Source organism: Vitis vinifera, chromosome 17 (assembly GCF_030704535.1).
Source record: "Vitis vinifera cultivar Pinot Noir 40024 chromosome 17, ASM3070453v1".
Taxonomy (NCBI): Eukaryota; Viridiplantae; Streptophyta; class Magnoliopsida; order Vitales; family Vitaceae; genus Vitis; species Vitis vinifera.
Window position 1 is genome coordinate 17237426 of NC_081821.1, and position 72089 is coordinate 17309514.

The following is a 72089-nucleotide window of genomic DNA, read 5'->3' on the forward strand; positions in this document are numbered from 1 at the left end:
ATGTCATGCACTACCAACCCCATTGACGTGTTTGCCATGGGCCACCTGAGTCATAGCACTAAGCTATGGCATTACACCCCTGGTCTAGTCTCCTTTGTGCATGGGGCATTGGCCCTTATGCCATGCATAGGCATGTCGAATTTGAGTTGGTTGCATATCTAGTCATCCCATCAAGCCATGACATTACGCCCATGACTTCTTGAACTGGTTCAATGCATAAGTCTTTAGGCGCCCTTGTGCCAACATGGGGAGGGAATAGGCAGCACCAAGCTCCATATCATTGCAGCGACAAGGTGCACGCCACACATGTCATGGAGCCCATGTGTGAGATCTAGTGTGTCCTCCATGTGTCCTAGGCACACCTAAGGCCATGCCATGATGTCCTCATGGTGAGGCCAAGGCTTTGCCTTGGTGCTCACTTGAGTTACCTACCCCTCTCCCTTAAAGAGCATTACATGCCGTTTTAGAAATGTTTGGAGAAGACATTAGACCCCCTTGAGGAGACATAATGGAATATTTTAATATTTAATAAACATATTCCACCAATAACCCCACCCTCCATATACATCATCACCATAATCATCTCAGGGCATGAGTCAATTGTTGAAGATGCTTAAGTATGCAGGCACGATCGGGTGCATGCGTGTGTGGCCTAGTGCGCGATGGTGTACCTTGGTTCATGCCAATGCAGCCTTGTGTGTGTGTCGGTGTGGGACTGATGTGTGTAGGTGTGGGATTGATGCATGTGGGTGCACGGTTAATGTGCGTGCAGTGCATGCCTAATGTGAGCCTGGTGTATGCATGGCTCGTGACTAGTTTGTGCCTGGTGTGAGCGCAACCTATGCCTGATGCACACGCAGCCTATACTTGATGTGCATACGGCCTATGCCAATCTCTTTACTTAGCGTCATGGGGCTGAACCACCAAACCTCATGTTTTTTCTTACTCTTTGCCTAGGGTCCCCATCGGTGCAAGGCCTACCCATGAGGCCTTTTGTTCCATCATTGGGTCAGGGCTTAAGGGTTGACAAACCTACCCTCACCTATTGATAAACCTAGTCTACAAGTATGTTTGGACCGCTTCCTCAAACAGCCACAAAGTAACATCTCTTTTCTAAGTTGTTTATGATTCTGAAGTCTTCTTCCACTATACCAAAAAATCAGTTCGCTGATTCTTTCTACTGGCTTCCATGATCCTATTATCCAATATCTTTTCCACCTCTCGATGAAATTGCTTCATAGCCAATGGAGGGGTCCACTTTGTCTGTACCATTTCTGTATCCGAGTCTTCATAATATGGCTTTTGAAAACTAACATGGAAGGTTAGGTGAAGCTTAAGCCTCTCAGGCAACTTCAACATGTAAGTCACTTGATCTATGCTCTTTATTACTTTAAATGGTCCATCATATTTTGGGATTAAACCCCTCTGCCTTGTCTTACTACTGATCTTCTTCCATATTTGAGGGGTTAATTTTAACAGGATCTTGTCCCAAACTTGAAATTCCAAAGGTCGACGATCACAACCTGCATTTTTCTTCATCCGTCTGGCTGACTTTTCTAAACTATCTCAAACATCATTGAACATCTTTTGCCGAGACTGAGCTAATATGTATGCTGCAGGATTGTTTCCCCTTGACTTTTCTTTAGCCACTTCTAAAGGAATCATTGGCTACAATCTTGTAGCTAACTCAAAGAAACTCATCCCTGTTATAGAACTCCTGTGCAGATTATAACACAATTGGGCAGTATCAAGCAAATCAACCCAATTCTTTTGTGTTGTTGTTAGAGTGTTTGAGGTACTCTTCTAATAGGGCTTTGATTCTCTCAGTTTTTCCATCAACCTGAAGATGGTTGGCTGTAGAAAATTTCAACTACGAACCCAAGAGTTTGAACAACTTAATCTAAAAATGACTTGTGAACCATACTGCCTAATCGCTCACACTGTCTTTAGGCAACTCGAAGTATTTCACCACATGGCTAAAGAACAACCTAGCTACCTTCTCCATAGGACATGCATCAAGTGCATGTATAAATAGAAAGAACTTAGAAAATATATTTACAACAACAAAGATAGATTTGAAGTCACGAACCTTTGGGAATCCAGTGTTAAAGTCTATATAGATGCTTTCCCAAGGCTTCTCTAGATTAGGGAGGGGTTACAGTAGCCCTCCAACATTCTTCTTCGTAGTCTCGTCCATTTGAAAAACCAGGCAGGACTTAACATAAGCTTGCACGTTCTCACCCATCTTTGGCCAATAATAGAATTTGGTCAATAGTTTCAAGGTCATTTCTTTACCAGGATGGCTTGTCTATCTAGCATCATGAGTCTCCTATAATAGTTCCTTTCTAAAGCCACCTGTGGGGATGCACCATCTCCCTCCCTTAGCCACAACGAGGTCTTCTTCCAACCAATACCTTCCGATTGCACTATCTTTGACCTATTGCCTTAGCCTACCATAACTAGCTTTGTAGTTTGTTTAATTCTCTCATTAAAGTTAGAGATGACTTTTGAGAGTGCAGTTATATAAACAATCACTTTATTTTTTGCTTAAGGCATTTGCCACTATATTATGCCTTCCTAGTTAATGCAACCATTCAAACTTGAAGTTGGCTAAGAACTCCTACCATCGGGGCTGTTTGGGACTCAACTTCTTCTATGTTTTGAAGAAGGTGTTGGCCATGTTGTTAGTGACCACTGTGAATATGCTCCTAAGAAAATAATGCCTCCACTACTGTAGACAATGAACCATAACCATCATTTCCTTCTTGTGAGTGGAGTATCATTGCTTTGCATCATTCAACTTTTGCACTCAAATGCCACAATGTGCCTTTTCTAGACAAGGACCCCATCCAAGGCCCTATTTAAGGCATTTGTTTGGACTTCGAAGGGTAGGTCAAGGTCTGGCAACTGCAACATAGGTTCAGTAGAGATGGCTTCCTTCAGGCCTTCAAATGTCATGTGATATTGCATACTCCAATCCCACTTGTTGTCCTTATTTAGTAGGTCAATATAGAAATACACCATTTTTGAATATCGCTTGATGAACCTTCTATAATAGTTGGCTAAGCTAAGGAAAGACAGTAATTCTATCAGCTTGTTGGGGACTAGTCACTTCTTGATAACCTACACCTTGCCCTCATCCATTTTGATCAAGCTTCCATTGATCTTATGTCCAAGAAATGTGATTTATTTATAAGAAAATTCACATTTCTCTAGCTTCACATAAAACTTATGCTCCCTCAATTGCTAGAAAACCATCCTCATATGCTTCTCATACTTCTTTAGAGTCTACTTGTACACTACAATGTCATCTAGGTACACTACAACAAAGACATCCAAGTAGTCAAACAAAACATCATTCATTAAGTTTAAAAAAGTAGCAAGGGCATTGGTTAAGCCAAATGGCATTACCAGAAACTCGTATGAGCCATAACGAGTAACACGTGGTTTCCCTCTCATCTCCTATTGTAATCTGCACCTACCAATAGCTTGATCTCAAATCCAATTTGGAGAAGTAGGAACCCTTTGAACGTCTACCAAACAATTCTGCTGCCAAATGGATTGAACATTTTTTTTTTATGGTGACTTTGTTCATGGCCCTATAGTTTACACACGTGTGTAGAGTGCCATCTTGCTTTTCATGGAACAACACTGGTGCACTAGATGGAGCCCTCGAGAGTTGGATTAGACCTACATCCAATAACTTTTTCAATTGTTTCTGTAGTTCTAGCCATTCTGCAAGGGACATCCTATAAGGGGCTTGAGCCGAGGGCTTTGTTCTAGGTAGTAATTCTATCTTGTGGTCAATAAGCCACTAGGGTGGCAACTTCTTGGCAAGTTTTGTAGGCATCGCGTCTCTGAACTCCTTCAAAATCTTGACTATTGAATTAGGGACTTCCACATATTGTTCCCCCTTGATCTTAATCAAGGATGCAACATAAGTATCCTGGCTCCATTTCAAACCCTTCTTTAATTGGATAGCAAACAACATCTTAGGCTAACCCTTATCACCATTTTTAATCTTCAAGGTCTGCACAATGCAAGGTTGACTTTCTTCCAAGACTATCAGGCCACCAAGGTGTGGGGATCAAGGCCACCTTAGCCTTAAGGATGAAGTTCATATCAAATATCAAATCAAAATCATCCAAGGGCACACAAAGTAGGCTGCAAGTACCATTCCATTCATCGACTTGCATAAGGACATTGTTGGCTACACCATGGATCTTTTGGGTTTTTCTATTGACTACCTTGATTTGATTGCTATCATTCTCTAGTTTCAGTCCCAATTTGGCTACATCTCTAGTGGCCACAAAATTATGAGTGGCACCACTATCCACCATAGGCTTAACTTGCACACCATTCACAATTGCATGCACATGCATTAGTGATTTTTGGACAAAGGTCTCACCATGAATCACATTCATAAGTTGCAATAGACTGAATCTAGGAAAGGCCTTTGAGTTAGATTCTCCATTTTCATCTATAGTCATAACGGTCGAGATTTTGGGGCAGTCCCTAACTCTATTTGGGCCATTACAGATGAAGCATCCTACTATCCGAGTGGTCTGCTGCACAAATTCAATGGTCTTCTCCACTAGTTTTGCCACTACAACACCTTTCTTGTACTATTTCTTCCACCTTGACTTATTAAAAGTCTTACCCTTAGCCTTAGCCTTCGTACTTCCCTCTGTCTTAGGTTTTTGCATGGTAAAGATGGCACCACCCATCTTTTAATCTATTAGACAATCTATTATAGCCATGGTATTAGGGAGATTACTAACCCATTGCCTCCAAAGTTTGGTTTGAGCCCACCCATGCAATCTAGACATAAAATTGAAGAGCTTGTCCTTGTCTAACATGTTCTTTATATAAGGCATCAAGAAAATGAATACCTTGACATAGTCCCTTATAAATCTAGTGTGTCCAAGTCTTTTCAATGATTTTTTAGCCACCCAAGTAGTGTTGGTGGGGAGGAACTAGTCTTTCAACTCCTTCTTTAAAGTCTCCCAAGTGGTGATTTGGGGTCTTCTAAACTCTTCATCATCTTCCACCTTAGTGCACCACCATAATTTTGCATCACTAGTAAGATGCATATTGGTAATTGAAACTCTTTCATCATCAGGAACATGAGTAGCCTTGAAGAATTGCTTCATGTTTCACAAGAAATTCTCCAACTCTTTTGCATTTAGATTTCCATTGAAGTCCTTAAGCTCTAGGACTCGATTTTTGAGAGGGGCTTCAAAGCCTGAGGAGGATCCTTGCAACATCGCTTTCTTAATGACTTTAGTGTCTTCTCCATAAGATTGTAGGGTGCCTTTGAAGTCTTCCATCAAGGACTAGATATTTGTCTCTAAACCAACAACCTTCTCCTAAAAATATTGGTCATGTGACCTAGCAAACTCCTCTGCACTTGGATCCTCCCCACAATGTTCTATGCCCACAAGGCCACGATGTCATCCTCACTTGGCCATTCTCCTAGTATTTCTTCCATTCAAGCAATCCTTTCCCACAAGACTTCTACTGCACTACCACCAACCATTTTCTAGTCATACTCTAATACCACTTGTTACACTCCTAAGATTCAACCCAAATTTTTATTTGAGTGTGTAGTGCTAAGAACCCTTTCTTAGCCAACCTTCTTTGATTACCTCACAAAAGCAACTTAAAGAGGCCAAGTCAATTACGAGAATCCTTTCCCAACTTGTGTTATTCAATCAACAACTACAAGATACAAAATCGTCTCAAGTGTCTCAACACTTTACAAGAGTCAGAGAACCCATAATGCTTATAACCTACTAAGCATTAATGTCTATCTCTCTATCTCTGATATGTAAGAAGGTTTATATATAACTCACAACCTGTAATTACATGTCCAAATTTCAAACCAAGAGCCTGTTAGTGGTTACCATAACCACCCAATTGGAGACACCCCTTTGAACCAAGGTGTCTCTTTGCACCAGCTACAATCCACAACTACTTGTATGTTCTCTTTGCTGAGTTGAGTTGTTGTCTCTCATGTGCCACACTAATTAACAACCTTTAAGATGCCACTAGCCACTATCTCAAGCCATCTCTCATAGAGCTACTATTGATGAGTCCCTCTAATAAGGTGCCTCTTGTGAACGGGTATCCATCAAGGTGCCTCTGATTAATGGCTTTTTGAACTAGCACTATGCATCAACCATCTGATCATGTCCATCTGATGCATTAGCATGCCTTTTCCCACACTAATGCTTAAGCCCATGCCATGTCAAGGTGCCTGTGGCTTTGGGCGTGTGTTAGGCTCCATCTGATCGCAAGGCTTATTAATGCCTTGCCACCTGAGTCACAACACTGAGCCATGGCATTATGCCCTTGGTCTAATTTCCCTCCTACATAGGGGATTGCACCTCTATGCCATGCATAGGCATATCGGGTCTGAGTTGGTTGCATATCTAGTTGCCCCATTGAGCCATGGAATTACTCCCATGGCTTCTCGAATTAGCTCAATGTACAAGTCTTTAGGCGCCCTTGTGCCAACTCGAGGAAGGGATAGGTTGCACTAGGCTCCGTGCCATTACAATCACGAGGTGTGCGTCATACATGTTATGGAGTCCATATGTGCGTGCTAGTGCATCGTTTGTGTGTCCTAGGCATGCCCAAGGTCGTGCCATAGTGTCCCCTTGAGTCACCTACCCCCTCTTAAAGAACATTATGGGTCGTTTTAGAAATGTATGGAGAAGACATTAGACCCCCTTGAGAAGACATGATGGAATATTTAAATAATTAATAAACATATTCCATCAATAACCTCACCCTCCATCTATACCGTCACCATAGTCATCTCAAGGTGCGAGTCAACTATTAAAGATGCCCAAGTGTGTAGGATGTGCACAAGGTGTGCGCATGGGTACGACTTGGTGCACGTGGGTGTGGCTTGGTGCGTGCACAGGTGCAATTTGGTGCGCGTGTGGGCAAAGGTTGGTGTGCATGCGTGCAAAAGACTAATGCGAGATTGATGCACATGGGCATGTGACTGTTGCGCATACAGTGCATTCCTGATGCACGCTTAGTGTGTGCGTGGCTTGTGCTTGTGCTTGTTTCCTCACTTAGCTTCTTGGGGTTGAACCACCAAACCTCTAGGTTTTCCAACATTGGAGAAATAACTTACCTTAATTATTGGAATTGGATTCCAAGCTGCATGTGCTAATGTATATGTATTTTGAATTGTATAGGAACTAATGAGATGAATGTCTTGAAAGCTATACCAATTGGATTTACAATATCTCCATGTTACTATATTATATATGTTATGAATCTTAAAAAGAAATTGCACTAATGATTATATTATTAATTACTTTAAATTTATACGTGAGTGAAATTCTAAAATAATTATATATTCTCTTTTAAGTTAGGAAACTAATAATTTAATATTTTCAATATTAGACATCATGATATCTTGATTATAGACATATTTAACTTGTATCCAGTCAAGTAATCCAAAATTAATGATCATATTAAGTTCATGGTCATGGTATCTATCCTTACGGATATGGGCATATCAAATGATCATAGAAAAAGATGGATTTGTAACCAAAGGAATAAAGATACAATTCAAAAGGTAGATGACTTCATTCTATTTGGATTATGAAGATCAAATTATAAGGAACAACATATAATAAGTATATTAGGTCTCATATTCTTTAATTTAATTATCATTAATTACTATTATGCTGTCAATGTATTTTTTTTTTAGTACAATGAACGCTAATTGTAAGTTTTTTGAAAAATTATTTAGGAGCTACTTTCTTCTATTCATCTTGTTCGTCCCCGTTTGATCCATCCATTAATCCATTTTTTTTATATTATATTTAAAAAAAAAGAACTAGTATAATAAGGGTGCACTGTGAGGATGTAAGCTATTGCTTGTTTTAATGGTAAAATCAAAAGCATTGTATGATGTCGTGAAACTTGACTCTCTTATTATTTGAAGATGGCTTACAATTATATATATATGATCTTAGAAGATGAAAAAAAGGAAATATAAAAATCAGTACAAGAGTTACACAACTAATCACATTACAAAAGGTAATAATGGATTTAAACTTCTTTTGGCTTTGAATATGGGATTCTCATGCATATAGCCACACATTTGGCAAAGTTTGACTCCGATAGTTGCATTTCTCTATTCATGCATGGAACGATGGGCTATTGTTAAGCTTGGATTACTATTATTTAGGATATTAAAATTACTTTCATTGAGCTTTAAATAGATTTGATTCACTTTAAGCATTTGAATTATTATTCAATTCTTAGCCAAGATTAACTTTTTTAGGCTCCCTCAAGTTTTTGAGTGGCACAAAGTGAGTCACTACTTGAACCTAAATTCCTAAAAGGACTCCCTTGATAATGGCTTGGTAAAAATATGTACTATTTTATAGTAAAGTACAAGATATCTGGTGATGAGTGCTTTTGTTGCTACCTTTTCTTTTTTATAAAATGATAATCCAATTCTATATGTTTGGAATGTGCATGAAAGACTGGATTTTCAGTCACATATGATACACTGATTGTCACTTAGAAGTTGTCACTACAAAATGTATAAGGTATAACAAAATTTTAGTCGAGGCTAAGAAAAATTGCAACTAAAATTAATATATAGTCATGACCAAAGTATGTCCCCTTCTATAGGGCTTGATGGAGGGAAATTTTTACTAAGGAAAATTCCTGTTGAAGTGTATGTTAGTGGCCATGATAAAACCCGGTTCAAAGATAATATTTTGATGCAGGCTCACACTTGATGCAACTATAAGCAATTTTTCTATTCTTTTATAGTTGTGGTAATTTTTCATATTGCCCTCACATATGGGTTTTAGAAGTCATTTAATTTTGACCACATGTATAGGCATATTAGGGCTTCTCGATCTACTATATGGCATCACACTTATGAACAAAGCATCTTGTCAAGACATCCTCTTTACCATTGGGACCTAGCAAAGTAGATTTCTCATAGAATTTCTTCAGGTATTCTTTCTCTCTAATTTGTCCTTGATTTCTTTCACTATATGTCATTCTTTCATCTCGTAAGTTCGAATATGAGTCCTAGGGCTTTGTGGGATTCAATTTTGCTAACGCAATTTTTTGAAGGGTTTGTAGGCAAGGATTTGGAAACTAAGCCCTAAGATTCGACTTCTATGATCTTTCTTTGCTTTGTTATTCTTTTAAGGATAAAATATTTGTTTTTTTTCAATATGTTTGATGAGGATCGATAAAGAGATCAATTGTTTCTCTCTCTCCATCACCATCATCTAGACTTTATTGGTGCTTTGAATCCAATGGTAGTCATCATTTAGACAAAAAAGAGTCTTGAACCTTCTAAATGGCAACTGATTGTTGTAACCTAAAAAAATTCAAGTGTCGATTTATGTCTATACATATAGTTTTTTATTTATATATATGCTAAGTGTAAATTGGAATAAAATTTTTATTTTTATTTCTTGATCATTTTCTAATTTTGACCTTCTATTCTCACTCTTGCTTCTTGAATCTTATTGTAGAAACAAACGTTTAGGAACTAATTTTATTGCTTTTAAGGGAAAAAAAATTAAAGTACTCATATCGTCTCATATTACTTCCAAAATGTGTATAAAAGATGAAACCCACAATTACTTATCTAAATTTGTGTTTTTTATTTTTAATCTTACAACTCCTTCACTCTAAGTAATGTGCTTGCCAATGGAAAAAAAAAAATGTTTCCTTTGTTTTATGATGCCTTTGCGTGTTACTAATTTATATCTTTGATATTTTAAACACACAGGGGTTAGGCTTTGTATGCATGATTATATCAAGAATATTATTATTTCGAATAAAATTTATTTTTCATTATTAGATGCATGCATAACATTTATCTTCATGGGCTAAAATTTTAGGAATCTTATTAGTTTTGTATTTAGACTATATTTTGATGGTGTCAAACATGAAAAACAGATCCTCTTTTATAGTTAAATCTATCCACAATATTGACTGGATTTTAAGCTTTTTAAGTTTCTAGAACATAGCATGATAGATAATTGGCATGTACCTTTCCTTCCTATAGACTTTCTGACACATCATCAATTCAAGACCATAATTTCCTTATCTTTCTAGAGGTTGTGCTATTGGTTGTTTATGTTTGAGATTGAGGGCACACAAATAGTTCCTATAGATTTCCAAAATATATGAACAGGGGAAAGAAAACTTTGTTGGCTCTAATATATTGTTTGATTCTGATAAATAAAAAAAATGTATACAACTACACAATTTCCTAGATTTGCTAGCCTAAACTAAAATTGTAACGAAGGCAAGCCTAACTCTAATAACCAATACTGGAATAGCTATAGTGAAGACATGGAAAAGTTGTCGCTAATTAGCAAGATATGGAAATGGCAACAATTAGTGTCAGTAGTAGAGTGCTTATAAATTTAAGACCCTTGACTTTTTATTTTATGTATTCACACCTGTTGTTCTCATGTATTAATATATTTTAAAATTGTATTAAATTTGTGTGAAATATGTGCTATGCTGTATTCATTATTTGAAATCTTTTTCTCATATGTGTGTGTATTTTTTTTTCTTGCTATTTGTTAGAGGGCCAATTCCCCTTTAGAAGTTAACATCGCCTCTAGACTTCACCAGGAAGGTCGTGCCTACCCCAAGCACTCTTGGCTCTCATAATGAAGTCTGCTAACGTTAAAAATACCAGAGCCTTCTTGTCTTATAGCCTTCTATGGATACCGAAAGGTAACACATATGGTAGGCACCCTGAGTTTACCAACCTCAATGACTGGCTCCTTGTGATCTATGACCACCCTAAGGTTAGGGTTAGGCTGCTACCCCATGCAAGCCCTATGGTCCGACCTTCGGCTCTCAATTGTTGCTTGCTTAACTATGTCGGTTGCGTTAAGCTTTCTTTGCTTTCAATTCCACATCAAATCGTAGCAAAGCACGATTGTGGTAGCCATTATTGAAAGTTTCCCTTAGCTTAGTAATCGTGAGACCTCTCAAGTTCTGCTCTTTCCACTTGATCCTGCAAGCCTATACTTCTTGCTTTGATGGCTTAGCTCCCCTCTAGTTTTACTTGCTTGTACAGTACTTGTGTTACCACGAGGGCTACCTTCTCCTGTTCACCACCATGGAAAAAGGTTTTGAGTAAAACTTGACACAAACACAATGTGCTAAAATCAAGATCAAATAAAATTTCCCTTTCCTAACACACCTACTACTATATAGGAGGTGTGGAGCCACTATCGAAGTATAACGTGCCAATCACTAAAAGTTTTTCTACGCCCTGATGGCTTTGGTGGGCTTTGCAACTTGCCCTATAAAGAAGAGGTCACCACTCTCTTATCACCTCCAGTAGAGAGCAAATCTGGATATGCCTCTGTGTAACAGGTGGGTTGTACCCACCCCAGGATCTTGTCCCTCATGATACGCTTTAAAATCCGAAAATAACCAATGCCTTCTTGTCTCTAATCCCATCAATGGAGATAAATTGGATTGCAGGATATGCAATCCACCCAATGCTCCATCCAGGAAAAAGGTTTGTTGGTCATTTACAATAATCCAACAAATTACTTTAACTCCCTTAACCTTAAGTGAGTGACTCTTAGGGAGAGACACGAACGAGAGTAGCTGAGTTTTCCAAGAATAGGGGATCCAAGGGCTCTCCCTTGAGAATTATTAATGGTCAATGGAATTAGGGGACTCCCAAAAAAAATGTATAAAAGGGAGCCCTCGAGGGCCCTGGGAACTCCCCTGGCATGAGAGATCAGTGGGTGTGCGCCCCCCTATAGTAGAGAGTGGCCTTTGCATCTAAGGGGCACGGGCGGTTAAAACTGATATTAGAAATTATAATAAAAATCTCCTTTTGGTTAACGAGTGACCCTTGTGTCTAAGGGTCACGAATGGTAAGGAGTTCTCTATATATTCCTAATGTTTTTTTTTCCTATAAGTATTTTAATAATATCTTCCTAGAATTCTCCTTATGGTCTTGTTCATCGTTAAATAACCTTTAATCATATTTTATTATTTTAGGTAGTATATGTCGTATAGCGAGTTAAGTGTTATTATAGCGATGATATGAGCCCCTAGAGACAGGATTGGGGGCCAGTGAACCTTATAACATGAGGAGCCAGAAAAGATACCGCATTGGTGGTACCTTTCAATATTCGTAGAAGGTTATAAGCCAAGAAGGCTTTGGTTGTTTTAACATTAGTGAACTTCAGCATGAGGGCCAAGAGTTCCTCGATTGGCTAACTTGTCTTCGGTCTTTCATCTTGCCATGCGATAGAACCCTAGCTCTATCAATAGAAAGAAAGATCCTAGCATCAATGCCATTCGAGGTGAGTTCCTCTTAAATCGAAACTTGCATTTTCCTAGGGCGCTAAGGGGTTAAGCTTGCCTAAAAGCTCTCAAGAGTTTAGATGGTTAGAAGCTCGACCATACTATAGGAAATGATGGAAAGATGCTAGAAGGACCAAGATTAAAGGTGGGCGCTATAGAATTGGAGGTTGGTCGTAGATAAGGAGATGATAAAGGAAAATCTCCAGAGATTACAAAAGATGAAGAAATTTAGGATCTTAAACCAACCTAGACAGACTTTAAGAAAATGAGTCCTTCCAGTGGAGACTGTAGAATAAGTTTCAGAATTCTTGCACCCAGTTCGCCAACCAGTCCTACAGAACATAGGATTGATAAGCAAAATGCTCGAGCTAGGTATGTAGGAACATATTATCCAGTTGTCAGTACAGAGATTACTTTACATGGGAACTATCATGAGATGCCTGGTTTAAAAAGGAAGCTAAGTTAGTTGAGCCCAAGATTCTAATTCAATTAAGCAAGGGTCCATTCAAGCAGCCAAAAAGAAGAATGACACCCGATGTGATTAGAAATTTCAAGGAAGATATCAAATACCGCCTCTGACAAGCTAATTTGAACTGCCGGATATGTAGAATGGTTATATAATCTTCTTCTTGTTCTAAAAAAGAGTGGAAATGGATAGTCTATTGGCAATAAAATAAAAATAAAAAAACTAATGGATTGCATTAAAAAATAAGTATACCAGTAACAATTCAAAAGATAGCCTGAATAGGCCTCCAGAAATTTGTCTCAAGAGAGTCCTTTACGACTTTCTCATACATAGCCATCTTTTCCTCTACTCTTCTTTTTTAGAATGGAGGTATTTTGTTATGGTTTTGAAGGAAAGAGACTCGTGATGTAGCTATCAAAAACTTCTTCAGGGTGGTCATAGATCACCGAGACCATCTGAAATCTTGGCCTTGCCTCTCTTTTTTTCCTCCCTCAAAAGGTTTTTATTCCGTTTGGCTGACCTTCACAAACCTTCTGCTCAACCATTTCTTCGGAGCAACCTTATGATCTACGAGCAACCTTGAGTGATGTAGATGGTGCTCGTGATGAGGTATCACACCTGTAGATATTAGGTAGTATCACAATTGCAAATGGTGCTTAGCTTGCCTCTTCTTTGTAGTGCTCTGATGCGTTGTTTAACAACCCCCAAACCTGTCTCTAGGGGCTCATATCATCACTACAACAACACTTAAATCGCTATAAGACATATACTACCTAAAAATATAAAATGCGATTAGATAGTAGATGTCGTATAGTGAGTTAAGTGGTGTTGTGGCAATGATATGAGCCCCTAGACATAACTCTAATGGTTTCTTCACATGGACAAAAAATGAAGGAAAGGGCAAGTGGAGTGTATTGATTGAATGCTAGTTAGTTAAAGATTTTTTTCCCAAACAGTGCAATCATAAAGTGCTCCCAAACTTCGCCATGCTTGCCAAGGTTGCGTTTACGACCATGTCGGTAGGGACCTACATACAATCATGTCAAGAGTGCAACAACATATGGTAGGTGAAAAAAATGTAATAAAGCTTACAACGTAAAAGATTTATTTGGAGTCTACAAGAAACCTTATGAGATGGCCTTTTCCTTAATATAAAACTATTGGCCCTACCAAGGCCTAAGATTTTCATAACAACAAAGATGAAAAAAATTGATCATAAGAGAGAGAAAATTAGATACCTATAAAGCTTATTTAAGCAACCAAGTAAATTCTATTTAGAGACAATAAAGCTTGGTTTGAGTACAGATACCTGTTTCCTTCCATCCATCCGTGAAGGGCTCTCTACAAGGGCTCTCAATGAATCTTGGATAGATGATGACTACTAGTATTTCCCCTCTTATGTTGTTTATCAACATCTCACCCATGGCCCTTGTAAACACATAAGTGTCTTGCCATCTATAGATTCATGCCATATTAAAGATAATTTTGATCACTATAACCCTACAAAAAAAAAAAAAAAACTCGAATTTGTTTACCAATAGATATTTTTAAAAAGGAAACCATAACAAAAAAATAAAAACCATCACCTCACTAAACCCAATTCTGTTTTGTTAATGTATTCCTATTGAGAATGAAGAAGAAGAGAGATCTTCTTTTGAACAAGAAAATTTGATCTCATGGATCTTCTATTTCACCGAACTTCGTTGATTGCTCCATACAAATTTACAATGGAAAAACTTCTGTTCATTGTAAACAATTAATTTCTATTTATTGTACAAAACTATATGTTATTTTTTTTATTTGTGAAATACATGGTTTCATACACTTTTATTCCTAAGGTATTCCATTTTCTTACTATTATTCATGCGTCAGTACTTTTTTGTAATCCTTGCAAGCTCTAACTCATTTTACCTCTTCTATATATGTAATAAGCCCTTTAGCCCGCCTATTTTTTCTCAATTCTTTCAGTTTGATGGGCGTGCTCTCATTTCCAGGTTTGGATGTTCTTTAAGGGTCTATTAGACTACGTCAATACATGAATCTTATATTTCCCATCTCACCCTCACTAGAGGGTGGTGCCCTACTAATGCCATTAGCACTAACCCAATGTAATTTACCCTTATTTTCCTATGTCAATTAGTCTATTTTATTTTGCATGTGATCTTGTAAATTGATAAGAGTAATTCAATATCTCGCAAATTGAAATCATTGTGTGATGTTTCCTTAAAGTAATGACTAGAGTTTCATCATCTGATCTGCAGTTGCTAATAGTAGACATAGAACGGTTCTGTCAATGTTGTGATATTCATGAACAAGTTCTTGATTATGAATTATTTCCAAGATGCAAATAGAACTGAAAGCTTAAAGGATCAGGAAACACTAGCATTTTTTTTCCTTGACTAACAAATGATGATTTTGAGTGGAATTTCTTAGTTTTCCTACGAATTTGTTGGAAAAGCTGAGGTTTTTTCTATGGTCTCACCATTCTTTCCAATACATTTTGTAGAGAAACTTGATGGAGGTATCCTTCACAAATGCATAATCTCTTATCACACTACTATCACCATTTCTTTATAAAATAACCTATTTCTACAATCTTGTTGCTTGATTATAGGTAACCATGAGAAATGATTTTATCTTATTGAGATGAGTTGTGTTGCAGGAAACATCCCCCCACCTCTAGCCCAAGTTATCTCTTAATGTGGTGTAAGGATTGCTTATTTGGAGGTCTGTAAACATTTGGCAAATGTGAGAAACTTCATCTTTGAGCCTCACATTCTCTTGAAGAATCTGATCATAGCACTCGACACATGGTTCAACTTGTCTATGAGGCTGCGATTCTCATTTATGAGGCGAACAACCTGTGACCAAATCTCATACAAGTGCTTCTATTTTTGTATCCTTGACCTGCAAGCAAATTCTCTATTAGATATCATTCTTCTTTGTTTCCTTTCATTGATGATTCTGAGTTGATGCTCCTCTGCTTCTTTTGAAGTAGAGTTATTGCTCAGGCTTGAGTACTATGAGGTGAATTCATGAACAGGAGCCCCATAGTATATTGTAGCCTCATCAACTAGAGATTTATCCTTAGAACTTGAACGAAATGTGGTCATTGAATAACGTTGTTGTAACATATGTTCATGCTTCCTAACCATAAAGAAGTATAAATGATTTATTTCTAAATTTAATCCAATTATTAAATAAGGATTCAAAACACACCCACGCACACACATATATACATATAATATTAATGTACTACATACCTTCTCCATGACTCATACGATGGATGACTTTTCAATACCCATCTACAAGCTTGTTCATCCTCAACACCCTCAATGACAAATTCTTGACCGAAACCAATTGGTCCACTATCAAGACCAATTAAATTATTGTCATTATCATCAAACAAATTTAGTTGAAGTAGGTTGGATCCATCAAATACCTTTTCAAGTTTTTGAGAAAGGTTTACATTGCTTTTAGTTTTATATTCGGTGCAATATGTTAGTGTCTCCTTTTGGATATACCTTTATGCTATACAACCTTGAGGTCGTGCCTTGTTAGCAACACAGCCCTTGAATGTTTTCATCAACCTTTGAATATCAACAGCATATTAGCTAGGGATATATTTAATAAGTAAAATAAAAATACTCATAAATTGAAAATATAAAATTAAATATTTGATAATGCTCAAAATGTACCTTTCAAATGGATACATCCATCGATAGCGTACAGGACCACATACATGAATCTCATAAGCTAAATGGATTGGCAAATGCATCATGATAACAAATATTGAGGGAGGGAAAATCTTCTCCATTTTACATAATTGCTTTGCCATGCTCCTTTCTAGTGCAACGAGTGTTTCAAGATCTATGACTTTTGAGCATAATGCATTGAAGAACATGCAAAAACTCCTTATTATTTTTGGAATTTCCTTTCAATCCTTAAACACATGTTGAATCAATATTGGGAGCAAATGTTGCATTAGAATATGGTAATAATGAGATTTCATGTTCTTCAAATCCATACTATCTTCTTTAACAATGTTACTCCAATTAGTACTAAATCCAAAAGGAACTTGTAAATCATGCAATGCTTTAAGCAATAATTGTTTTTCCTTTTTTTTTTTTTTAACCAATATCGTGCAGGTATTTGAATTTCCTTGTCATTTTGCTTCCTCAACCACAACCACTCTTTAATTTTAAAATGCTTCAAGTCCCTTCGTGCATTAGCATCATCCTTTGTTTTCCCTTTAGTGTTTAACATCAACGCAATAAGGATTTCACATACATTTTTCTCAATATGCATAACATCCAAATTGTGGCAAATAGGAATGTATTTCCAATATTCAAGATTGTATAGTATAGATCACTTGGAGAAGCATGCTAACCTATCACCATCACCATTTTCTTCTGCTTCCTGAGCATATCTTTGTCTTTTTCGTCTTCTTTCCCCACTGTACTTCCAAATTAGTTGTCATTTCTTATGTTTCTTTCCCAGTCAAACGAATGGGTTGTCATCGATGCTTCTCTTTTTTATTAAATGTGCCGACACTTGTATCATTTCTTAATTCATATGAAAGTGGCAACCATCACCTATGACCCATATAGACATGTTTTTTTTTTTTTTTCCATTTGGAAGTCTTAAGGAATCAGTATTTGGACCACAACAAGGACAACCAAATTTTCTCTTTGTCTTACATCCAGATAAGACTCCATATGTTGAGAAATCATATATAGTCCATAATAAAACAACATGCATATTAAAACTGTTGTTACTATGTGAATCAAATGTCCTCACCCCTTTATGACAAAGATCTTGCAACTCATCAACCAATGGTTGTAAGTAAACATCAATGTCTTTTCCTGGTTGTCAAGGACCATCGATAATTAATGTTAGCAATGAAAATTGATGTTTCATGAATAAATTTGGTGGAAGATTATATACTACACATTTAATAGGCCAAACATTGTAAGTGCTATATGATCCAAAAGGATTAAATCCATCATAGCCAGTAGTAGTCGAACATTTCGAGGCTCTTTTGAGAAATCTTTGTACATATCATCGATATGTTTCCATGCATTTGAATCAGCAAGATGCCCCATCTTTCCTGGTGGCATTCTTCTAGTTAAATGCCAAGTCATGTTTTTTTCAACCCATGGTACACTACATAAAACAAAGTGATTCACTCGTATTGTAGTTGGGAAAAATTTATATTTATATAACTACAAAAAATATATATAAAATAAAATACAAACCTGTACATTCTTTGCAGCCTTGGTATCAATGGAAAATATCTTAACACTTTGTTAGGCACTTTTCTTCTTTTCTTGTTTGGATCCTTTTCTACTTTATATCTAGAAGCACCACATGTTGAACAACTAATCTTTGCTTCATACTCTCTCCAATATAAGATTCAATCATTTTAACAAGCGTCTATTTTTTTGTAATCAAGACTCAATGCATTTATAATCTTCTTTGCATGATATGTGTTATTCGGGATCTTATTACCTGAAGGTAACACTTCTTGAAGTAGTTGAAGTAGTTGAAGTAGCTTGATAAAGTTTTTTTAACTCCATCCATGGCTTACTTTTAAGCCATATAATTTTAAAATGAAGGTAAGCACAGTGAGTATCTCACATCCAGGATATAAAGTAGTCATTGCCTCTTGAAACCTTTTCGCTAAATTCTGTGCCAAATTCTTTCGTGATATGTTCTCTATCCTCTAACATTATGTTTATGTTCTCTTCATCAATTTCATTTGAACTTTTATCAACACTTTCGCATGTTGACTTTATGAAATCTTGGTCTAAATTCTCCATCAATTCCTTATTGGATTGATGTTGGAATGTTGAGGCTCGTTCATTGGCCTCAAGCGTTGCACTTTCACCATGTAAGTCCCAAACTTGATATGTTGATTTGAAACCATATTTAACCAAATTGTACTTAACATCATCATAGGTTGATGGAAGGCGTTGGTTTCCACATTTGTTACATGGACACAAAATAGTTTTGTCTTCCGGAAAGATTTTCTCATGCAAAATTCAAGAAGGATTCAATGCCCTCCAAAAAAAGGGGGTTTGGAAATTGAAGATTGATCCAATCCTTGTTCATTGTATATGAGTTCTTTAACTTCTGTATTCTATAACATGATGCAAAAAATTAAAATTAAAAAATATATATATATAAATATCAAATTTTAATAGTTCAACAACGAAGTCTAGAAAAATTATTTTAGAATATGACTAAAAATAAGAAGAAATTAGCTAATACGTCCAAATATTAATTTCAAGAAATTTGAGAGAAACAATAAAGAAATAATGCGAAATATTAATCATTTTTTTTTTTTTTGTTCCCAAAAAAGAAAACCCAAAAGAAATCAGACTAAATATAGGAAACATTGAAAATCAATGGAGTCCATGGTAGGTGCAGCCAAGCACCGTCCATATGAGGGCATGCACATGATTTAAAGAAATTAAACTGTAGGACAAACCTACCTTGACTCAGTCTTCAAATTGTGGATCACTCATTAATTTCAGAAGTGCCTATATTACAAAATATATGTAGTCTAAGACGTTGGTAAAAAAAAATGTAAGGAAACAAAAAGATGTGGAACTTCATGGGGAATTTCAATGCTTTCTGAACCCCTATTGTTACTTATTGGGATGTCAAGGTTGTATGTTATCCTAGTTTTTCGGAAGGTCTTCATGCTATCAAAAAGGATATGGATGAATTCCAAATTGAATAAATTACTACACCCTGCAGCTGGCTGTAGGGCCACAATGGAAATCTCTTAGGGTGAAATACTTATGTAAGTTGATAGAAATTTGGAAATAACATAAATTTGCTACTTCCAGAAAAAAAATTCCTTAGCTAGTTTCATGTCATAATGTAAAAAATCTATTCAAATATCAAAAGAAAGAAAGGATTTTTTCACCTTCCCCCAAGAAAGAATATTAATGTTAATAAATGGATCTTAGAAATGATGATATGAATCTATATTTCCAGTAAGATAAACTGCCTTAGGATCACAATTTTCCTTTCTTATTGCTGGGATTATAACAAAACTAGGAACTTAATTAGATGAAGGATCCAGTTTATATGTGGGTTGCCCAAATAAAATTATGATGCCAGTCTTGGAAGTTGAAATGGTGATTGGATGTTTGAATCTAGGCTTAAGCAAATTAGGATAAGGATTGGTTTTTCTAAGTAATTTATCCCGGAAAGCACATAAGTTTATTTAATACACCTACTGATTCTAGTCTAACGACATTCTGTTTAGTGTAAGATTCATCATTTAATAAAACAATTCTCTTTAATTTATTTGGTGGTAATTATTGATCAAATCATTGGTTAAAGAAAAAGGGGATAAGGAAGGCTCCTAAGCAAAGAAATCTGAAAGGAACATGGGAATTAAACCATAAAAAGCACATTGAATTGAAACTAGACCACAATCTTCCATCTCAAAGGGATCAAGACAAACAGCACGTCACATACCATAATCTTCAAAAATAATAAAAAGTCTGTACTTGCTTGTTAGAGAAGACAAAGATGTTACCACCAAACTCCAAGAAGATGAAAATTTCTTGTTAGAGAAGAAAAGAGGGAACCAAAATTCCAAAAAGAAATTAATCTTAATGTAGAGAGACATGAGGGGAAGGAAAGAGTTATTCTCTCTGACCAGCCATAGATGCTACTTCCCATTCTAAATTTTTATTGTTCCTACATAATTCTTCCTTTTAAACAGTCAATGACGCTACATCTATTCTATTTTTTTTTTCCCCTTCTCAATTTTTATGCTTTCGAGAACTTAATATAGTTATTTGGCATCTGACATAAGTTGTACATTAATTATAAATCATACCTTATCTATAGAATAAAATAAAATAAAAGTAAATCTAAGTAATATTCTTAATAATATACAATAGCAAAATAGAATGTCTCAAAGAATTATTATTCATTACAAAGATTGGAAACTCGGAATTCCTTCCTTATATTCACGTTTTTACCGAGTCCTAAAATTCTTTAGGCCAAAAAGAACTTGGTGTAGAAGGGTAAGAATGAAAAGAATAAAATAATCATGAAATTTTTATTTCTTAAAATTTATAAAATATAAGAAAATATATATACATTTATATGATTTTTTTTTTTTTTGGTTTCTATATATATATATATATTACATTCGTGTTTTTATGGAGTCTTCCTTATATTCACGTTTTTACCGAGTCCTAAATTCAAGACTAATCGTAGGTTTGGGCCAAAAAAACTTGGTGTAGAGGGGGTAGGGAAATATTTGTGCCACCAAGCCTCTATATATATATTATAAATTATATATTATCTATAAAACTTATATATTAATAATAATATTTCATCAATTTCTTAGTAAAATGGATAATAAAAAATAGTTATAAAAAGGTTAAAATGTTAAAACTATTATGATTATATATATAATCTCTTTTAAATTGGTATCTATAAATATTATATGAAACTAAAAAAATAATCATAAAATTATTTTATAACTAGCTAGATCTTATTTATCATACTATTATGGTGAAAAGGTTAATTTCATATTCATAAGAAATAATTATTTTTTTCAACAAATTATGTGTGGTATTATTATCCACTATAATAACACTATTTTAGTGAGTAATAATTTTTATTGAAAAAAATTGTTTATGAAAATCCAATTATTTTTTTTATAAGTAAATTGTTTTTGTGATAAAATATATTAGTTGAATATTTGCAATGGTTTAATCCATCGCAATAATATGTTTTTGCCAATGGGTATTTTTTGTTACCATTACTGTTGGTAAAAAGATACATATAAGCGACGAGCAATTCAATTTTCAATGGAGTAAGTGTGTTAGAAATTTGCAAAAGTACAAATCCGTTGCAAAAGTAAATCTAAGTGGGTCAACAATACTTAATTTTCTTGTAGTGTTTTCACAACAAATTGCTATCAGAGCTTAGGTTATTCGACTTGAAATGGGAAACAAAGTTTATGGTTGAGAAGTTTGATGAAAGAAACGATTTCAATTTGTGGTCCATTAAGATGCGTGCCTTATTGGTTCAATAAGGGTTGTCAAAAGCATTGAAAGGTAGAGAGACTCTACCAACAACAATGTTTGATGAAGAGAATGATGAACCTATGGAGAAAGTGCATAGTGTTATTCTATTATGCTAGGGTAATGAGGTGCTTTGTGAGGTTGCAAAAGAGGATACAATTGCCAAGTTATGGTTGAAGCTAGAAAGACTATATGACAAAGTCTTTTACAAATCGCTTGTATTTAAGGGAGTGGTTATTTACTCTATAGATGAAAGAAGGTATGTATTAAAAACCACCTTAATGAGTTTAATAAACTACCATGGATTTGAGGAATATTGTCCTTATGTTAGTGCAATTGGGAGCATTATGTATGTCATGGTTTGCACTAAGCTAGACAATTCAAATGTAGTTAATGTGGCAAATAGTTGTGGATCGCCTTAGAAAGATCCATTGACAAGCAGTTAAATGGATTTATATTGGAGATTTGTATAGAAGAAGATCTCTAATAAGGTATGTATTCACTTTATGTGGTAGTCGTATTAGTTGGAAAGTAACTTTGGAATCTATAGTTGCTTTGTCAACCACTAAAGCAAAATACATGGCAGCCTAAAAGTAGTGAAAAAAGTTATTTGACTTAAAGGTTTGGTTGGCAATTTAAGCTTACAACAAGAATTAACTGTGTGTGTATTGTGATAGCCAAAGGACATTTGATTAAAAATCAAATGTTTCATAAAATGATCAAACATGTTGATGTCAGAATACATTTTATTAGGGAAATGATGACATAGGGTGTTATTATAATAAAAAAAAATCTCTATAGTGGACAATCCCGCAAATATGATGACTAAGTTCATTCTTACAGTGAAGTTCAAACATTGCTTATACTAAATTCCCTTTAGGGTGTGGGAACGAAGTAATATGGAAGAATTTTGAGTTTGTTTGAATCTTGAAAATTTGAGTCAAGGTGGAGATTGTTGGAAAGTATCTCAAATTGTATTTTTGACTCAATTGAAAAGTTATTGATAATTTTCTAATAGAAGATATTCTTGTTAAATGCTACTTCGAGTTTGTTAGATGTTAATTCTTTAAATTAACTCCTTTTTTAGCGTACGCCGAATCCATACTATGAGAAATAGAATGATCCATCCACTTGAGATTCTTATTTTTAGATAGAATCCATAGAATAAGACAAGTTCAATGTGCTTGCTAGATGTATAAAACGAGAGGTAAACTCAAAATTCAAGTCAACTTTTCACATGAAAAATATTTTAATTAGATTAATTTAATTGAGAATTGTCGTGAATGAAATGGATTCAAAACAAATTATTGCAATGAAATTCATTTTTTATTCGTTAATTGACAACATGATTTTATATACCCTAGTTGACAACTTAGAGTAATACTATAGTGAAAATGGCAAATCTTGCAAAGCATGACTTGCACGTCATGCAATGAATTCTGTCGTACTCTAAGATAATGATAAAAAATTCAATGTTTGCAATTTTATTAATTTTTCATTAAACTTAGTAAAAAAAATTTATTAAAAAAAAATTAAAAAGACAAGTATTTTGGATAATGATATGGATAATAAAAAATGATTTTTAAAAGAAAAATATACAAGTGTTATTCCAAAAAATTAAGTAATTCTCTAACTTCTTAATAGCGGTTTTAAAAATTTTGTTGAACATCCAAATTTGTAATCAAAGTGTTTTTCTCACTATCAAACAATTTCTAAAACTGCCAAACAAACTCTAAATTTAAATTCTCTGTAAATTTGAAATTTTGATTAGTTTAAATGATTTTCATTAAAGGCATTTTTAATCCATAAAAAAATTCTTTCTTATTGGAAACATTTTATAAAATATCATTGAGCTAATGTTTGAATTTAAACAAAAAGAAGGGTTTTCGATAGTTTTCTCAAAAACTAAAAAATATTTTTAGTAGTAACACTTTATAAAAAAATTATTAATGTTTGGCCAAAAACAAAGTACGGTAGGGTCCATTTAGGAGCAATTTGGACAAAGCACTTTTAACTTGCAGTTATCAATAATGCTTTTGTTATAAACTTTTTTTATAAAAAATAAATTAAGAGTCTCTTCGATAGCGATAGCGATTTTAATAATAATTTTTAATTAAAAAAAGGTTTTTGAAAACTAATAGAGTGTTTGACAAAATTTAATAAATATTTTAAAAAATCTAAAAAAAATCATTTATAATACTAAAAAAGTACTTCTAGTACTTTCTAAAAAACCAATTAATGGATAATTCTCCCAAAAACATTTTTAAATAAAACTTTTAATAAAAACTTTTCCCAGTAAAACATTCACACATTTAAGGTATTAATGCTTGGACATACATTAAAAAAAATTGATTTGATAATATTTTTTTTGTGATATAAAAACGTAATTTTTGAAAGAAGCACCCAAAAAGTATCATGACTAAGAATCTATAGTAATTATCTAACTCAAATAAAATAAGAAGTTTCAAAAATTTATCAAACCCCGAGTTTTATGGGATGAGCAGCTGCAATTATTAGAAAATACTGGTTGTTGATGTCTCACGTCTTTGGTGATCCAGGTAGTTGACAAATGGATGGACGCGTGATCTCAACCCATAAAGGTTCTTGATCCAGCCGTTATACCTACAAGAAGGCATCCGGACAGGGTGTCCGGACGCACCCTCCGATGGTTTTGTTAGCCATGGTCAGAGAGAGGAATATAAATCAGTTGGTCTTTTACCAGGTATCGAAAGGTTACCAGGAGGATCCCTCTTCTTCGTGCGAGGGCATATATATATAGCTTCAGGGGTACTGCTCCTCTCATTAATGGTGAGGAGATATTTTATGTTGTGATGATGATAATAGGTGTCGGTAGGAGCATTATCACCCTACGAACGGCTGTCAGAAACCATGGTAGGTGATGCGGCTGTCAGAGATCGTGGGAAGTGATTATGTAGAATGATCGTGGGAAGTGACTTGCTGTCACTTCCTCTTGTCTTCTCATTCTGCAGGTGATGGGATGCGGGCCATAGCTGGCTGTCGTGATAGCGTGTAAGACTTGTTTTACTTTGATTGATGATCCGGACGATTATATCCGGGTGGCATATGCTGATTACCCGGATGTATCGTGGAGCGGATGCATTTATGAAGGTTGTCCGGATGTCTGTGCTTTGCCAGCGACGTTTGCTCTTCCTTGGATAGGAGAAGTTGAAACGTCATTTGTCTTTCCTTGAGGCGGTCCGGATAGGAGAACTGCCTTATGTATATCTTTAGGAGAATCCGGATAACGATGGTCCGGCTGATAACACGTGCCACGTGCCACTGTGAGGTGCGTGCCACGTGTTTCCCAGAGGGAGGGGTCCCTACACTGGTAACCCTTCCAAATTCACTGTCAAAGAGTCTGTTTCAAGTCTATATCACCCCAGGTCTGCTTCTTGATATTTTTAAGAAAAAAATCCATATTTTACTGGATCCCCTCGATCAGCTTCTAAAAGGTCCAGAAGAGTGAAGCATTGGTCTGAGTAAACAAAGTAGCACGTCCTTTTTATGAGTTGCCATCAAGCCAACTAGATGTAAAGCGACAATAAATGGGGGTCAATCTTAGTATATAGCGTCATCTCCCTCAAAATTCATGCCCACATTCATCCCATTCCCATTTTGGAGAAGAAAGAAAGGAAATGGATCACAGAAGAGGAGAAGAGAATGGGTTGGATGGGAACAGCTACAACTCAGACATTGAAGCTGAGATCATCAACAAGAAGAACCCAAAGGAGAGGGAGGAAGAAGAAGAAGAAGAAGAAGAGGAGATGTCGGTGGAGAGGATTTTTGAGAGCAAGGAGGTGCCATCATGGAGAGAACAACTGACTGTGAGAGCCTTTGTGGTGAGCTTAGTGGTTGGAGTACTCTTCACCTTCATAGTGATGAAGCTCAACCTCACCACTGGTATCATCCCTTCTCTAAATGTCTCTGCGGGGCTCTTGGGCTTCTTCTTCACCTCCGGTTGGACCAAGTTTCTGGACAACTCCGGACTTCTGAAGCAGCCCTTTACTCGACAGGAGAACACTGTTATTCAGACTTGTGTTGTGGCCATCTCTGGGATCGCCTTCAGCGGTAACCTTCCTTTCCCATGCTCTGTTTTCTAGTGGTGCAACTTCAACTCAATCCATATCCGGCCCCACCTGTCATGATGCTTGGGTTAGACTTGGGTTGAGTTTTTTCAACCCAAACTCAATTAAGGTTAAGCTTGGACCAAGATTCGAATATTAATCCAGCTTTATATTATAAGGTAGTATTTATATTATAAAATTTTTATTAATTTTTTTATAAAATTAAATTAAAATAAGTATTTTAGAAAAAATAAAATTTTTCCAAACCTTTTTTTCTACTTTTCAATTACTACTTAGCCTCAGTTCAACGATCTTGTAGTGGTAGATGCCTGACTAGCAATTTACTCCACCTATTGAATATGATAATTAGTAGCAAAATTGAACCAATTATCAGGGTATGTACATACATGCTCATCTGTTAAACTTGTTTATTAAGACGAAACGAAAAATTTTTTTCCCCTCAACTGGTGGGCATCTCAATATTCTTTTGTTTTGTATAAATAGGAGGTTTTGGAAGCTACCTCTTTGGAATGAGTGAAGTTGTTGCCAAAGAATCTGAAGATGTTCAAAGCAGCCAGGACTATAAGAATCCGGCAATAGGATGGATGATTGGCTTTCTCTTTGTTGTTAGCTTTCTTGGCCTCTTCTCTGTCTTGCCTCTTCGAAAGGTACGTCCTCCCAACTCACAATCAATTATAACGCCAATCACATGGGGTGAATTAGAGTAACCTCCAAAATTGAAAGAAAACTTTGTGGGAGTTTGGTAAATCAACTTAATGATTTAATTAATTACATCATCAAATGGATTAAGTATATTTAGTAAAATAACTTAATATTGTAACTAAAAGTAAAAAATAACTTTAAGTATTTAATCAAAATAATTAATTTATTATTAATCTTAAAACTTATCTATCTTATTTGCCCATGTTTAATGAAAATATATTTTATAACTATAATTCTACATTCACAACTCAAGTTTTATAGTAATTTTTTTTTAATTATCTCATGTTTAACAAATTATTTTATTATTTAAGATTAGTAAAAATAAAAATATTAATTAAGATTAACGAAGGTAAATATGTTCATTTGATGATTTAGAATAGAATTTAAGTTAATTTTACTAAACAACCTTAATACTTAAAGTAAAATAAATAAATAATAAGCTTTAAGTCAACAGTTAAAGAACAATTTAACTTAAAGTCAATTTCATTTAACTTAAAGTCAATTTCATTCATTAAATAATAAGTATTAAATTTTACCAAATACCCTCTTAGTATTGGCAATGGAATGATAAGCTTTTGAATGCAACAAGTTATATAACATTAATGTTCAAGTTTTGCATAAGTTGGTTTAGAGAAGGAAAAAAAAAATACTACTCTAATATATGTTCTCATCATTGGGACGCCACAGTGGCTTCTATGTAAGTTTATTCACTTGTTCCTTTGGTTTCTCATCATTCGAACACCATCTTAGGTTCTATCTAGATTTATTCATTTGTTTATATTGTTTTACATTATGAGGATGTCATCCTAGGTTCTATATAACTTTATTCGTTTGTTCCTTTGGTTTCCCCTCATTGGGACGCCATTCTAACTTCTATATAAGCTTATTCGTTTGTTCCTTTGATTTCTCATCATTGGGATGCCATTCTAGCTTCTATATAAGCTTATTCCTCTGTTCCTATGGTTTCTCATCATTGGGACGTCTTGTTAGGTTCTATGTAAGCTTATTCATTTATTCCTTTGGTTTCTCGTCATTCAAACACCATCCTAGGTTCATTCTAAACTTATTCGTTTGTTTGTTTGGTTTCTTATCATTCGGACGCCATTCTAGGTTCTATGTATGCTTATTGACCTATTATTATGGTTCTCATCATTCGAATGTCATCGTAGGTTCTATCTAAACTTACTCATTTGTTTTTTTGGTTTCTCATAATTAGGATGTCATCCTAGGTTCTATATAGGCTTATTTGTTAGTTCATTTCATCTCTCATCATTGGGATGCCATTCTAGCTTCCATATAAGCTTATTCCTCTGTTCCTTTGGCTTCTCATCATTGGGACCCCGTGGGTTCTATGTTTTAACTATGAGTACTTCCACCAAGATTATGACTGTCGCGCCTCTTTCTTTTTCTTTTCTTGGTTATGGCTTCTTGTCCAATCCTTTCTTTACCTTCTCCGTGGTGTTGGTAACTTCTCTCTTCTGTTTTATCCCTTGTAACATTTTGCTCAATCTTGAGTAGTGTAATTTACTGTTGTTTTCAGATCATGATCATAGACTTCAAGTTGACATACCCAAGTGGCACTGCAACTGCTCATCTTATCAACAGTTTCCATACTCCTGAAGGAGCCCGGTTAGCAAAGTAAGGCACTATGTGTTTCAACTGGATATGGTCATACAAAAATTATATTTATATCCTCGATAATATTTAACTGTTTCTTCTGTTGGAAATGGTTGTAGGAAACAAGTGAGGGTATTGGGGAAGTTCTTCTCCTTCAGTTTCTTGTGGAGTTTCTTTCAGTGGTTCTTTGCTGCTGGAGATGATTGCGGATTTAAAGCCTTCCCTACATTTGGACTTAAAGCTCAGGAAAACATGTAAGTTTACTTACACGGTGACACCCCACTTGAAGAGTGATTCTGGGATGGTTATAAGTACTTCCTAATACTTGTAATGCTTTCTTTAAAAAAAAAATAATGAAATATTTAACAAAGTTCATAAAATTATCTTTAAAAATTTAGAGAATCAGCACTTGCTACATGATTCTTCCAAAAATCACTTTTATAGCATCTATCCCATTACAAAACATAACTTGTTTTGGTTTATATTCAAAAGCTAACTGAATTTTGGTAAAAGTTTTTTAAGTCCTAATGACAAAAGTGTTATATAGGCTAAAAGCATTCTTATGATAATTACTCCGATACAGCCCTTTAGCTCTCTCTCTTGCTCTCTCTATTCTAAGGAAGCAACTACATTAACAATAATCACTAGACTAAAGAACTGGTTTTTCAAGCCCAACTGCTATATTAGTTTCTTGTAAATTAGCTTTTGAATAACTTGTACTGATACTCATGGAAATCTGCATTTTATTCAGAAATATTTTCAGAAATTTGCTCATTTTGAAAATTACAGGTTTTTCTTTGATTTCTCGACAACATATGTTGGAGTAGGGATGATTTGTCCGTACATTGTAAACATATCCTTGCTGCTTGGAGGCATTCTTTCTTGGGGCATCATGTGGCCTCTCATTGAAACTAGAAAGGGTGATTGGTACCCTGCAGACCTTCCACCAAAAAGCATTAAAGGTCTGCAAGGTTACAAGGTAATTAATTTCTAGCAAAATATGGCCATTGCACCAACATTTCCTCTTCACTCACACTGCTTCCTACCCTAAATGCAGATATTCATTGCCATTGCCATGATCCTAGGTGATGGCCTATATAACTTCTTCAAGGTAATAAGCCAAACTCTCTTGGGCTTGTTTTACCATCTCCGGCACAAGGACGCTAGCATTGTCCTCCCTCTAGAGGACCGTTCCTCTCCTACCAACTCCTCTCTTTCTTACAATGACAAGCGCCGAACCCAACTGTTTCTCAAAGATCAAATTCCAATACCATTTGCTGTTGGAGGGTATATTGCAATAGCTGCTATCTCCACAGCCACACTTCCTCACATATTCCCCCAACTCAAATGGTACTACATAGCTGTCATGTACATTGCTGCCCCTATCATGGCATTTTGCAATGCATATGGGTGTGGGCTCACTGATTGGTCCCTTGCGTCCACCTATGGGAAGCTTGCCATCTTTACCATTGGGGCATGGGCTGGGGGTGCCCATGGCGGAGTCATAGCAGGTTTGGCAGCCTGTGGAGTGATGATGAATATCGTCTCAACAGCTTCTGACCTAATGCAGGATTTCAAAACTGGTTATCTAACCTTAGCTTCACCTCGCTCAATGTTTGTGAGCCAATTGATTGGCACTGCAATGGGTTGTGTAATTGCCCCTTGTGTGTTTTGGCTCTTCTACAAGGCCTTTGATGACCTAGGGCAAGATGGAAGTGAATATCCTGCTCCTTATGCTCTGGTGTACCGTAACATGGCTATTCTGGGGGTGGATGGCATCTCCTCCTTACCAAAGAATTGCTTCCTTCTTTGTTGTGTATTCTTCGCTGCAGCAGTTCTTGTCAACTTGGTTAGGGATGCTGTAGGTAAAAGGAGATCAAGGTTCACTCCGATTCCAATGGCGATGGCGATACCACTTTATCTAGGCCCCTACTTCGCCATTGATATGTGTGTTGGGAGCTTAATATTATATATATGGGAAAGGATGAACAAAGCCAAGGCAGATGCTTTTGGACCTGCAGTTGCTTCTGGTTTGATTTGTGGAGATGGAATATGGACTTTGCCTAGTTCAATTCTTGCTTTAGCAGGAGTAAAGCAACCAATCTGTATGAAGTTCCTGTCTAGGGCAACAAATGTTAGGGTTGATAAACTCTTGGGGTCTTAGACCTTTAAGGATATTTATGGACTATGAATGTAATTATATATGTAAGTTGTATACTTCCTGTTGTTCCATATATCTCAGTACCATTTTTTCCTTTAAGAGGAAACATGGTGGGTTATGGATGTAATTATATATGTAAGTTTTATGCTTCCTGTTGTACCATATATCTCTGTACTATTTTTTCCTTTTGTACCATTTATCTCTATACCTTTTTTTCTTTTAAGAGGAAAAATGGTGGCTATATATACACATACTTTAAATTAAGTCCTAAAATGAGTTCAATGTTCAAATCTATATCTAGGAGATCCACAGATCCCCAAAAAGTTGTAGTAAATAGTAACGAAGTAAATTATCCTAAGATTCCTAATAAATGAGACAATTGAAAATTTCCTAAGATTTCCTTGCCAACAATTTATAAGAAAGGATCATTTAAGTTTTTCTTTGATTACACAATCAAGACAGTTGAACATATCATAAGCTTGGAACAAGATGATCAAGTAATAAGGCTTTTAGATAGCAAATCTAAACAAAAACATAAGAAATATTATAATTTTATACATTTAGGAATGATTCAAATAACTGCTAAGCCATTGGTTAGGATAGGATTAAATACCTTGATTATTATTTGTTTAAGATATAATAGACATCTTGATTATAGAGATTCTATTATCGAAGTTGTTCTAGCAGGATTAAATAGTGGACCAATTTACTTATAATGTTATCCTAATTTCATAGTAAGATCAAAGAATGTTGACATCTTGGATTCGGTTGCCCTTCATGTTAAGACTCATGGATTTATATTTAAGGAATGAAATAGTCCAATCTCCATAATTACTGTATTTGCTTATAAGTGTATGACCATTATTATAGGATCTAGAACTTTATACATCAATTCTAAGGGAGAGATCATTCTTAATTTTTCAATCAGACTTGATAAGTAAATCTAACTACTTCATCTCCAAGAAAAACATGTGAAATGAAGTTGAATTTCTAGAATCATGGCATTTCTCCAATGTTGTTCCACCCATAGAGCAAAGAACAGGGAAAATTGAACAAATAGTTTAATATTCTAATGAAGGAGGAGATCTAATCTTTTCCAATTCTTTCAGACATTCTAGGACCGTAGAATTTCAAAATATGAACCCTTTAGGCCATTGTGTTCATTTATCCCAACTAGAACCATTTAGATAGAGAAAGGATATACATCTTCAAACCCTAAGAATATTAAATTATCTAGAGTTAGAAGTCACGCAAATATAGGACAATCCTTCTATTTAGGAAAAAAAAAAAAGAGAGAGTTTACTCAAGAATCACCAAATATGTCACTTACATATTCCCAAATGATTAATGCAATAGACCAAGATTTTAAAATTAACAATGAAATTCTAAAAAATACTTCCTTTCAAAAGAAAATAGGGAAAGAAAATAATGGTATTTTAATAAAGTCCTACAAGTATTAAGAACCATTTATCACGAAGAATTTTATGGTTATTTTGAAATGGTTTGAAACATTTAAGGAAGAAGAATACTTGGAATATTCCTCTAAGAGTATTAACAATAATTAAACAAAACTTAAGCAATGGAAAACTAGTGATAATATCATTATAGGATCCATTCATCCTCCAAAATCTTAGATAGATAAAAATGTTAATGGAACAATAGTAAGGACATCACCTTAATGTTGGGAAATTTTTTGGGACAATTGTGTTTTGGACCTAGTTGGGTCCAAAAATTAAGCTTTGCTTCATATAAGTTCACAATTTAAGCCCAAGATCTAGAGGAAGAGTGAAAATTAAGAAGAATGATATGAATTTTTTATCTTTCCAAAAATGACCTTTATTGACTATGAAAAAAAGAAGTAGAAAAACATTAATTTAAATTTTATTCCTTTTATAAACCTCAATAAAATTTAATTTAATTTAATTTAGTGATTTGGAAAAAAAAATACACCCTTTTCCAAAAAAATAAAAATAAATTATTATTATTATTATTATTTAAAAATCAAACATCTTGGAAAATATATATTTTAAAATTTGTGTATATAAAAAATAACTAAAATATGTCAAATTTATTTTTTTAAAATGATATATTTTTAAAATATTTTTTTTTAATTTAGTTTTCTAAAAATAATAAATTTTAATAATAATTATTAAAAAAAATTAAGATAAAAAATTTGTCAAACATTGTGGTAGATAATATTCAAAACAATTTTGAAGAATATATTGGTCATTTGATATTTCATACCCTTCCCATCAATTATGCAACTTTTATGTGCCAAATCTTAATTTTTGGGCCCAACTAGGTCCAAAACACAATTGTCTCAGTTATCTATTATTAGCCTATTAAAAGTTACCAGTTAAGTTAATTAATTTGTTAGGCTTATAAGGCATTTCTTAAAGGGTATGGCCTATGCAATGTCTAGAGACCACATGTATATATATATATATATATATATATTTTATTTTATTTATTTATAATGGACCAATAAATAAAATAAAATAGTATAGATATAAATAGGGTTATGGTCTCCAATTTCAACATAAGGTATTGTTATTTTACTCATATCCCATCATTGACTGAAGTTCTAGTTCTTTGCAATACATTGTTTCAAAAACCTTACTATTGCACTCCAATTGATGCAAATATGTCTTCCTAATGTTTTTTTTTTATGATTTAGAATATGATGAATTAAGTTTTTTTCATTTATCAATTTTCTAACAAGTGGTATCAGAACCACTCAAGTTCAATTAGGATTTTGTTTTTTTTTTTTTTTTTTTATAGGAATCATCCAGGATTTAGATTTATTTATTTATTTAGTTTAAAGGGTGATTCATTCTTGGTGGGTGGAGCCCATGAGTATGATTTCTAGTCTTCCACGTCTCTCTGTGGTGTTTTTTGTGCAGCAAGGATTTTTTTTTTTCCATAATTTTTTCCCATAAAATTTAAATGTTTTCCACTGCAAGGAATTTTTTCAATAAATTTTTCCTAGAAAATTTAAATGTTTTCTATAGCAATTTTTTCATAAATTTTTCTCAAAAAAAATCCTAGTGTTTTGTGAGGTAAGGATTTTTTCCATAAATTTTTCTGAGAAAATCTAGGTGGTTTATGATAATTTTTGGGGAACGAAAGAGGTGGTTGCATGATCATGGCCTAGAATCTCGCCATTATCATTATCATCTTATAAATTATGGAAACAAATTTCGTTATTATCTTTCAGTTCAAACAGTTGGGCCTAAGCCCATTTGTTGTGGAGTTATTTCCTTTTAAGCTTATTGGGTTAATTTGAATGATTTGGGTTTGATTAATTAGATCAAGTGATGGATTTGGATTGGAGTTTGGGTTATTGGGTCAAGCAATGGGTTGAATGCCTAAGGAGGAAAGTGCTAAGATTTCTGAGCCAAATAGCAGATCGATTCACTGGATCTGCAAAGGTCAAAACAAGCATATTTTTAACCTTTATATATATATTCAAACGCTAACTGAATTTTGGTGGTTCTAATAGAAGTCCTAATGACAAAAGTGTTATATATATTATGTCAACGAAAGCTTTAATGCAAATATGTTAATTCAAGAACATAAAAATAAAACAATCACACCTAATACATGAGGTTTTATCGTGGTTTAACCAACCATACCCCTACATCTACGAATGAGAGAAAATGATTCCGCTATATTATAGAGAATATTACAAAAAACATAACCACCATGAGCCTCTTTACTCCACTAGGTAACTTTCGTTCTTCACCTACATCTCCATCTCATAACCTAGAGTATTTATAGAGATATTCCTAACAACTTTTCTTATTCAACAAGGAAAATTAATATTATAATAATATATAATTTAGGAAATATTCTATATAATATTTTTTAAATAAAAAAACAAATCCATACTAATTAGAAATTTAGGACATTTTCGAGCAATTTTCACCTTGGAGCATATTCAATTAAGTCAATCTTTTAGCCCTCCATGATACACTCTTTTTGCATCACATCTTAACAAGAAAGCAATCAACTCCACCTTCGATCAACATAAATTCCTTTATCCACCTTGTATAGTCTTTACAAGTACATATCCATCTCATAACCTTTTCCCCTCATGACTAAAGTATTAATTTATAAAGATATTTTTAATAACTTTTTTATTTTATAAGAAAATTTAATATTATAATATATATATATATATATATATAACTCAATAAATACTATATACAATATTCTTTACAAAAAGAAAAAGAAAAAAAAAAATCCATACTAATGAGTAACCGGAGACACTTTCCTACAATATAGGCTAAAAGTGTTTTTACAATAATCACTCCGATACAGCCCTTAGCTTTCTCTCGCTCTCCCTATTCTAAGGAAGCAACTACATTAACAATAATCACTAGAATAATGAACTGGTTTTCCAAGCTCAACTGCCATATAAGTTTCTTGTAGATTAGCTTTTGAATAACTTGTACGGATACTCATGGCAATCGGCATTTCATTCAGAAATATTTTCTTAATTTTGCACATTATGAAAATTACAGGTTTTTCTTTGATTTCTCGGCAACATATGTTGGAGTAGGGATAATTTGTCCGTAAATTATAAGCGTATCCTTGCTGCTACGAGGCATTCTTTCCTGAGGCATTATCTTACCTCTCATAAAAACTAGAAAGGGTGATTGGTACCCTGCAGACCTTCCACCAAAAAGCATTAAAGGTCTGCAAGGTTACAAGGTAATTAATTTCTAGCAAAATATGGCCATTGTACCAACATTTCCTCTTCACTCACACTGCTTCCTGCCCTAAATGCTGATATTCATTGCCATTGCCATGATCCTAGGTGACGGCCTATATAACTTCTTCAAGGTAATAAGCCAAACTCTCCTAGGCTTGTTTTACTATCTCCGGTACAAGGACACTAGCATTTTCCTCCCTGTTGAGGACCGTCGTTCCTCTCCTACCAACTCATCTCTTTCTTACAATGACAAGCACCGAACCCAACTCTTTCTCAAAGATCAAATTCCAACACCATTTGCTGTTAGAGGGTATATTGTAATAGCTGCTATCTCCACAGCCACCCTTCCTCACATATTCCCCTAACTCAAATGGTACTAAATAGCTAGCATGTACATTGTTGCCCCTGTCATGGCATTTTGCAATGCATATGGGCGTGGGCTCACTGATTGGTCCCTTGCATCCACCTATGGGAAGTTTGCCATCTTTACCATTGGGGCATGGGCTGGGGGTGCCCATGGTGGAGTTATAGCAGGTTTGGCAGCCTGTGGAGTGATGATGAATATCGTCTCAACAACTTCTGACCTAATGCAGGATTTCAAAACTGGTTATCTAATCGTAGCTTCACCTCGCTCAATGTTTGTGAGCCAATTGATTGGCACTGCAATGGGTTGTGTGATTGCCTCTTGTGTGTTTTGGCTCTTCTACAAGGCCTTTGATGACCTTGGGCAAGAAGGAAGTGAATGTCCTGCTCCTTATGCTTTGGTGTACCGTAACATGTCTATTATGAGGGTTGATGGCATTCCTTCTTACCAAAGAATTGTTTTCTTCTTTGTTGTGTGTTCTTCGCTGCAGCAATTCTTGTCAACTTGATTAGGGATGCAGTGGGTAAAAGGAGAGCAAGGTTCATTTGAATTCCAAAGGCAATGGCGACACCACTTTATCTAGGCCCCTACTTCGCCATTGATATGTGTGTTGGGAGCTTAATATTATTTATATGGGAAAGGACTAACAAAGCTAAGGCAGATGCTTTTGGACCTGCAGTTGCTTCTGGTTTGATTTGTGGAGATGGAATATGGATTTTTCCTAGTTCAATTCTTGATTTAGCAGGAGTAAATAACCCATCTATATGAGGTTCCTGTCTAGGGCAACAAATCTTAAGGTTGATAATTTCTTAGGGTCTTAAGACTTTTAAGGATATTTACGTACTATGAATGCATGAAATTATATATATGTGAGTTTTACACGTCTTGTTGTACTATTTATCTTTTTACCATTTTTTCGTTTAAGAGGAAACATGTTGGGTTTTGACGTAATTATTTAAGTTTGTTTTTTAATTCCCGTTTGTAAGCATTTTTGTGTATTGACAATTCCAAGTCAAAATTCTCATTGTGTCTCTTAGCTCATACTCTTCAAATATTCCCTTGGACACTTGCCTTTTCCAAATTGTTCATGTTTGAAGATGGCTAAAGGAGTTGGTAAGTGCATTTGAGGTGATGGATGATGGCAAACATTGATCAATTGTATTTTAAATTTTTAACATTTTATGAAAAATGAAATTGAAGCCTAAGAGTGTAAAATATTGTGTTTAAAACATTTGGATTGATTTATGATCGATCAAACTAAAGGGTAACAGTTTGTGTTGAACCCAAATTTTTTTAGTCTTGTTCGATTGATCAAACTGCGATCACACCTGCAAATTTTCATGAGTTTCCAAACAAATCTCAACTGTTGGATGGGTTTCAAAATCCTAATACTTAAGACCTCTTTTGAGATGTGGTGAGGATAGCTATGAGAATGAAAACCCTAGACTTTTGAGCTTCAAGTTTCTTTTACCATATTAAGGAGTATTTGCCTTGTGAGAAAATTTTTGGGTTTGAATTGAAAATCAGTTTTTAAGTGAAAAATCTTTATTCCAAATGGGTTGATTCACTGTGTTCTTCATCCTAACTCTCATATTGCTCTCATATTCAACCTATTAGGGTCAAACCCAAGATTCTTCTTGTGTGGACTCAAGAAGAGGTCGAGATCAAAGCTTGGAGTGGATTCCAAGTGTTTTACCAAAGTAGAAAGGTGGTAGCTAAATCTTGAAGGTTCTAAGCAAGGGGGTCCGAGAGAGGATGAAAGACTTGGGCTAGATAAAACCTTTTACTCCGCTAATTTTTCTTCATAGTGGATTATTTAATTGCTTGAGGCCTAGGGTTTTTTTTTATCTCTTTGGAGGTTTTTCACGTTAAAAAATTGGTGTCATTGTCTCTCCTTTCTATTTAATCTTTTGATTAGATTTCATAGGCTTATGGTGTTTTTCATTGTGTTATCTTGATTGAATTAATTGGAGCATGAATTGAATTTTGGTTATTGAATCTTTGAAAGAACATGATATATTTTAGTTTTTGTTGATTGATGACAAGGGCCGTGTGCAAAAGAGTTTTTATGTTGATGCAATGCCTTATATATCATGTTTTGGGAGTGTTGTCCCATTTGCATGTGATTTGCATTGAATAATTTGTTTGGGAGAGCGTTGATACATCCATTATTGCTTGTGATTTGTGTGTTTGCTTGTTGGGTTGAAAAAGAAAATCAATTCATAAAGGACAAATAGGGGAATTGTGAGCATTTGTGAGATATCATCTCTAATTGTTTTAAAAAAACATATATTCTCCAACACCCCCCTCCCCCCAGGTGTTATCCATAAGTGAGATTCATTTTCACTGTTATACCATACATCTTTATACTATTTTTTCCATTAAGAGGAAACATGGTGGGTATGTTATGTAAGTTTTATACTTCCCTATGTACCATATATATCCATACTATCTTTTCCTTTAAGAGAAAATATATATCATGATATTAAACATGTCAACCTAGTTACTAGACATCTCAACTAACTAAGTGTTTATTTGATAACATTTTCAAAAAAATTTCTCAAAAAAAAATTTCGTTTGAAAACTTTAATATATATTAACACCAATTTTTTTAACTTATTTTCCATGAAAGTACTGTGTACTTATAAATAACATAATTTTAAAAAAAATATTTTCCGTCTTTTCAATTGTCACTCAAAATACCCTATAAAAAAACAATGGAAAACATCTCATAACAAATTCTGAAAAAATCCATTTTCTCTTAAAATTTAAGTGGGTTTTATGATCTAATAAATAATCAAACTATTTCCTCTATTTTGGTCATCTACTAACTATCAATGTTAAGCTTATTTAATTAGGGGAGTCTTTGAGAAGCTTAGAATGTTTTTTTTTTTCTTTTTCATGTTTGAAGGTATTTTTCCTTATATAAATTAGACATTTGATAAAATTTTAGAAATCACTTATAAAAATCTAGAGAATCATTTTAACTACATATCAATCTTAAGCTTATTTGAAAGTAATTTTAGGAAGATTAGAAGTGTTTTCTAATGTTTGAAATTGTTTTCTATTTTTTTGTATATAATAATAAAAATTTGGCATTTGATAAAATTTTTAAAATCACTTACAAGAATATAAAGAATTACTTGAAATGATTCTTAGGGACCATTACTATGTATGTAATTTTTCCAAAGATTACATTTTTTGTTACATACACATTATCAAAAACATTATTAAAACAATTTCATCGTCGAGTGGAGATGCACATGAAAAATGCAAGTCTAAAGCTTATCTTGACCGTCCAGATGGGTTTCCCATGGTAGGTGCACTAATATATGTGATGCACACTAAACAAAACCCACAATTGGTCATGACATAAGACTATCAATTGCCATGATTCACCAAGCTGCTATACTGCATAAACTCTCAACCTTGAGAGGATATTGAGTCTATGTTGAAATCAACAGAGGGCTTTTACTTATGGGTGAGACCCTAAAGTGGTCATATATCCCTATGGATTGGGCCACTATTGATAAAGGTTGGTGGCAATAAGTATTCTCAATAAAGGCACCATGTTATCTCATGGGATTGAGACAATTTATTTAACCCTTGGGTGATCCGAAGGACATGTCATCATGAAATATGTGTCACAATAATTCCTTTAGTATAATTTCACATATGTTCCTTGAAACTAGAATATTTCAACTGATCAAATAGTAAGTGGGATCTATAACTCAAGGATTGGAGAGGTAATCTTGATATGCAATAGCACTACTTTGTTAGATTATGGACACTAGTTCATAGGGAGTCTGAATGTAATGGATAGTAGGTCACAAACCCAAGTTTTGTCTCATTGTTATTTACATATGATATTAGAGTGCAATTGATTCTTTTTAGTGGAATGTTGAATTTGTTATGATAGAGCCCTTAAAAGCATAACATGATGTAACAAATTTGGAATTCATTATTTATTTAATGATATTCCAGTTTCATTTTTATCTATCCTTATTCCATGCATTACACTTTATGAGCATTTTTACCTACATCTTTTGCATTGTACATGACTTAGGTGAATTAGGAGTTGCACGAAATATTTAAGTCACGAGCTCCTTGCAAATAGATGACTTGTTCATAGCCAATACATGGGTTTAAGCAACCCATTAGAGGCTATAGTGCACTACCTCCTAATTAGAGTAATAGTTGGTCTTAGCTATCGGGATGAGTTTCCCATGGTGAGTGCACTAGTGTATTTGGGTGCACATTGGACAGGACCTATGATGAGTCATAACTTAAGGCTATCAAGTAGTCATGACATCACCAAGTTGCTTCATTATGTTGTCTCTCAACCTTGAGAGAATATTAAGAGCGCTTGTGTTAAAGTTACCAATGGCTTTGACATACGAGTGAGATTGTAACCTGATTATATATTCCCTATAGATTGGGTCACTGTTGATGGAAGCCACTAGCAATAGGTATTCTCAATAGAGGCACCATATATCTCATGGTATTGAGATAAGGTGTCCCCTTGGGTGATCCTAAGGAGGTGTGTTCATGGAAACTATGATCATGGTAGTTCCTTAAGTGGAGCTTAACATAAGCTCTTTAAGAGCTAAGATATGTCAGTTGAACACACAACATGAGGATCTATAAGTTAAGGACAATAGAGGTACTCTTGAAAGGCTAATAGCTTTCATCTTGTTAGACTACAAACACCAATTCATGGAGAGATTGAACGTAATGGATTGCAAGTCATAAACCCAAGCACATAGTGTCTCGTTGTTATTTACATAGGATATTAGAGTTTAATTGATACTTTGTAGTGGGAAGTTGAATCAATTTTAGAATTTGATTAAGAGAGAGCCAATACTCCTATGGGTACTAGTGGTCCCCATTCTGAGCTCATATACCTTATTGTCATAGGTTATGAGGGTTAGATTGGCTCTAGGTTCACTTTTGTGCATAAAGACGTTTTGATAATTACACAAGGTTGCACAGGGGTAAGGGAACAAGGTCTCTAGATTAGGCTAATTGATTAATTAGTAGGTCCTATTGGGTTAATTAATCAACTAGGACTCAATTTGGGCTAAATTAAGTGACCCAAGCCCATGTGGGCTCAAGTCACTTAAGGCTAATTAGGAATCTTATAAATACTCCATAGGGGTTAGGGTTTCCATCACTTCTATCTTCACCATCCAAAGAGAAAAAGAAAGTCATAACCTCCACCCTTCTTTCCTCTCATCAAAAGTGTGCCAAGAACCAGGTTGAATCATCAGGCGGAAAATCCACGAGACTTCCAACAACTTCAAGGTCATCTTCAACACTTGGAATTTAAGGTCTGGGAACATCTAAACATAAAGGTTAGTATTTTAACCCTATATATCAATTTTTAAAAAAATTGGTATTATTTCTGTTGTTTAGTTCTAAGATGCCAAAAAAATAGCTTCAAAATTAGATTATGGGGGAGCCAATATTTCTATGGGTCCTAATGGTCCTCGCTCTGAGTTTATATACCATGATGGCATGATTTATGAGAGTTGGATTGACTCTTAGTTCACTCTCGTGCATAAGAGTGTTTTGGTAATTACCCAATGTTGTACGTAGGATGGTGAACAAGTTCTCTAGGTTGGGCTAATTGATTCATTAGATGGCCCTACGTGGTTAATTAATCAATTAAGATCCTTTTTGGGCTAGATTAAGTGACCTAAACCTTGGTGGGCTCAAGTCATTTAAGCCTAGTAATGGAACCCTATAAATACCCCTCAGGGGTTAAGGTTTCCGTTACTTTTTGTTGTTAAATTTATCTTCCACCTTCAAAGAGAGAGAACCTTCCTCCCTTCCAAAGCCCACACTTTGGAATTCCAAGATTGCAATTCGAGTCATCGAGAAAGATCTTAGGTGTATGAATTCATTGAATGGATTTTGATCTAGGATCATCCAGATCACAAGTATGAGTATTATATCTCTAGATCTATAGTTAATAATGTTTTTTATTGTCATTTAATTTTGTTGTGATAGATTTAGAGATGCCTAGGGATAGATGCATGCAACTTATGAGATCCAAGGCATGGGAATGGAGTAATCCAAGGTTCCCAACACTTACTTGTCCAACTAAGGATGAATGGAGAAAAGCAATAGAAGAGGAATAGGTGTCAATGCGGAAGAATCAAGTTTAGGACTTGGTTGATCTGTCTTCAGATTGAAAAACTATTGGGAACAAATGGGTTCTTAAAATAAAAAGAAAGGCAGATGGATCCATTGAAAATTATAAAGTTTGATTAACAGCTAAAGGTTATACCCAACAAGAGGGTATAGTCTATGAGGAAACATTCTCTCCAATAGTTAGGTTTGCCTCAATTCGCCTCATTCTAGCTAGAGTGGCTCATATGGATTTAAAGCTACACCAAATGGATGTTAAGACAATTTTCCTTAATAGAGAGTTGAATGAAGAAATCTATATTAAACAACCATTAGGTTTTATTATCCAAGCCCAAAGCACAAAGTGTGCAAGTTAAATCGATCAATTTTTTGCCTTAAACAATCATCCTGTAAACCCTCCATTTTGTCCCCTAGCACATGCCTTATTAAGTGCTCTTCTAGTACTTCACATCAGTTCCTTAGTGGCTCATTGCTACTTATACAACTTACCTTTTTGAGCTACCTTATAGACTTTGGTTGAAGGATTTATCTGGCCCCTCATTATGACCCATGGCAGCCTTAAGTTAGATCTAAGATTTTCCTTTTTTCTTTTTAGGATAGCTCATTTAGTCACACTTAGCCCACTTGAGCACACTTTGGCCCACCTAGCATGGTTGCATGGCTTGTATGGCTCATATGGCTTGCATGTGCTTGATTTTATTTTAATTTTTATTTGTTAGTTTGATTCATTTATTTATTTATTTTTAGAAAATTACATGAGATTTTTTATTTTAGTTTTTCCTAATTGCATGAATTGATATTTTATATATTTATTTATTGGTTTATTTATTGCGAGAATTGTGTTTTCAACCCAACTAGGCTTGGTAATTGAGATAAGGTCCTCCTATCACCCATAATTAAACTCAAAACCTAATGGAAGAGTAGAAATTGAGAGGAAGGATATCGCCTTTAAAAAATCCCTAAAATACCCTTGACTATTAAATGAAAAAACTAACCGATCACCCCACCTTTCTCATTCTCTCTTTGACTCTTTTACCCTTCTCTCACCTATTTATTAATGGAACCAAGTTGAATCATTTCCTAATCATTTTTCTCCATCAAATTGAATATGAAAGATAAATGGTTAAAAATTATTATTGCCAAATGCATTTTTGAAGTAAATAACTTTTAAATATCTCATCAAATATTATTCCTTTTTTCAAACTTACATAATATATAATATATATTTTTTAAATACGTTGGAAACTTACATAATATATAATAACTAATATTCTTTATTTCAAACTTATATTATTTCTCATATATATTAAACAATTTTTAAACACCTCATAAAATATTAGTATTATTTGTTTGTTCTAACTTGTAAATTAGATATCATCAAATATTATTTTATTTTTTTCAAACTTATAGAATATATAATAAATACTTTTTAAATACCTTAGCAAATATGTTTTTTGTTTCTTACTTACAAAATAATAAATATGTTGTACATTATTTCTCATAAATATTTAAAAAAATTTAAATACCTCATAAAATATTATTAATTTTTTTTTTCTAACTTGCAAATTAGACACATGGTGTTTATCATTTCTCATATTATTTTAGAAATAAGGTAAACACTCACATGCATATCTATATATATATATATATATATATATATATATATATATATATTAATCAAGAAGACAATATTTCTAATACTAATTTACCAACCTTCCAATAATTTTGAAAGTGTAAATAGGGTAATTGGCGGAATTAAATTCTTCAAGATATTCAAAATTTCTCCATTCCAAAATTACTTAATTGCTTCTCACACTAATCCTAAATATTTTTTAATAAAGATTTAAATATTTAAAACCATTAAAATAAATACTTTCTTATTAAAGCAATTTTTTAAAAGTAATAAGATAAAAATCATGAAATCTTTAAAACTATAATTACAACAAATATTTTTAATTTTAAAACTAATTTCATGATTTAAATTAATGATTTAAAAAATAAAAATGTTACAAAATAATTTTTTATTATTTTTTATTCCATTTAAATGTGAATTTTTTTAATCTCTATTAATAACAATGAAATTATGTTTATAAAAGCAAAATAGTAAAAATATATATTTCATTCAGTTTACTTATAATTAACAATTTAAACATGATTGATTTCAATTCTATTTCCTATCTGTTAATTTTTGTAGGGAATGTCTTAATGGCATAGTTTGGTAAAAAAATAAAATAAAATAAAATAAACTATCAATAATTGTTTTAATGTCAAACTCAAGTTGTTTAAAAATTGTACAAAACTTATTAGGAGCCTTGTACACTCTTGTACACTTGACACATTTCCCTTGTACAGTTAGTGTAATAACCTTGTACAGTGACACAAATTTCACATCCCTCCTAATTTATGTGTCCATGTAAGTGTATTAATCATATTTTCAATGGTTTGGTTGAGAAAATGGTGGATGACTTAGGGTCAATTTTTTTTCCCCAAATATCAATATAGGGGAAAATATTGGAATTGTCATGTAAGAGTTAAATAAAGTGCATGACATAGGTATACAATCCTTAGGTGACAAGGAAAATAAAGGAGTAGTTTAGAATCAATTGAAATATTTCACAAAGGTTAATCTTATATACTCTTGTACAATTAGTACATTTCCCTTGTACAGTTAATATAATACCCTTGTATAGTAGCACAAATTTCATATCTCTCCTAAGTTATCTGTCCACGTAGGAGTGTTTAACCATATTTCCAATGGTTTAGTTGAGAAAATAATATATAACTTAAAGTCAAAAAAATTTCCCCAAATATCATTACTAGGGAAAGCATTGTAAATTTCATGTGAGAATTAAATAAAGTGCATAACATATGTGTACAATTCGTGGGTGATAAGAAAAATAAAGGAATGACTCGTAATCAATTGTAATATTTCACAAAGGGTAGCCTTGTATACCTTTGTACACTTAGTACATTTCCCTTGTACAATTAGTGTAATACAATTATATAGTGGCGCAATAAATGAATAAATGAAATTTAATTTTTTTTTATTTTCATATAAAAAAATAGTACTAAACAAGGTTTTCAATTTTCATTTTTAAAAATAGTTGTCATTTTTAAATTAAACGTATTTTCAAATAGAGACAATATAGAAAATAAAAATTATTTTTAAAAATAAAAAATAATAATAGTAAAAACTAGAAAAATATTTTAAAACCAAACCCAAACATAATCTATATAATTTTAACTGCTTGTTTTCATCTAAAATGAGTAAATATACTTTTTAACCCTTTGATATAAGAAAATTTCAATCTTTACTATGCATTAATATAATCCCCTTCTAAAATTAGGTCATATGAAAACATTTTAATTGGGTATTTAAAATAAAAACTCTCCATCCATCCTTTTTCTTTCTTTTTCTTTTCCTTATTTTAATAAATTTTCAATTAATTCAAATCATTAAAAAAAAAATCCTTAGTAAACAAATTTGTAACATTTCATATAACTTATTACTAAAAGTCATGTTCAAAAAGTTATAAAATAAGGAAGAAGATTAAAAAAAAAAAAAAACTTTTTATTTTATAATAGTAAAAAAAAAAGTAAACTTTAAAATACTTTTTAGTATAAAAGAAAAGAAAATAATGAATATATTTATTTTAAATAGTATTTTAATCATTAAATTATTTACTTCTAAAATGTAAAAGATAAAAATAAATGGAAAAGATAACTTTTATTTATTTAAATTAACATTTTTTTAGAAAGTATTTTACAAAATAGTCTTTGAATCATTAATATAATTTTTGTTTATTTATAATTTAAAAATAAAAAATAATGTTGATTTTTCAATTATTTATAAAAGAGTTTAAAAAAACAATGAAAAATCCAAAAATGGTTAAATGAGAAAAAATTTGTTGATAGTGGCATGTGAAGAGTGGTAGAATAAAAATAAAAATGAGTCAAAGAGGTATTTTTGTCAATTTCTATCTCATATCCTTGTAATCAATTATGGGTGGTTGGAGGACTTATCTTAATTATCAAGCCCAAGTGGGTTGGAAACACAATTGTCCCTTATTTATTTAGGAAATTGCTTGAGATTAATGGTTCTAATTTTTTTAAGTTACTTGAGATGATATTTTGTGTTTTGGAATATGCATGTGATTGAAATTTTAATTTTTAGTTACATTATTTTAATTTCTTCTCATTTTCAATTTCATGATATTTCTTGCTTTTACTCTTTATTTTATTTTTTGCATGAGGAAACTGGTTGCCAGCTATTTGGAAAGAGGGTCACCAAAATTTTTTTACAAAAATGTTGAGTCTTGCTTTCTCATGTATCTACTTAACAAATTCAGCCTTTTTTTTTTCATCTAAGTTAGCACATTCAAACAAAGGTAATGGTGTTAAATCCAATGGAGTTAAAGGATTAAAACCATAACTAATTTGAAATGGTGAAAACTTAGTGGCATAATGAATAGTACAATTATAAGAAAACTCAACGTGTGGTAAACACTCTTCCCAAGTTTTTATGTTCTCTTTTATAATAGTCCTCAACAAAGTAGACAAAGTCCTATTCACTACTTCGGTTTGACCATCAGTTTGTGGGTGACAAGTAATAGAAAATAACAACTTAGTTCCTAACTTACACCACAAAGTCTTCCAAAAGTAACTCAAGAACTTAGCATCTCTATCTAAAACTATTGTCCTAGGCATGCCATGTAATCATACAATTTCTCTAAAGAACAAATTAGTAATATGTGAAGCATCATCCGTTTTGTGACATGGAATGAAATGTGCCATCTTAGAAAATCTATCCACAACCACAAAAATTGAATCCCTATCACATTTAGACCTAGACAAACCTAACATAAAGTTCATCAAAATATCAATCCAAGACTCACTAGGAATAGGCAGTGGCATGTATAAACCATAAGGTTGCACTCGGGATTTTGCTTGCCTAACTATGACACATCTACTACAAATTCTCTCAACATCTCTTTTCATGTGTGGCCAATAGAAGTGTTCTTGCAAAACAGTTAAGGTCTTAGCAACTCCAAAGTGTCCCATTAACCCTCCACCATGGGATTCTCTTACTAGCAATTCACGCAAAGAGCAATTCGGCACAATTTATTTTCTCGAAACAAGAAACCATTGTGCCTAAAGAACTTACCCACTATGTTTTTCTCACAAGCCCAAAACTCCTCACAAAAATCATGGTCTCAAGGATACAATTTTTTAATGTGCTCAAAACCAAGTAATTTTGCATCAAGAGTAGAAATTAATATGTACCTTCAAGAAAGTGCATCGACAATGATGTTTTCCTTACCTTGCTTGTATCAGATGACATATGGAAATGTCCCAATGAATTCCACTCATCGTGCATGTCTCCTATTCAATTTGTGTTGCCATTTTAAATGCTTCAAGGACTCATGATCAGTGTGAATCACGAACTCCTTAGGCCAAAGGTAGTGTTGCCATGTTTTCGATGCTCGAACCAATGCATGCAATTCTTTATCATAAGTATGGTAGTTTAGGGCTGCCCCGCTTAACTTCTAGCTGAAATATGCAATTGGTATTCCTCCTTGCATAAGAACTACACCTATACCCATACCTAAAGCATTACTTTCAATTTCAAATGTTTTAGTAAAATCAGGAAAAACAAGTAAAGGAGTATGAGTTAATTTTTCCTTGATCAATTGGAATGTCTTCTCTTGTCCGTCTCCCCATTTGAATCCAACATTCTTCTTAATGACTTCAATAAGCAATGCGGTGATCTTGCTAAAGTCTTTCACAAAACTCCTGTAAAAACTAGTGAGTCCATGAAAACTATGAACATGACCAACACTCGTGGGACTCGACTAGTCTTGAATCGCGCAGATGTTCTCTTCATCAACTTGTATTCCTTGTGCACTCACAACAAAACAAAGAAACACAAGCTTATCAGTGCAAAAGGTGTACTTTTTCAAGTTAGCAAATAACTTCTCTTTTCTAAGTACATCTAAAATTGAATTTAAGTGCAAAACATGATCATCCAAGTTTTTCTATAAATGAAAATACCATCAAAATAAACAACAAATTTGCCTATGAAAGCACGCAAGACATGGTTCATTAATCACATGAAAGTACTTGGTGCATTAGTTAATCCAAATGGCATGACTTGTTAGAAAGTGTCCCAAATTCCTAATTAGTATAGATTCATTTTTTATAAAGAATATTATATAGAATATTTCTAGGTTGATATATTATTGTAATATTATACTTCCTTATAGAATAAGGAAGGTTGTTGGAAATATCTCTATAAATATTCTAGGTCATGAGAGGAAAAAGTTATGAGATGGAAATGGGCTTGTAGAGACTATACGAGGTGGATAGAGATGTGAGGAAGAATGGGAGGTACCCGGTGGAGCGAGAGGGCTCGTAGTAAGGTATGGATACAAGGAGTGGGGAAACATGGGATGTTTCGGGAACCCAATAGTTGTATCTGGTTATGTCCTCTATAATATTCTTTATTGTATAGTGGAATCATTCTCTTTCATCCGTGGACGTAGGCATGGTTGGCCAAACCATGTTAAAACCTCGTGTACCGTATGTGTGATTGTTTTATCTTTGTGTTCTTGAACTAACATTATTGGCATCAAAGCTTTCGTTGGCATAAAAACTGGTATGAGAGCTTTGGTTAAAGATTTCTGGAAGAGTAAAAGATCACAAAGCACACAAGATGAAAACAAAAGCAATTTTCATTGAAGGTGGAGTCGATTGCTCTTTCGTGGTGATATGATACAAAAAGGTTTGTGTCATGGAGAGATTGAAGATTAACTTCATGGAATTTGGTCCAAGGTGAAGATTGTTAGGAAGTGTCCCAAATTCCTAATTAGTATAGATTCCTTTTTTGTAAAGAATATTATATAGAATATTTCTAGGTTGATATATTATTGTAATATTATACTTCCTTATAGAATAAGGAAGGTTGTTGGAAAAATCTCTATAAATATTCTAGGTCATGAGGGGAAAAATTTATGAGATAGAGATGGGCTTGTAGAGACTATACGAGGTGGATAGAGATGTGAGGAAGAACGGGAGGTACCTGGTGGAGCGAGAGGACTCGTAGTAAGGTATGGATACAAGGAGTGGGGAAACATGGGATGTTTCGGGAACCCAATAGTTGTATCTGGTTCTGTCCTCTGTAATATTCTCTATTGTATAGTGGAATCATTCTCTCTCATCCGTGGATGTAGGCATGGTTGGCCGAACCACGTTAAAACCTCATGTACCGTATGTGTGATTGTTTTATCTTTGTGTTCTTGAACTAACATTGTTGGCATCAAAGCTTTCGTTGGCATAACAACTGGTATCAGAGCTTGGGTTGAAAATTTCTGGAAGAGTAAAAGATCACAAAACACACAAGATAAAAACAAAAGCAATTTTCACTGAAGGTGGAGTCGATTGCTCTTTCGTGGTGATATGATACAAAAAGGTTTGTGTCATGGAGAGATTGAAGATTAACTTCATGGAATTTGGTCCAAGGTGGAGATTGTTAGGAAGTGTCCCAAATTCCTAATTAGTATAGATTCCTTTTTTGTAAAGAATATTATATAGAATATTTCTAGGTTGATATATTATTGTGATATTAGACTTCCTTATAGAGTAAGGAAGGTTGTTGTAAATATCTCTATAAATATTCTAGGTCATGAGGGGAAAAATTTATGAGATGGAGATGGGCTTGTAGAGACTATACGACGTGGATAGAGATGTGAGGAAGAATGGGAGGTACTCAGTGGAGCGAGAGGGCTCGTAGTAAGGTATGGATACAAGGAGTGGAGAAACATGGGATGTAACGAAAACTTTGATGCCAACAATGTTAGCTCAAGAACACAAAGATAAAACAATCACACATATGGTACACGATGTTTTAACGTGGTTCGGCCAACCATGCCTACGTCCACGGATGAGAGAGAATGATTCCACTATACAATAGAGAATATTACAGAGGACAGAACTAGATACAACTATTGGGTTCCCGAAACATCCCATGTTTCCCCACTCCTTGTATCCATACCTTACTACGAGCCCTCTCGCTCCATCGAGTACCTCCTGTTCTTCCTCACATCTCTATCCACCTCATATAGTCTCTACAAACCCATCTCTATCTCATAACTTTTTCCCCTCATGACCTAGAATATTTATAGAGATATTTCCAACAACCTTCCTTATTCTATGAGGAAGTCTAATATTACAATAATATATCAACCTAGAAATATTCTATATAATATTCTTTACAAAAAAGGAATCTATACTAATTAGGAATTTGGGATACTTCCTAATAATCTCCACCTTGGACCAAATTCCATGAAGTTAATCTTCAATCTCTCCATGACACAAACCTTTTTGTATCATATCACCACGAAAGAGCAATCAACTCCACCTTCAATGAAAATTCCTTTTGTTTTCATCTTGTGTGCTTTGTGATCTTTTACTCTTCTAGAAATCTTCAACCCAAGCTCTGATACCAGTTGCTATGCCAGCGAAAGTTTTGATGCCAACAATGTTAGTTCAAGAACACAAAGATAAAACAATCACACATATGATACACAAGGTTTTAACGTGGTTCGACCAACCATGCCTACATCCACGGATGAGAGAGAATGATTTCATTATACAATAGAGAATATTACAGAGGACAGCACCAGATACAACTATTAGGTTCTCGAAACATCCCATGTTTCCCCACTCCTTGTATCCATACCTTACTACGAGCCCTCTCGCTCCACCGGGTACCTCCCGTTCTTCCTCACATCTCTATCCACCTCGTATAGTCTTTACAAGCCCATCTCCATCTCATAAATTTTTCCCCTCATGACCTAGAATATTTATAGAGATATTTCCAACAACCTTCCTTATTCTATAAGGAAGTCTAATATTACAATAATATATCAACCTAGAAATATTCTATATAATATTCTTTACAAAAAAGGAATCTATACTAATTAGGAATTTGGGACATTTCCTAACATAACTAACCACTCATATAAACCATATTTCATTTTAAGAGCAGTTTGCCATTCATCGCCCTCTTTCATTCTTATTTGATGATACCCACTCTTTAGATCAATCTTAAAAAATACACAAGCACCATGTAATTCATCTAACATATCATCTAAGCGAAGAATAGGAAGACGATACTTTACCAATATGTTGTTGACTACTCCACAATCAACACACATTCTCCATGTCCCATCCTTCTTAGGAACGAAAATCACCTGCACGGCGCACAGACTCATACTTTCCCTTACATACCCCTTTTCCATCAATTCACTAACTTGTCTTTGTAGTTCCTTTGTCTCCTCAAGATTGCTTTGATAGGTCGATCGGTTTGGAATGGAAGTACCGAGCACAAAATCGATTTGATGTTCAATTCCTTGAATATGAGGTAAACCATGTGGAACCTCCTCGAGAAATACATCATCAAACTCTTGCAAAATAGAAACAACTGAACTAGGCAAAGACGCGCCAAGTTTGTTAGTGTTTAAATACGCCTCTTTGTATAAAAGTACAATCATTAGCTAATTTAAAAACATCGCCCTTTTTATTTCACTCACTTTTGCATAGAAATTTGTTTTTCTCTCTACTTTTCTCTCAATGGCCGAATCTGTTCTCTTGTTTTCTCTTATTTTTCTCAGACTCTCTTTTATTTTATTTTTTTATTTTCACTTGTTTTCTTTTTCTTACTCTCTTTATTTAGATCACTCTCTTGTTGTAACCTCACTTAATCTTCATAGACCTCCTTTGGTGACAATGGACTAGAGTGATTGTCCTCTGATTAAGCACAAACGAGTATTTTTTTGGGGAAACCATTGTGCTTAACATGCTGATCAAATTGCCATGGTCAGCCCAGTAACAAGTGTCCAACTTGCATCGGAACTACATCACACAAAACTTCATCTTCATATTTCCCGATGCGGAAGGATACCAACACTTGTTTAGTAACCCTCACCTTACCACTATCATTGAGTTATTGCAACTTATAAGGCCACGAATGTTAAATTGTTGGTAACCCTAATTTATCCACCATTGTAGTACTAGAAACATTAGTACAACTACCTCCATCAATAATCACACTACATACCCTGTTTTGCACGTGGCATCTAGTATGAAAGATGTTTTCTCACTGCACTTTGTCATCTTCTTTGGCCTGCATACTTAAAGTTCTCCTTGCAACCAACAATTCACCTTGGATAATGTATTCCTCATCATCCACGTCCTCCAATGGTGGCATAGATTCGATGTCATCTTCGTCATCAGACTCAATCTCATCATTATCTCACAATATAATAACTCTTTTGTTTGGACATTGGCTCACTATGTGACCCCTGCCTTGGCATTTGAAACACTTAATATCACGATTTCGAGTGATGGAAGATTCGGATTTACTTTATTTCCATGGCTGGTTGCTTCTTGTTTTTGCTCGATTTTGGGCTTGGCAGTGTTTTGCTTCTCTTTTTTTCTTCACAAAATTCAGCCTCCATGATGATCCTAAGTTAGGGTTTTGTCGTGAACTGCTACCCCTCCTCTTGAGTTGGTTCTCAATTTTGATAGCCATGTGCACCATATCTTCCAACTCCATATAATGTTGCAATTCTACCAAATTAGCAATTTCTCAATTCGAACCAAGTAAGAACCTAGCCATAGTAGCCTCTCGGTCCTCATCTACATTTGCTCGGATCATAGCGATTTCCATCTCCTTATAATAATCCTTCACACTTTGATTACCTTGTGTAAGACTTTACAATTTTTGGTACAACTCATAGTAGTAATGGCTTAGAACAAACCATATCCTCATCATGGTTTTCATCTCCTCCCACGTTTCTATTGGACGTTCTCTATTTCTTCTCTTGCTTAATACTAGTTGATCCCACCAAATAATCGCATAATCGAAAAATTCAATGGACACAAGTTTACCTTTTTAAACTTGAAATAATTGTGACAATCAAATACTAATTATATCTTCTTCTCCCACTCAAGGTAAGCTTCGGGATCATTTTTGCCTTGAACAAATGAAATCTTCATCTTAATACTACCCAAGTTATTATCTTCCCGATTCCTAGCCTCTCTAAACTGCCCACCATATCTCTTATTGCTAATAATTAAATCTTGGTCATCTTCTTCATCAAAACTACCTCATAATATTCTTCATCTTCAACTCTCACTTCCCTAGGTTGAACTCTTTCTCTCTTATGCACATTAGGAGCATTTTGTGGTTGCTCTACATGTCCATTCTCTACTTGATCTATCCATTCATGAACTTGCTCCATTTCTGCTCTCAACACTCTTCTCATCTCACTCATTAAAGCTTCTGTGAGAAACTTCAAATCAATCACTTTTGATGCATTCCCAAAAGTATTTTTGTCCTTGTTGTCTAACATGTTTGTTTCAAAACAAAGTTAGAAAAAAAAAAACCTTGTACATTCCCTCACGTGTTTCACTCAAAGAATGATTCACTCAACTTTCACTCATGTTTTCACAAAAAATCATATTGGCTTTTACCCTTTTATGTACTCACCACTCTTGCCTTTTCGCACTCAGTAATCCTCTATAGGTTCTTATCAATCTAATCAAACAAATATAAAGATTTCCAGCAACAATTCACCAAGGATTCACCAAGAGAAATTCGGATTTAAGGGCTTAGCAAAGCAAGGCGGTGTCATGGATTTATGGGTTTCAAAATTTGCACAAAAAAATCAATTCTTTTGAGCCTACGCATTTACGGTTTGTTTGGAACAAGAAATTCAGATTTTTGGAATCGAAAAGGAACACAAAGATGTAAACTTGAAACAAGAATTACAAGAGTTGAATCGCAATATCACTTTTTCTTTTTCTTTTTTTTTTTCAATTTCCTTTTTTTCTTTTTTTCTTTTTTCCAATTTTTCATTTCAAATAAAAAAATAGTCAAACTTGCAACTAGTGCCAAGCTTTAATACCAACTAATATGATCCACACAACGAAATTGAGAAACTTTGGATCAAGAATGGCCCTAAGATTGTCTAGAAACATATTTGTATGAAAAATCGCGACTTGTTGCTTATATGGAAGCAAGAACCTTGGTATAATGAAGATGCCACAATCAATTAAGGAAGGATTGATTGATAGGTCAATGGAGAATGCCACGGAAATCCTTTCGATAAGTTCAAAGAGTTCTAAAAGAACCAAAGAGAATTTTCTCTCACAAAATTATGAATGAAATCTATATTATTTTTCAATAAGTTGATGCCTATTTAAATACAAAGCGGTCCATGAATTTGGCAATTAGAAAATCCCCAAATATTCTACCTAAGATTCGCAGATAACTTAAAAAGGGAAACTAAAATATCCTGAGTTGGATTCTGAAAATTGAATCCATTATTTCCTAAAATCATGCTTACCCCAAAGTAAAAAATGAAAAAAGGGAATTTCTAATTTATTACTTCCCCATAAAATTCAAAAATTAAAATATAATAATAAATAAGAAAGGTAATTTAACAATCATAAAAGATTGTTTTAGATTGCGCCAGCCAATCTCCTTGATAAGTCAAAAATGGGGTAATCACCAATTTGGAAAACTCCATTCAATCCACGCAATTTGTGACATGTTCTCTTTGATGGATTCTTCTAGATTATTCCAAAACCTAAATCATGGAAATCCAACCTTGTAGAACATGTAAAACATCTTCCTTGGGCCTCCACAAATTCACCTCAACCCAAATGTTATGAATCGGTACATTGAGAGTTTCCTAGAACTTTTTAGCTTGAGCCCTTGTAACCAGACCAATTGGAACTTGAATAGGATTTGCATTCCATTTTTTAGTCATGCCCTCATCAGAGAATGTCGTCCACTTTTAGCCGGCCATTTCAACGACCAAACGACCTTCATTTCGCGTAAATTTTTAGGAGGACACTCTATTTAACACGAGGAACATTCGTACAATGTCATATTTTGATTTCAATGGTTGAATTTTTCGATCTGTGGTAGGATGTTTTAACCCTAAAATTTCTATTTAATGTTTTTTCTCAGAAAAAAAAATTATATATTTATTGTTGAGAGATAAATAGGTAGTATTTGTAGCATTTGAATGTGATTATTGATATGGAAAAATTCATTTGGTGATTTACAGAATTTATTTGGAATTTTTGGTGATATTGGGATTATTTAATTGTAGGAAATTGTGTATTGGGTGACTAAGATTATTGAGATTGTTGGGAATGAACAAAATTGGGGTATAAATTGTGTTTTGCTAATATTTGTATTATTGAGAATTTTCTTTGATATTTGGGGTGATGTAATGGTGGAGAAATTATTATGTTGGATTTAATAAAAATTGTCTTGGAAAAATTGTGGATAATGATTTGTAAAATTATTTCATTTCATATGCATCATGGTTGTGTGGAGGAAAAATAAAAATTGTTTAAAAGTTGCATGAAATGGAAAAAGAAAAAAAAAATGATGATGAAAAGTAAAGGTTCGTGAGAGGCGAATTAAAAAGGTAGTAAGATCCCTAGGTTGAAAGACCCAAAAAATTACCTTGGGAAGACTTTGAATGGAAAGTGTATTTGGGTACGAATGTGTATCCTTCAGTGAAAGTCTGAGAACGACAATGCATTATATGTTGTGTATCACATCCTCACATGCATTTTATTTAATTATTGAGATGTTGAAGTGATATAATTAGATCAAATAAAATGTTTGGGTTGTTTATTTTATGGTTGGATGTTTTATTTTGTGTATCCTTAAACCCTAGTAACACCAATTGGCCCCATTTGGGTGTAAGGCACCCTACCAAGCAATGCGAAAATTATCACCATTTCTTTCTTGAAACTTTTTAAATGTAGATATTGCACCTAAGGACCATCAAATGGAGCAGGAGGGTTTCAGAATGCCCGAGGAGATTTTGACGATGCTTATAGGGTTTTAGCATAATTTTTATGTTTGTTTATTTTGGAACTTGCACTAGTGTACTGTTAAACTATATATATTTGTATATGGACTTTACTTGACTAAACTTGCTTATACTGTGGACTTTTATTATAGACTTGTATTAGAGACCTTAATGATATTTACTTCCTTTGGTTGCTCTTAAGTATTGGTTTGTATATTGATGAATTGGAATTTTAGTTGGAGAAAGTTTTGTTGTGAATTATTTCTAGGAAAAAAAAATTCCAAGGTGTTTAGGTTGACTGCCAACTTGAACTAGGCGAAACCCTTAGGGTCAAACCTTTGACCTAGGGTCATGGGTCAAATTCTGGGTTGCCCGAAATTTGGGTCATGACAAGGTGGTATCAGAGCCAAAGTTGCAATAATACCTTGGGATCAATGTTTATGTGTTTGTTGATGCACGTGAAAAATGCGAGTCCACAATCCAAGCAATGGTACTTAAGATTTCATTGTGCAATAACTTTGTATGGTTTCAAAATGATTGATGAGGACCATTATATTTATATTAAGCGACAGAAAGATAAATACGTGTTATTATATATCACATGGATGATATACTTATAGTTGGAAATGATTTGGAGTTTGTCTAGACCACTAAAAAATGGTTGTCATCTACTTTTGAGATTAAAGATATAGGAGAAGCATCTTACATTATTGGAGTAAAGATACATAAAGATCATTCTAACAAACTAATGGCTCTTTTATAGGAACACTATATTAAGAAAATCCTTGAATGATTTAATATGCAGGATTACAATTCCATTGATACTCCATTTGCAAAAGGTGAAAACCTAAGCAAAGAAATGGGTTGAAAGACTTCATTTAAGAAGATTTTTGCAATGCTTGAGAATAATCAAGGATATTTTTTAGTCAACAATAGTCTATAGTGACAATCAGTTGTGATCGCTTATATAAAGGATTTGAAATATCATGGAAGAACTAAGCACATAGATACCAAGAATAATTTTATAAGAGATATTATTGCACAAAAGGAGGTGATCTTGAAATATTTACCTACATGTGAGGTGGTTGCTAATTCATTCACAAAATTCATTCCAAGAGATATGTTTTCTATACATGTAAAGTCATTAGGATTGTGTGGGTTATAATTTATGTTGATTATATGTCATGGATCATTATTGATTGATATAAGATACTTTGTACATGATAAAATGAGATGATTCCTTGTTATTCATATCATTGAATATGTAATTAGTACTTACACTAACATACTCTTAAATGTATGTCATGAGGTAAAGGTTGGCTCTCACAAATGAGCAACTACCCCAATTAATGTGTTTATGAGCTAGGGTGAGACACAGTATACTAATGATGATAAATGAGTGAAAAGTATACAAAGACTATGTGGTGCCTTGATTAAGTATCAATATGAGGTATATAATAAGTGATATCTTGATTGAATGTAATCACCCATAATTATAATTACCTATTTAAACCGGACTTAAGTTCTAGCCTAAAAAGTTTAAGGAGAACTATAGATGCGAAACTCGAGCAAGTTGCTAATATGGAGCTGTTAGTTAAGGTCTATATGGTGGTAGTTTGACATACACTCTCCAAGTGAAGAGAAATCACCATAGCATGCAGTTTATACTATATGTGTTTGAATGTGACTAATAAGGAAAGTGAGTGATTAATCCATGCATCTTCACTATTGAAGATCCTTAGGGCTTATTACAATTATAATAGCCCATTATTGTACTCTATGTATTTTAGCTATGTTTTAAGGTGACAAATTAATGTTGCTACCTTGATCATATGTTCCCGACAAAAATGAAACAATTTATCTTTATGAGATATATATTAGACAAATGGTTAATTTGAATCAAAAAGACATGAGCTTAAAATAAAGATTTTTTAAGTTACATTGACAAAAATGTGTTCATGATCAACCAATTATATTGCTTTTGTAATTGATATAATTGTGAATACATTTATAATGTTGTATAGTACATAGCTTTGAGGGATTAAATGTATATTTATTAAATGTAACTAAATAAGTTTGGGGTACAACAATAGATGATTATTATTATTCACTTATAATTTTTGGGATTAAGCTATTACATATCCCTGACAGGTATATAAGTTTATAGCTCCCAAAATAAAGGTGTGCTTGCATGGTCGCATGACCCATTTGCCTATATGAATTACCTTTAAAAGTGGAATAGAATGGACTTGGATGTTATTGATAAGGCTATTTCTACTCATCTTATGCAAATGAGAGGTTGAATTGGGTTCCGTGCCCAAGTGGGTTAACCCGTCCTGACCCAACAAAATGAGAAATGAAGGAAGCAGTTTCTAAGAGTTTTAAAACTACCTAGAAATTGTCACTATAAAATAATAATAATAAAAATCTCACTTTGTGAGAAAAACCTAAAAGAATATGTTTTTATAAAAAAATTCATTTTCTTTTTTGTTTTTTTTTCCGTGAAAACGAAAGTCAAGGCACTTGTATTGTGGAAATAGAGTGGTTTTCATTTTTTGTAATTTCATTCAAGACTTGGTGTAGAGAATTTGTCAATAAAATAATCAATCAATATTTTGGACACTTCAAAAGGTAATTCGAAGTTCATATTTTCCATCAAGGACTAGTGTGACTCTATTGTGATAATAAATCGATTATAAATATAGCTCATAATCGAATACAACATGATCAGGGTATATAATTATGTTTTATGGGTAGATGAACCTGATAACGGTCTTATCATATTTTATATCCTTATCAACAATTATGCAAAATATGTGATCTTTAGGGCCATTATCAGGTTCATTTCATAGGTTCTTAATTATAAATGATTTCTTTTTTCGATTACTCTCTTTGTAAAAGTGTATAAATTGTATTTTTCTTTTTTATTAGCTATTATTGAAAAATAACTTATTATCTTCCTTCAAAAGTGTAATGTTTGGTTCTTGTTCCATATTTGGAGAAAAAAAACTACTCTCTATCAAATAGCTTGTTGATAAAAGGAGTAAGAAGAAATGTTTGCCAAGTTTATTCATATGCGTACGAATAATAGGAATTATCATGAGGAATATTAAAAGCAAGGAAAATTAAGAGAATATCAACAAAGACTTTTTGTAACACCAAAAACTCTCTTTAAAAGTGGTCTCCAAAAAAGGCAACAAAAGACAAATTTTTCAAAAATGAAATAAAAAGATTCCATTCAAGGATTATGAAATAAAAATGAAGTAAAGACAAATTTTTAAAAGTTTTGCCCCTCACCCCTCACACTGATTCCCTTTCAAAGTAGGTGCTCATCGCCAAATTTGCCACCTTTTAGACTAGGCAGAGCATTAGGGAAATAGTAATGCAAAATACAAAAGTAAGTACCTATCACACAGGTTGAAAGTCCTTGATTGCACCTATATTAGTTATATTATTTAATCAAAATTAAAAATTTCCTAATTTATTGAGATATTATACAATTTTCTACTTTATAAAAATATTACATATTCCTTATTATCAAAATAGGGGAGAATATTTTTGCTTATTTTGTCATCTTCTATACAAAGCACCTAATTATACTTCCAAATTTGAATGTTTTCCAGAAAGAGAAGTATGGTATTACATCTTTTTTTGAAACTTATTTCACATTTTTTTCTTCACTATCTTGAAAAGCAGAGTACTTACTACATCCAGGACAAGGTTTAAATTATTTTCCTCAAGCGGTCTCAACAGTAGAATTCTGAAGCTGTTGATTATAAAATGGAGGAACAAATCCAATCTCAGCTACAATTCAATTCCCTTATACAGCACCATCATATCATAAAATCAACACTGCCCCGTATCTGCATTAAAATAGAGAATGCCCTACCCAGAAATGAATCACTGCTCTCGTATACTCGGAACCCAGTTTCAATTTCCAGGTCAAAAGAAATGCATCATTGCCCACCTGCAGTTGGGATCCAGTTTCAGTTTCTGGGTTGTCTCCATAAGAGAAGAATGAAGATGGGAGGAAGCAGTTTAGCAGGTGCAAGTCCTGATGGGTCGGCTAATTTTATCCCAGAACTTGGTTGAATATCAGCATGGTATTTGAATATCGCCTTCACAAAATCTCCATGAACCATCATCTTGTCGTCTCAGAAGATAACGGACTTTATATGTGCTGCAATCAGACAGTAGAACAAGAAAAAATTTATTTATATAATTCTGAACTCAAGCTTACTGTCACAACCTATTCAAATGACCCTCTTTTGAACTTATATAGGAGAACAGGAAGCTTCTGGAACCTCTTGGAGCAATCCACACTAGTCCACTAGTGGAGTGTGAAAGATTTTAGAGGAGCCTAGAGATGTTCACATATCTCTACATAAGACTGGAAGAGTGTGGGGGCATTTTAATAGCTTGTACATAGGAATTGTGTAGAGAATTCTAGAGTTGTAAGGGACCTCTGTGTGTTCCAAAGAGTTCCACTAGTGACTATAAATAGGAGCCTCATTTGGCCAGGCACCAAACAAGTTGAGAGCTTCCTAGCATTGTAAAGCTTCCTTATGCAATACAAAGCTTCCTTTCCTAAGCATTGCCTTCCTTGTGCATTCTAACTAAGTGGGTGGGAAAGGCTGACTTAGAAATGTCAAATACTTTAAGTTGTCTAAGTGTGGCACGTGAGCTTAGGAAGAGCCTAAGTCCATGACTTATAGAGAAAAGCTCCTAGGTTGTAGTAGGGAAAATATACCGGTGCCTCACTAAAAAAGTTTTAACTTTGTTTAAAACCTTGTTATACTTGGCAATCTAGATATCATAACAATTCTCTTTCTTTTCCTTCATAACACCAAAGACAATAAAAATCAAGGTAAAATAAGTATTTTTCCCTATCAACTTAACTTGGAAATATTTAGGTTTGCTGCTTCCTTTAGGTAAAATAAGTACCTGTAATAATTCGGGTTCTTTGGCTGAGATTCATCAACAAGCTCTGCTGCTTCTTCTAGGAGAGCCTCTATTTCTGCCATCTCAATGCCAGTGCTATCTGATAAAATATCAGCCCGAATAACAGACAATTGCAGTAAAACAAATCTCCAGAAACAAGACTTAAGTCTTGCTGCATCAGCTAGAGCTTGCCACTGCAAAATAAACAGAATGGAAAAGTTAATAGATAGGACATTCATGAAAAACAACCTTCAATATAAAGCAGATTAACATATTTCCCTATTTCAAGCATTTCAAAGCAGTAGGGGCCCATTCAAAGTTTCGATTTCTATGGGAACAACGCACCCACGCTATTTGTTCATGTAACTGGAACATGAACCATAGTGGTATCCAAGATTTCAAACTTTGCTAATTGGGGGAAAAAGAGGCAACCCAACATCTTGAGTTTGTCTTTCATCACCTGAGATCACAACATTTCTTGTTTATTTTACTTCTTCAAATTGGATTATACAAATTTCTCCAAATGTCAAAAATTTCAGAAACTGTGAAAAGGGGAGAAAGAGCTGGAGAAAGATCACAAGATCATTTTTTTCTCCTTTGAGACCAACTAAAAGGAGGAGAGGGAGAGAGAAACAAGATCTTCTCCTCCTTTGATGCTCTTCTGATTCAACAATTCATTTTTTCTTTTTTTCTTTTTTTCTTTTTACCTTTACACATTATCAAAGACTCTAATTTCTTAAAACCCTGTATTTCTAATCTAATGCTAATATAAACCCAAATTCTTTTATTTTTAGTTTCCTACAGTAGCTCTGTGAACCATGTCAAGAAAATCCTTGCTGTATTTTTTGTGTTTTATATTATAATTCCACCTATTTATTCAAAACTCACACACTTGTTTTTAACATTAATAAATTATCTTTTATTTCATCCAAATCATGTGCAATGTTTATAGAAGCACCTCTTACGAGTAAAAGATACATATCTTTTCAATAAATTAATATCTCCACAGTTTGTTAATAGAAAAGTAATTCAAATATGTGACTATTTAACTTAATATAGTATTTATCACTTCGTTAAACTGCTACCCACTTGGCCCCCTACAAATCACATACTTGACATGTATATATTTTATTTATTATTATTTTAACTCCAAATCATGCTTTGTTATCTATGTTAACATTTCTGACTTTTTTCGTGTGTGTTTCCACACCTTTGATATGACTGTAATCACAAGATGATCGAGTTAGTCCACTGCAGCAGTTTATACAAAATATTTAAATTAGAAGATAAGCAGCTCATAATGGTCAAACAGCACGCCAAGTTAAATGACTAATTATTAGCAAAAATTAGTTGTTTCTTCGAAGCTATGTATTGAAAATTCCACTATTATAAAATGGTTAGATCATTGAATGATACAAGTATGTAAAATAAACAAATGCATACACAAACACACATTTATAAACATGCATGTTTGAAATTATCAAAAAAAAATAAACATGCATGTTTAATAAAACACACAATTTATGTGTCCACATCCACACATGAAAACTTTAAGACAAATGAATGACAACATGAAATTATGTCAAAACAAACATATAATTTTACCTGAACCAGCATTGAATCATCAAGGACTTCAGACAGGCTATCAATCTGATGGCTAGGACCAAGAGCTTGAGCTTTAGCGGCTTGCCATTGCTTGACAAGCATCTCAGCTTCTTGCATAGGCATTGGACTCCTGTCCACTGCTGCCATGGAGGATGATAGATTGGCAGCAAGGCCTGAACTTTGCAGGTTCCCACCATCTGAGCGGTTCCTGAGTTGCTTTGTAACCTTCACCAGCAGCTTCTTGAGTTTGTAAGTGATGCTACTTCTGCAATCTAGAGAAGGATCCGTTGTCCGGGCAAGAGAACTTGTCTCCACAATTGATTTGTGGGAGGCCAATCTAGATGTAGTCCTCATTCTCCCAAACTTCAGACCTGAGAGCTTAAAGGTCATGAGTACAACACACCCTAATACTGTTACAAAGGTTACCCTTCCAACTACATCTCTAGTGGTCAACCAATTTTCCCACACTTTACTATGGTATGCCCCAAGATTTCTTTTCAGTTGAACAGATGGTGGGTTAATATCACTTTCATTACCATTCTTGCCCAATATTAAAGGGCTTTGCAAATCAGCTGGAGCCAACTGCTTTACAGCTGACCCAAGATGTCGAGAAGAGTTCTTATATGAAAGAGGTTCCTCAATATCTCTCCGATCAGATGCAAGAGCAGTAGATATTGGTCTGTGGTTTACACTAGGAACGGTCAGTAGGGCTCCTTTAGTTTGCCTGTTCCGAGGAGTTCTTTTTTCAGCACCAAAAAAACTGGCCTGCAGAGATGCATATTTATATACAGTATCATGTAAAAATCTAGAACTACAATTTGTTTTAAAGCCAATCATTACAAATCTTACCAAAGACGGAGAACAATCTCGTGTATCAGGAAAAACACTAAGCACAGCCTCCTTCAACCACAACTCCTGCTCAATTTCAGCAGGCAGTCTGGAATGAGACAGCATCAAATTGAAGACAAGCACGAAGTTTGTAAAAGAACTGATTATACTATGGAGTGGTATCACACAGTCCATGAGACACCACAATCATGGCTTTATGCAACCTAACCCAATTGTATTACTTCCCCAGATATCAAAAAGAAAACAGAACCAAGAAAATGAAAATAACATAATAATATGGCTCATGATTGGGAATTTATGATTCAAATATGCGATGTATCCAACATTATCTACCGATCAGATATGTATGTGCTCAACAGGTGTCTGCAACAAATAAAGGGATTAAAGGAATAAGTTCTAGTAGGACACGTCTTTTTTTCTTTTATACAAACTAGAGTCCAAAATCAAATGGTTTCTCCCGCCCTCCCCCCAAAACTTAACAAAAAAGACCCCACTTGGACTTTCTCAATTTTGGAAGCTACACTCAAAAAAATTCTGAAAATAAATTTGATCTTACACAAGCCTGAACCAAAGTAATCCTGCATGTTAATGGCAAATAGGCTATTTTCCACCCATCAAATCTCTAGATACTTTCTCCACCACTGGATTCCACAAGTGGACAGCAATAGGGTTACCTCCCATGGGTTACTAAACATCACTAATCTGAAAATCAAACAACCCAAACCTGCAAATTTACTAAAATACCTCTAAAGCGGAGGCCAAATTCAGCCCCCAGGTTTCTATTGTATAAAAGTTCTAACTATTCCAGTGTTAGCATGTTTGATTACACCTTAAAGAACTTTACAGTTTAGAGAAAGAGATTTGAAGTTTTTTTTTATTTTTTATGAGAAGTAAGAGATTTGAAGTTTAAGACTCCATTTTTGTAAAGCCAGAGATTAAATACTTTTGCAACTGGGTTTCCCAGACAATGTTTCAAATTCTAAAAATTTTTTATACATTAGATAACAGCCTCTTCTTTATGTAAATCTTTTCAAAGAAGCAGTTCAGTATAACCTACATCTGCCCTAAACATGTCCTCAAATGACTCAAACAATTGCTACTCACTTTCTTTTTGACCTAAGAAGCTTCCTCATTGATGTGGAGCCCATAATCCTCGATTCAGGTTTTAAAAGCCTATAAGATTGATAGCCATTTCATCAGACACAAGGACCCCTTATTAAGAGAGACATAATTTCTTATATGATAATTGAAATGGAAGAGTCAACATTTCATGCTATTAATGCAAATAAATTGCAAATGAGTTTTTGCTACTAAAGCAGCAACAATACTGGCAAATATATATCGTCAATGGACAGGTTTGCAATGTATCAAGATGTAACTTTCCACAATTGGACATCAACTTGTAGTAGTTTGAGACACATCTCTTACAAAACAACAACAATCAAAGTTCTAAATATATTAGAAAGCATACCAATGATGGGTTTGCATTGGAAGAATCTTTAATTTCCTTTCCTGGAATTGAATTTCGTGAAGCAGTATTTGAACCAGATTCAAGCTGCCGAAGCCTTTCAACAGCCTCTGCTTGATCACCCTAGAAAACCAATATTTAAGCTTCGAAATTAAATCAATGAAAAATAAAAAATAAAAAATGCCAAGGTGAGGACAGGAAAAATGAAAATCAAACCTGTCCAAGAAGGAATGAGCAAAAGGCTTCCTCAAATTTTAGATCAACGCCATCTGAAGCTATCAAACATTCGCATATCACTTTTGCTTTGTTGATCTACAAGAGAATAGTAGAAAGATTGAAATGAATAAAGATCAAATACATGACTCCATGATAACAAAGAAAAAGACGATATAAAATTCATTAAATCCTGGAGCTATAACAAGGTTGAAGAAAGCACTCACCAAATCTGCTTGTTTGCTTGAAAACCCAAGAGCAATATGAGCGATTAACACCATGTAGAAACAATTAAAATCAATTACAACCCTTTGATTCTGAGATTCAAGTGATTTTTTATTCTTCCGTGTAACGGCTAAATTATCCCATGGAAGAAGATCAATTATTTCCATGACCATGAGCCTGTTGAGTGCCCGGCTCAAGAAGCATGGCCAATCTTGGACTTGGCATGAAGTTTCTACATCAAGACCCTGCCTGAGCAATTCACACAGGGCTGCAATTGCTCCCCGTCTCCGTTCAGTATTTTCAGGTATGTAAGGCATGCCTAGCAATTCCAATGTGCAAGCAGGTGCAAGCTCCTCCAAAGATTCTTCTATCTACAAGTCATAGCCAACAAAATTATTGCATAAATAAGAAATCAAGTATAAGGCAAGTAACAAGTATGGTGTACAACTAAAAACTATCTACTAACAGCATCTATGTTCTCAACAAAATTTGTAGCACTAGCTTCAACTAGATAGGAATATCTTAACCAGAAACTGAACCAAGAAAACAGAGATCTTTGAATATGTAAACCAATGCAGACGCCAGAAAAAAAAAAGGAGTTTTACCTGAGATAACAATGCCATTTTCCCAAGAGACATTTTGCTCCTAAGAAGACACTGAGCACGAGCAAGAGCTTCAAATCCATAAGATACTTTGTTCTTCTCGAAACCAATCTTTGCAATTGCACACTTCAAGAAAGCACTTATGATAAGAAAGGGAGGCATAACAAGGTTGCCAGGAAAAACTGGTAGAAGTTCCTGACCTCTTTTCTGTTTTGTCTTACCTCTGCTAGTGCCATAGATAGAATCAAATCATGAATATATGGCTTAGCATCTGGATGCTGGAGTGCTCTTCGGCCAATATCCAGCACAAGTTTCTCTTCTCCAACCTGGATCAGAGAAATCCAAATCCCATCATATCCCTCATCCAGAAGCAATAGCCGTGATTTTGAACTGAGGTTAACTCACAAATGAGAAACAACACTCACTTCACTGTTCAAGAAAATGAACCAGAGGAAGATGATATGGTGTCTGGAACAAAGAGTTATATTTGGACCATAAAATCACACTTAAAAAAGCAAGGTGTGAGATCAGAGCCAGTTACCAACTTCTCAAGGGCAGTAAATTTCTTCCAGGATATAATCCCTCAGCATAAGAAAATTTACAAAAAAAAAATCCTAAACCACTAAAATGATTTTCTAGATGAATGAGTAGTATCTGCATAGGTCTGTACCTCTTGAAGGAGGCAAAGAGCTCCAGGCAACCAAGCCCACGGAATTCGAAGGGCAGATTTAGGTGGGATCTTCTCCTTCACATTACCGGCATATTCTGGTTCAAAAAGAAGTTTATCCCTCACATCCATTAAAAGATCCTGCAAGCCCAAAAGAAACAGGGTGCTAAAACTGAAACAAGCTAGAAATCATCTCTGTTCTGCTACATATCCAACAATAGATTCTACAAATCAAGGCATATGACTTCTTAATTTCACTCTCTAGTCTCTACCTGGCGTGACATAACGGTCTCCATTGTATAGCCTTCCTCAACCTCAGCATTTTTCAGTACCATCACTGACTTAACAATCTCATCTTTTTCTGCTTGATCAGGAACACCAACAATCTGTGAATTTAATTAACTGACAGCTGATTGTGAGTTATCAAAGAAGATGAAGCAAAAGCAAAAGGGTTAAAAAAACAATATGCACAATGTCAAAACTACTATATGTGATAATAAATATGCAACTTCTGCATAAAACGACCATGTTACAAACTCTAGTACAGTGTTGGATTGGTTTAATTCAAAATATTAGGCATAGGCACACAGCTAAATAACCTAATTGAAGTATATAACTAAGACATAATGTCAAGCATGCGTCAAAGGTCGCTAACAATAAATAGGAACTAGTTCATCTCGTTCTTTATTGAATGCACTTGTCAGGTACATATCTAACCAATAGGGACATTATACCCATCTCACACCCAAGTCATTATGATGTGATGTCCAACAGCACCAATTCACACACTTTGAAGTGCCCATATACAATGGACCAAAAATGATACTTGCTTTCTTGTGTTAGACTTTTAGCCCCATGTTCAAATAGGTTACCAATGATATCACACGACTGGGGTCTGTTTGAAACTTAATCCAATGATGAACGTCTCCTAATTAAGGCAGATTTCGAAACCTTGTTGGATGGACTAAAGACCCCTCTAATAGGAGATTCTGAAATAGCCCCATCTTGGGTAAATAAGAAAGACAGATGTCCATGTAGGCTGCATGGGTAGCTACGCCAAATTTTTTATATTGCTATAGAGTTAAGGTGTTCCTCCTGCTAGAATTCTCACACAGCTGACAATGTAGTGGATACGCGAACAAAACACAAGGAGCTGATCAGTTGATCCTGTCTACCCCTAAGTTTTGAGTTTGTAGTTGTAACCACTTTTAGTTATGCATTTCCATGAATGTCTAAGGTAGATAGTTATTCTCGATTTTCATCAGAGTTAGTTGTGGTTGTACTGAGGAATCATATTTTTTATATTTAGTAATTTCATGGTAATAAAATGTCAGTTTGTAATTTAAAAATAAATAAATAGAAAATAAATAAAAATAGAAAAACAAAAAACATGTTATTCATATAGGAGCAACACTAAAGTCAATGGTCTCTGAAAGCAGTATCCTTAAGACTCTCCACCTCTTTTCAGATTTACCCATAATTTCCAAATTCATCTGATTTTTTTTTTTTTTTTTTTTTTGGGCCCCATTTTTTACACTCTTTCCAAATACAGATAACACAGATTTCATGAGCTACAATCTCCACAAATAAAAGTCAGAGATTTGCTTCATTTGATCATCCTAATGCTTTCTTCTCAGAACCCATGAATGCATCCCACAATTTATCCAGCAAACCCCACAACATCCACAACAATACCATATGACAAATCACAGGCACAATGCGGAAAAATGCAGCTGACCTGGTAACAAGAAACCGGAATTTCAACAGTGGTGGTCGGAGCTGCATTACCAGGGCCACCATGAATCTGATTCTTCTGCTGATGCAACTCACGAATCGCCCGCGATCTCCATCGCCTCCCTGACCGGACCCCGATTCGAACCCTACAAACCCTACTCAAACCGCCACCATTGCTTCCACCCAAAGCGACATCAAATTGAAGAACGACAGGAGAAGAACAACCGCCGAAGCCGGCGGAGGATGATTCCACAGCGGAGGTGGTTCCGACAAGAACGATGCAACCGGAACTGGAAGCCATCGACATTTTTTTTTTTTTTTTTTTTGACTTTCTGGTCAAATAAAAAATGGAATTTGGGGACTGAGGAAAATGTGATTTGGAGGAGGAGGAGCTGGAGAAGAAGAAGATGAAGGCATGTTTGTTTGGTTAGAATCCGAGAAGAAAAAGCTAGACTTCAGTTTTCAGTTGTAGCTTTCCACACCTTCATACCCAAGAAAAGAATAAATCAGAAGCTAAAACCTAAGAAACGGTAAGAAAATGTAAAATAAGAATTAAGTAAGCTCTTGTCTGTAAACCAATCCTCAACACGTTTTCTGGTTTTAGAACAAAACTAATTTTCCAGAAAATGCTTTTTATCTTCTATTTTTCCTACAAAATTAATTCACAACAAATCCTAAAAATGCTTATCAAATATTATTTTTAAGAACTATTTTAAAAAATAAAGTTTTTAAATAGGTGGTACAAAAAGTACATATTTTAAATTACTTAAAATTTTATATATTTTTAAATTATTTAATTTTTATATATTAAAAAGAAAAATAATTAGAAGAGTGATGTCAAACTAATTTATTAAATTTAAAATTATTTTTTATTTTCTTTTATTTTTGCCTTCTATATTTTTTTTTTCTTGAATTTTCTTTCAAATTTTTTAAAATTCAAGTAAAAAATGTTTTTCTTTTATTTCATTTTTTATGAAAAAGTTAAGGTTTAAAAAAAATTACTAATTTATTTGAAATATCATTAAGTTGTTTGAAATATAATGGTATATAATAAAATGGAAATTTTACATGGATGGCTCCAATGCCCTAAAGTAAAACTCAAGCGCCCAATTTATGTCTTAGAACTACCACTTAATGACTTGACATGGAAAAATTTAAAACAATGAATAACTAATGATTAAAAAAGAGAAATAATCTATTAAATTATAAAATAGTTATTAAATATGTGAGATAAAATCAATTATAATTAGTTTTATTTGTTTATAGGCTTAAATAAATTATTGTATATTGGTTATTATAATATATCAGCATGATGGATTTTGAATACCCATATTTTTTATGAGATGATTTGGGGTAAAAATAAATTCTCAAATTCAAATTCTTGAACTTGAATTAGTGGAATGAAAATATAACACAACATTCTTATGACCTTATTAGGTGAAGCAAACATGATGGATAAGATAAATATGCACATCATTTAAAGAGGAGGGGACTAAGTGTATTTATATTAATATAATATTTAACTTCTACATTTAGAAGTACAAAAGGTAAAAATAGAGATAATATTTAATCTTTGGATTCTTTGTCTAGATTCATTCTTATATTAGCAAATTTATTTTTCAAGAGTTGAAACTAGAGGATTCGTGTTTGGTCCATCAAGCGAAAGTTCATATTTGTAAGGGTAACCCATCGCTGCACTAGAAACTTCTCTTAAAGATATGATAGCTTGAAAGGAGATATACAATTTTATTTTTATTATTACTTTACAATTTAATTATTTACTTTTATAATTGCATAATTGTTTTATGATATTTTAAACAAGACAATGCATGCTACATTTCATGGATTTGTTGAAATAAAATATAAAAATAAGTTTATACTTCCTATGCTTGGATTTTTGTCATACACTAGCCTAATAATTTATATTTTCAAAAACTTTGAACAAGCTCCTTCTATCAACTCAGGAAAAATAAAAATCAAAGGAACTAAAATAGAAGTAAAAACTAGTCAAATAAATAAAAATATAAAAATATAAGAAATTAAAAATACAAATTAATATTAAAATAGTGATAATAAGATGGTTTTCATCTTATTTGGACCTTGGTTTTTTTTTTTTTTTTGAATTGTGCATTGTAGGTCTTACATTATTCTTTTATTTGAAAAAGTTTTAAGAGTTCATTATTAAAAGAATATAAGGAGTCGCCCTAACTCCTACGCTTCATTAATTAGCTTTCGATATTTGTATTTGGTAATATTGATAAAAACCAACTCTATGCTTCTTTCTCACAAAATAGACAACTATTATCATTGCAATTCTTGGAAGTGGTGCTTTTTACATTGCTTGATGGGAACATGCAAATAAGTCAGCTAGTTGAATGATATTTATATTAAGTCACTATGAGCATATTTGAGTGCATTTTTTTTTTTTTTTTTTGCTTCTATTAATTTTCTCTCATGAACTCTATATCAATTGATCAACATTAAAATAAACGAGAGTTCAAGTTCATTGCTATAAGTTCATTGCATCGCTTTTTATATGCGTAAATTCATTCATCCTTCATTTACTTGAATTTTTGAAGGTACTTATTACACATGAGTGTTGATTTGTCAAGATTTGATAAAAGATGGTGCTTCCTGGAAGCGTCATTGTTGATTAAAACATACAATGGCAAGGCGGAAGATGACACTTTAGGAAAACATCATCTTTTACCTTCCTTGACACTTAAAAAAGGTTATTGTTTGGCTTCTTTTTTCTTTTTTTTTTGGTGGTATTGTTAGTTGATCTTATGATTTCATAAAAAATAATTTTTCACATGTTCAATATGAGATTGTTTGTTTTTTATTTGTTAATCAAATATATTTAATCAATAAAAAACTAAAAACTAAAAATAGGATATTTTGAGTTTTAAAAGAAGAACTACTTGTTTACCTTCTCCCCTTTCCTAAGTAGCTCGATCCTAAACTTTCATAAGTTTTTTTTCCTTACCATTAGTCAATGATCCAAATTTTACAACTCAATTCAATAATTATATTTAAGATGACAAAATTTGATATCGTACCCATTAAGAACCTCAAAGTTTTTTTATTCACAAAATATTTTCTCTATATTCTTATTTTTGCTTTCTTTTTAAGTGAAATCACAATTTTATCATGCATGTACTATAATGTGAACATATTCAATCTCAAAACCCTAACATTTCTTTACCTTCTCCACCTTCCCTGGATACTTTATTTTCCCTTTTTACTTCAAAATCTAAAACAAGAGGGTGAAATGATGAGGAAAGAAGGTAGGAGGATGGGGAAGAGAGGAGAGGGTGCCTTAATGCCAAAGAAGATGATGTAAAAGTAATTTAATATCTTCTTTATTGAAAAACATATGATGAGAACAAAATATGAGAGTAGTATATCTAAAACTCCCCAATATTTAAATGGTGCTTAGTTATGATATAAGTGAATTATTATTATAAAATTCTATAATTTTTATATTTCTTTTAAGATCCAATTTCTTTTTAAGATCAACACTTAGGACTATCAAGATCCTGTTTGGTAATTGTTTTTTAAAGCAGCTTTCTATTCACAAAAAAAAAAAAAAAAAAAAAAAACATTTAATAATCATCAAATGGGAAATAATTTTTTGTTCTTAAAAATTTAAAATAGAATATTTTTATAAAACATCTTATAAAGCCTCATTTTTTGCATGCATCCCCACTCGATGGCAAGACTTACTTTTTATTTGAAATTTTGATTTTTTTTTTCTAGAAAAAATTTGGTTTTGGAGTAGCCAATTATTTTTATTTTATCTTTAAATTAAGGAAAAACAAAATAAGAAAAAAAAACTCTAAATGTAACTCTCGATAGGAAAGACAGGTCTATGAAAACTAAATCAATATTTGGGAGTTAGGTTACCTATTGAGAAAGTATAGTGATATACCATAGTGAAGAAAGTTAAGAAAGGAATGGATAAAGTTGTGTTATTTTGATTGACTGGCAGACCTTAATATACACAATGTATATTTTACAAATGGAAAGTGTAAGTTTTACATATGGAAGTGTGTATTTGGAAAGCAATATTTATTTTCCTTCCTTTGTAGCCTGCAACTTTGGAAAGTTTATTCTCTGTGATTTTATTCTCTAGAGTTATAGCCTGTAGCTTAGAGATTTTATTCTCATGAG

The 72089-nt window shown here is 33.8% G+C and overlaps 2 protein-coding genes and 1 pseudogene across 3 annotated transcripts; 2 read left to right on the forward strand and 1 right to left on the reverse strand.

Annotated features, from left to right (window-relative positions):
* Positions 1-25396: 25396 nt before the first annotated feature.
* On the forward strand, positions 25397-30641 carry LOC100252983 (probable metal-nicotianamine transporter YSL7). The gene is made up of 6 exons (XM_002269367.4): positions 25397-25980; positions 26481-26644; positions 28240-28337; positions 28436-28570; positions 29106-29295; positions 29374-30641. Exons 1-6 carry the CDS (start codon positions 25548-25550, stop codon positions 30478-30480), a joined length of 2127 nt encoding a protein of 708 aa, XP_002269403.1. The 5' UTR covers positions 25397-25547; the 3' UTR covers positions 30481-30641.
* Positions 30642-34866: 4225 nt separating this feature from the next.
* LOC100258116 (probable metal-nicotianamine transporter YSL7) lies at positions 34867-36133 on the forward strand (annotated as a pseudogene).
* Positions 36134-59313: 23180 nt separating this feature from the next.
* Positions 59314-68483, reverse strand: LOC100263251 (plastid division protein CDP1, chloroplastic). Of its 2 annotated transcripts, none has more exons than XM_002269277.5 (12): positions 67921-68483; positions 66455-66568; positions 66186-66323; positions 65737-65841; positions 65519-65641; positions 64916-65284; positions 64692-64787; positions 64479-64598; positions 63008-63073; positions 62159-62923; positions 60557-60747; positions 59314-59792 (listed from the first exon to the last, which is right to left on the reverse strand). In XM_002269277.5, the coding sequence occupies exons 1-12, from the start codon at positions 68221-68223 to the stop codon at positions 59708-59710; spliced, it is 2475 nt and encodes an 824-aa protein (XP_002269313.2). In that variant the 5' UTR covers positions 68224-68483; the 3' UTR covers positions 59314-59707. The 2 variants fall into 2 exon arrangements, with proteins under 2 accessions (XP_002269313.2, XP_010663916.1); XM_010665614.3 differs by having other exon boundaries at positions 66455-66584; positions 67921-68012.
* Between the last annotated feature and the right edge of the window lie 3606 nt (positions 68484-72089).

Bases quoted from the DNA above. Each gene is read 5' to 3' on its own strand.
- LOC100252983 (XM_002269367.4), top strand. From the start codon at position 25,548: ATGGATCACAGAAGAGGAGAAGAGAATGGGTTGGATGGGAACAGCTAC. The intron at 26,645-28,239 runs GTACGTCCTCCC...TGTTGTTTTCAG, and splicing joins CTGTCTTGCCTCTTCGAAAG to ATCATGATCATAGACTTCAA. The intron at 29,296-29,373 runs GTAATTAATTTC...CCCTAAATGCAG, and splicing joins AAGGTCTGCAAGGTTACAAG to ATATTCATTGCCATTGCCAT.
- LOC100263251 (XM_002269277.5), bottom strand. From the start codon at position 68,223: ATGTCGATGGCTTCCAGTTCCGGTTGCATCGTTCTTGTCGGAACCACC. The intron at 64,599-64,691 runs GTTTGATTTTCA...TTGGTTTTCTAG, and splicing joins GCTCATTCCTTCTTGGACAG to GGTGATCAAGCAGAGGCTGT. The intron at 62,924-63,007 runs GTAAGATTTGTA...GCATCTCTGCAG, and splicing joins GAGATTGTTCTCCGTCTTTG to GCCAGTTTTTTTGGTGCTGA.